The 70,281-nt window shown below is 39.9% G+C and overlaps 8 protein-coding genes and 1 long non-coding RNA gene across 9 annotated transcripts; 4 read left to right on the top strand and 5 right to left on the bottom strand.

Annotated features, from left to right (window-relative positions):
* Positions 1-12,464: 12,464 nt before the first annotated feature.
* Positions 12,465-14,004, bottom strand: LOC144712202 (putative 6-phosphogluconolactonase 4, chloroplastic). Its single transcript, XM_078586407.1, has 3 exons — positions 13,521-14,004; positions 13,299-13,434; positions 12,465-13,027 (listed from the first exon to the last, which is right to left on the bottom strand). The coding sequence occupies exons 1-3, from the start codon at positions 13,898-13,900 to the stop codon at positions 12,563-12,565; spliced, it is 981 nt and encodes a 326-aa protein (XP_078442533.1). The 5' UTR covers positions 13,901-14,004; the 3' UTR covers positions 12,465-12,562.
* A 9,553-nt stretch (positions 14,005-23,557) lies between these two features.
* Positions 23,558-25,916, top strand: LOC144711861 (plant/protein). Its single transcript, XM_078585961.1, has 3 exons — positions 23,558-24,115; positions 24,187-24,346; positions 25,648-25,916. Exons 1-3 carry the CDS (start codon positions 23,624-23,626, stop codon positions 25,824-25,826), a joined length of 831 nt encoding a protein of 276 aa, XP_078442087.1. The 5' UTR covers positions 23,558-23,623; the 3' UTR covers positions 25,827-25,916.
* A 2,966-nt stretch (positions 25,917-28,882) lies between these two features.
* On the bottom strand, positions 28,883-37,576 carry LOC144712236 (AP-1 complex subunit sigma-1). Its single transcript, XM_078586455.1, has 7 exons — positions 37,417-37,576; positions 36,219-36,305; positions 30,040-30,131; positions 29,838-29,946; positions 29,726-29,761; positions 29,562-29,648; positions 28,883-29,156 (listed from the first exon to the last, which is right to left on the bottom strand). Exons 1-7 carry the CDS (start codon positions 37,417-37,419, stop codon positions 29,085-29,087), a joined length of 486 nt encoding a protein of 161 aa, XP_078442581.1. The 5' UTR covers positions 37,420-37,576; the 3' UTR covers positions 28,883-29,084.
* A 2,369-nt stretch (positions 37,577-39,945) lies between these two features.
* On the top strand, positions 39,946-45,669 carry LOC144711753 (SH3 domain-containing protein). The gene is made up of 10 exons (XM_078585776.1): positions 39,946-40,127; positions 41,768-41,884; positions 41,965-42,034; positions 42,114-42,265; positions 43,871-43,972; positions 44,071-44,271; positions 44,460-44,522; positions 44,582-44,749; positions 44,816-44,890; positions 45,363-45,669. The coding sequence occupies exons 1-10, from the start codon at positions 40,068-40,070 to the stop codon at positions 45,477-45,479; spliced, it is 1,125 nt and encodes a 374-aa protein (XP_078441902.1). The 5' UTR covers positions 39,946-40,067; the 3' UTR covers positions 45,480-45,669.
* LOC144711757 (uncharacterized) lies at positions 44,009-44,619 on the bottom strand. Its single transcript, XR_013583651.1, has 2 exons — positions 44,481-44,619; positions 44,009-44,335 (listed from the first exon to the last, which is right to left on the bottom strand). It is a non-coding gene; the product is annotated as an uncharacterized LOC144711757 (long non-coding RNA).
* Positions 45,670-46,442: 773 nt separating the features above from the next.
* On the top strand, positions 46,443-47,507 carry LOC144711755 (mitochondrial uncoupling protein 5-like). The gene has a single exon (XM_078585778.1). It carries the CDS (start codon positions 46,512-46,514, stop codon positions 47,403-47,405), a length of 894 nt encoding a protein of 297 aa, XP_078441904.1. The 5' UTR covers positions 46,443-46,511; the 3' UTR covers positions 47,406-47,507.
* A 104-nt stretch (positions 47,508-47,611) lies between these two features.
* Positions 47,612-49,172, top strand: LOC144711751 (Pentatricopeptide repeat (PPR) superfamily protein). The gene has a single exon (XM_078585774.1). The coding sequence runs from the start codon at positions 47,612-47,614 to the stop codon at positions 49,055-49,057; it is 1,446 nt and encodes a 481-aa protein (XP_078441900.1). The 3' UTR covers positions 49,058-49,172.
* LOC144711756 (uncharacterized) lies at positions 49,041-51,141 on the bottom strand. The gene is made up of 6 exons (XM_078585779.1): positions 50,833-51,141; positions 50,613-50,744; positions 49,910-49,986; positions 49,590-49,646; positions 49,403-49,469; positions 49,041-49,281 (listed from the first exon to the last, which is right to left on the bottom strand). The coding sequence occupies exons 1-6, from the start codon at positions 51,070-51,072 to the stop codon at positions 49,162-49,164; spliced, it is 693 nt and encodes a 230-aa protein (XP_078441905.1). The 5' UTR covers positions 51,073-51,141; the 3' UTR covers positions 49,041-49,161.
* A 1,569-nt stretch (positions 51,142-52,710) lies between these two features.
* On the bottom strand, positions 52,711-56,765 carry LOC144711752 (fructose-bisphosphate aldolase 1, chloroplastic). The gene is made up of 5 exons (XM_078585775.1): positions 56,526-56,765; positions 56,177-56,446; positions 55,975-56,084; positions 54,409-54,769; positions 52,711-53,221 (listed from the first exon to the last, which is right to left on the bottom strand). The coding sequence occupies exons 1-5, from the start codon at positions 56,688-56,690 to the stop codon at positions 52,943-52,945; spliced, it is 1,185 nt and encodes a 394-aa protein (XP_078441901.1). The 5' UTR covers positions 56,691-56,765; the 3' UTR covers positions 52,711-52,942.
* Between the last annotated feature and the right edge of the window lie 13,516 nt (positions 56,766-70,281).

Genomic DNA, 70,281 nt, shown 5'->3' with positions numbered 1-70,281 from the left:
TATTTGATTGTAGGCAAATTAAAATTACAACGACCATTAAAATTAACACCCTAATTTTCCTCCATCATAATTCAACTTCTTAATTCATTCTGACTTATGCAGTCTTGGCTGCCCATTCCGCAGGAACCGCCGGGTCTTGGTCACACTCTTCACCTAGCTAAGTGGCCTTGGCTCCCCATTCTTATGGCCTCTTTACGGACTGAATTTTTTTTGTAATAAGGTATGTGCATTCTTCTTCTCTTTCTTTGATGGGTTTTTTGTTCTGTGGTAGTTTCTATGGTGGTTCTACGCTTTCTGCAAGTTTTCTATGGTGGTTTGTATCTTTATTTCATATCTTCCATGCTTGGCGCATATCGATCAAAGAGGCTTTCTGGTCTTGACTATTTATGCCTCTCTGGTCTTGACAAAGTTCGTACTTTTTTTCATTATAGAGTTACTTTCAATTAATTGCAGGATAAAACTAGGTATATTGATAATCGTACTTTCAATTAACTTTGTATATTAATTATCAATATCGTACTTTCAATTAATTGTAGGATATTAATAATTAAGGCTCACTTGGATCACTCTATTTACTTTCAGGAAGTGGCCAATGTATTTTTTCAGATTTTTGATGTACTTTATTATATTCGAATCTTCTTTCTGGGTACTTAATTGGGCCTAAGTACCCAGATTATGTTTGATTTTTTCAGTTACTTTTAAATTAGGGTGAGCTGGTTCATTTATATCTTTTTAGGAATAAGGCTGAGCTGGTACTTAGGCCCAGTATGCAAATTAAATCTTTTAAATCTTTTTAGGAGCTGGTTCGTTTAAATCTTTTCAAATGATAATATGAATTTAATTTATTCCTATTTTTAATATGCAATATATAATTAAATTTCTGGTTAATTTTTCAGTAATGGGTGGCGGAGGCGGCTACGGTGCTTACCGGCCTCCCGGTTCATCCTCTTTTGAGTAACGGGTTTTTCCTGATTTTTTCGTTTATTTTTGCCCTCTGAAGACAATTAATATTTGCTTCCTCAGCAGGATTTTCTGTTCCCTTCTCTGTTGTATTATTCTTTTGATTTCCTTGAACTGAAAATACTTGTTTCACATGGTGTTAAGTGTCTTTTGTTAGTCTTGTCATTTCGTGGAAGAAGTTTCTTACTCTTCTTAAATATCATTCGAAATCATATACTCATAATCTCGGTGATTCTAGGTGATTCTAACATTGCAGTATTTACAGGGACTGGATGAACATTTAAGTTTAATGGCTAGAAATTAATTTAATTTGAAAAATGAAAAGTATGACATTTTAAGATTTTTTAAATATCACATTTTAAGATTATATACCTACTTTTTGTTGAGTCAACTTTACTACTTATCAATCAACAATCATTTGAATTGTAGTTACATAAGGTGTGAGAATTAAAACAATATCTAACACCGAGTTTTAATCTCATAAAGGTACTTCTCTAAAAAATCTGCGGCTTAGAAACCTAATTGGATGGAGCAAAGTAACAAACTCTATATTTTGTAAAAAGCTGTACTTGAATATTTATATTTTGTATAACTCTATATTTTGTTAATACGTGATGATTGTAAAGGAATTTCTGCATATCTATAATTAATATCGATTAATTAAATTCCGCAATTAAACTCAATTAATTAAATAGCAAAGGGACTCAACTATAATAAAAAAATACTTACACTGCAGCGGGAGGTAAGGACATTTTCCATTTTGCTGTTATTTTTTTGCATTATTTCAGAATATAATCCAAATAAAGATGCCATTCAGAAAATTTTAATTTACCCTAATTAGACGTTAAACTTTTATTTTAACCCAATGAACTTAAAATATAGACATAATTTAATAGGATGAGAATGGAATGAATAGAAATTGATTATAAGCTTTACTAAGTAGGGATTAAATATGGCCCTTTCAAACTTTTACTTTCAATCCACATAATCTGCATATTTATTTCAATGATTTAAGATCAAATTAGCATGTATTAATATTTCTTATTTTATTTATTAATTAGGGATTTAATAATGACTTTTACATATTTTATTGAAAATCCATACATTTTTTTGGGAATTTAATACAATAATGACTTTCACCAAAAAAATTTCGTCCCACATTCGTCCGTCCACCGTCCATGACTTTCGGACAGACGAATTTTTCATCCGACAGGATGAAAACCGTCTTGTCCCATCATCCAGTAGATGAATTTTTGTCTGAAAATTTGTCCACATGCTCTGTACGGGACAAATGTTTCATCCTCGAATGAAATAACCGTCCCGTCCACGTCCACGCTCAGCCATCCTCTTCGTCCTCCTTCACATCTGATTCACTATCATACATATCGGCAGTCATGTCGATATCACTCTCCTCCTCGACTATGGATGCCATAGTGGGTATAGAAAAGCTATGCATTTTTAACAACAATTTTTACTATGTCTGTGATGCATGGAACGTGTCGCTTGGCACTAAACCCTATGCTCCTACCACGCAGTCGTCTTCCTAATATGGCCATTATTTCTTTGTTTCTTGATGCATTATTAGTGGTAATGGCACATAACTGCAATGGAAAGTGCATTAAACATTATAGCATACATTCAGAAGTCCAAAATACAACAGTCTCAAAATTACTCACCTTTGGGTCGAGTCCATACTCTTCAAAAACCTCAACAAGAACTTCCGCCATAGACTCCCGGTCGTGTTTCCCACCGAGCTCGCGAATGGCAGGGATAAGTTCACGATACGTTCAATGAGTGTCTATCCAATGAACTGTTATGCTCAAAAGTCTACATCCATTTTCTGTCGTCCAACTATAAGCTGTCACTACCACACGATCGGCATCTGCTAATGTGCACATAATCTCCACCTTCACCCTCTTAAACAACTTCATCGTCCATGCCTTGATGACTTGGGCACTCTGCGAGGGTACCTCACTCTATGTCATAAATATCCATGTTTCCTTTGAGGCATCTGTATCAACCCAACATCACAATAAGTCTGTGTAACAAACTAGCCGACTGATGACGTCCTTGGTCTGTTTTGGTGTTCGACCCCTCAGTGGTTGCCTTCCAACGAAGGGACCTGATGTCCCATCATATGCTAAGTCATCTATACATAGTTGTGTACTAGTGCTGCCCTTCAACCCATCATGTTCTTTCAGATGAACAAATTTGAAATGGCACCAAAAGACACTTGTACTACCGTCTATTGGGCGCTTCAAACGGACCACCTTTGTCGTATTCTTCATGCGACAAATTTCACACTCATATGTCGAATCCCCGACAACTATAAAGTATTTTAGTATGGGTGATCTTGTTGTTTGTCCATGGGGCTCCAACGCATCAACATTATTCTCTTCTGGTAATTCCTCATACGTCAACTCCTCATCTAGTTGGGGTAAAGCGCTCTTCGCCATTGACATGGAAATTGCTTGCTGAAGTTTAAGGTGTACATGTAATGTACTCATATTAAAAAAGGGACCCTAAATAATATTTGAAAAATAAAATATTACCATAAAGAATATTACAAAAAAATAACATAGACGGTCTACTAATTCCAATGAGAACTTGATGAATGTTTTAGATATGACTTGGAAATTAGAATTTGATGATAGAGCAGTCGTACCAAAAACTAGATGATGCATCACTTTTCATAAACATGCGTGATCTGTGTAGAAACATGCGTCAATTGATGGAAAAATAGAAGGTACAGTGTATAGGTACGCAGGGAAGAGGAAGAGAGTGAATAGAGGATAGAGCGAGAAGCAATGAGAGAGAACGAGAAGGAGAGAGGGGAAAAGTGCGGAGGAATGGGAGAGTGAAAGATAGAATGGGTATGTGAGAGATTGAGAGAGTGAGAAGGTTATAAGGTTAAAAGCTTAAAATGTTAAAAGGTATAAACACCTTGTTATGACGAGTCAGTGCTAAAAGTGTTTGCTAAACCATATTGTTCAATAGATATAATGTGCTTGATGCATATAACCTTAACAGTTCATTAAATAAACAAGTTAAATAGTTTTTGGTGATGCACGATAAATCACATGCTCAGCATATAAAACACACCAAGAGTATGAGAGCTTAAGATCGAAAGATCGCAAGAGTCTTTACCAGCTGATGTGGAAGCATGCAATGCTGGATTATGAATAATGAAAAAGATATGTAAATAAATACAGATCGATGCATGCTGAACCTTTGGGGAGTGGAAAACATACCCCAAACGAAGGAGAATCCTACTCGTGGTATGGGTCGACTCCGGGGTCTTTGAACAACTTCAATAGTTGTCTTCAACAAGAGAGCTTCAGCAGCAACTCTTCGAGCCACAAATCGCAGCCCTAAATCACAGCTCCTCCAGCCCAAAATCGAATCCCTAAATTGCAGCATGCAATGCAGGATAATGAATAATAAAAAAGAGATGTAAACTAGAGATTGATGCATGATGAACCCTTGGCGAGTGGAGAACATACCTGAAACAAAGGAGAAACCAACTTTTGGTATGGCGCCCTAAATCGCAGAGCCTCCAGCCCCAAATTGCAGCCTTTAATCACAGCTCCTCCAACCCCAAATTGGTGCCCTAAATCGCTGCTCTTCCAGCCCCAAATTGCAGCCTGAATCGCAGCTCCTCTAGCCCCAAATCGCAGCCCTAAATCACAGATAGTATAGGTTCTAGCTCCAGCTCATCCACCTTCAAGGCTTAGGCACACGTATTGGACCAACAAAACATAAACATATTGTTGGCCCATAAAGACTATTTTACCATTGTCCGATATTTGTACACAATATCGGATAACAAAACTTTGAAATCTAATTTTCTGCTGAACAGAGACGGATACTAACACTGTAACCGATAAAGTCCAGAATTTTTACCATAATCTGACATTGATATCTGATAACAGATATCGGATATCGATTATGATACTGCGGATAACGAACAACCGTTGAACGAAACAAGTAGCGTATTCGGATACCAGTGCCTAGTTTTGTATCCGTTATCTGAACGGTCGCACCCTACTCCTATCTAACTATATGTAAAGAGATGTATGGCTGAAAAGAATGGACCAAGAGAATCTAAACTATTAAGGATGGGATTATAATATTCAGATAGCTTCATCCCATCATAGATGGAAAAAAGTACAAGACACCATAATGGTATGAAAATTTTGTGAAGATGAAAATCTATATTTCAAAGAAGTGGTATAAAATAGCCCAAGAATTGATGATTAATAGATTGATCAAAAAGTGGTCAAGATCAAAAAGTGTTCACGAGCCATGTTATCCCTCTATCGTTCTCATTACGTAATTTTAATTACATCAAGAGTGGAAAGGAGCCAAGGGGAGAAGGGAGAAGAAAGGTGGGGCACCCGATAAATTGTGGTAGGGGTGAATTTGTTCAGGACCTTCCCATATTTATACTTGATGTGACAGTCTATAAAACCCCTAAGTTCTAAATTTATTTTCTTACGTCCAAAATATAATTTCCATGTGACTATCTAGGTTTAATAGCTTTTATTGACCTTTTTCAATTAATTATGTATATTATTATTTAGATTAATTAATTATTGATTGATTAAACACAATAAACAGGTTGAGTTTCTAGCCTGTCAAGTGCCAAGCTATACACGTGCTATAGAAGATACAAATGAGTCTATTAACTCACTCATGGAACCTTCCTATCTTCAGTTACCAAATACATAGATAATCCCATCGGCTTGATACTCCTAGAAGAACTTGGGCATGGTCAAGTGTCAAACCTTAATCAGTTACCTAACTTAGTACTTATGAATTAAAAAAACATATGAGAAATCTTCTGTGACATTTGGTTGCCTTGGGCAGCTTCATTATATTATCTGTCTTGAGATGTCTCATCTTATCTTAAGAGAGGATGACCCCATAATCATGACTCAATTATCTTCATAAACTTCTTGTTGTACCCAAGCTAAGATGGTTTTGTATGATGTGAGTAGGTGGTCATAGTCAAATCATAACTACCCATTCAGAAGACATCATTGGTGTATCAGATTTATGGACCACTTACACAACCATAACATGATTCAACTTGATTCAAAGTTTGGTATGATACCATGAAATATTTCTACTAAATAGCACCTACTCTCTATTTTTAGTGCCTCCACACCAAGGGCTACGAGCTCAGTCATACTCCTCATATACGTGAGACATGATAGTGGTGGAGATTCCACCACTGAATTGACGACATCGCAGCCACGACCGCAGAACGCTTCCCCCACTAGCGGTGCCCACGATGACTAACGATTGACTCTTACGTAACTGCCATGCGGCACATGTCCCACACTCATATACATGTGGGGACAACGTTGGAGATGCAACCACTGCCACCATCTTTTTCCCCCTCTCTGCCCATCTTCTTCCTCTCTATGAATTTAGAATATCCCAGACTTGAGCTTTTTTTAAGTGGTGACATTTGTTTAGAAAAAGAAGTTGCTTTTTTCAATTATTTTACCACCCAATCTCTGAGCTGTCGCCGCGTCGTGACGCTACCAATAAGGTATACCACCCATATTGCTGCCAAAGCTTATTTCCCTTTGTCAATCATCTTCTCCACCTTGCCTTTCCTCCCATTTCTTTATTCTTTCTCTTCCCCCCCCCCCTTTTTCAACATATATCCCCTCCTATCTCATTCTATTGATTCTCATCTTTCTCCCTCTTTCTCTCTCTTTCTCTCTCCCTCTCAACCCCATTCTATTCTCTCTCTCCACCATCACCACTCATCTCTTCACATTGGACAATCTGTGAGAACTTGGTCAGCAGTCTCACAGTCTTCAATAATCAACATGGTCAACACATTGAACATAGTCAATAGTCAACACGAACAACATAGTCAACATAATCAATATATTGATTACAGTCAATGGTCAACAGAATCAACACATTTAATGGTCAACACTATCAACAAGGTCAACATATACAACACTAATACTGGTCAACAGTCAACCTATTGATGGTACATAGATGACGATTAATCCAACTTGGTCACTAGAAAACTCGGATCAGTCAATAGTCAATGACAAAATGGACTCTGATCAACATACCACTCAACCTGATCAACTGTCACCTCGACTTGGTCAACGGCAATAGAGATTGAATCAGGCTAGTCAACGAGAAGGAGGAGATCTGACGTGTCGAGGACTGCAAGGATACGTCTAGAGGCTTCACACTTGAGCAGCCCGATTCGTCTCGCTCTTGGATCCAAGAAATCACGGATGTGATCCGTGCAAAAGGTACTTCGTTTCAATGATTTTATAGATGTCATTTGATTCTGTTCAAGTCTTCCGCTGTAGAATGTTTTTATTTGTTCATTGGTAATCTTAATTTTAGGGTTTTAATTCCTCGTTGGTGATTGAGATTATACAATAACAATTTTATTTAACCATACGTAAGAATACTTAGTTAGTGACGAGTATGGATCATCTCCAAAGGTAACGATGATTAAGGAATTCATTTCATATGCTAGTGATGATCAACAAGAGGATAGAAGAAGACAAGATTCAAAGATATGAGCTAGTGATGTTGATTAAAAATACGTAAGTTATGTGTTAATTTAACTTTAAGGAAAGAGTAAGTGAATGTGACGAACATGATGATGGACGATGGTCTGAACAAGGATGGAGAATGGATGTGGAGTGGTACGATGGAGAGGATAAAGAGACAAGATAAGAGTAAAATGAGAGTGAAGATACGATGATAAACCCTAATTACGTTAACTATGGTGTCGGGAAAGAGACAACGTAAGGGGAAGATACTTACCTTAGATCCTTACGTTCCACTAGGATCACAACAATTTACGAATGCCGGTAAGCTTCCCCTCTTCTCCATTGCTTATCCCCACACACCTAGGACACCAAGAACACACTTGATGGATCTCAAAACTCACTATCTTTCAATCAACCTACACAAGTAGGAAAAAAGTTCAAGATGAATTTCACAATGATCCAGGCATCTATTTATGGATGGAGGGTAAGGATGAAAAGAGGAGGGGACAAAGAAGCAGTGCTGAAAATTTCAGCTTAATCGGAGTTGTAGATCAAAAGTTTTGGCCATTTCAAATTGAAGAAATCCTAGCCCTTGAAATTTTCTCTCTCCTCATCATCATCATCGTTTTCCATGCCCGTTGAGAAGTCAAAGCACTCCACGCTCTGCGCTTTTCGTACTCCGCACCACATGCACCTAGGGAGGAAAAAAAGATAAAAGAGAAAAAAAGAAAAAAATAAGATTCGCGGTTGACAGGGTGGCACGTCAGCGTTCCCCATGTCAGTGCGGTATATTTTTTTTCTAAAAAATGGATGGATGCGTGCTCGCCACATCACCTCCGTCAGAATCGAAAGAGAGAGAGAGAGATAGAGAGAGAGAGAGGGAGAGAGAGAGAGAGAGAGAGATGTCATTTTTTGTCTTTTGCGCCTCGGTCTTTGTCACATTTATTACAAAAAGTACCTTCTTTTTTTCATACATCCACGTGGCCCCCCTGCATCAGAAATTAAAAATTTTCATTCAATAGCTATAATTGCAATCATCGCTTCGCAAATCAGAAAGCAATGATTGTGTGATGAAATGATTGGCTGACCCCAATCATTATAATCATTTCTAATTTGTTATCGTTTGACTAATCGAATGGCGACACGTGGCGACGCAAAATAAAAGGGCTTAAAAATATTTAAAAAATCCATATTAATTAAAATAAAACCCCTAAAATACATATATATATTGACTTAGAAAAATCACTTCTTTCCAAATTTATAGTCAAAAAATTCTAGAAAAATCATATTCTGTCTCAAAAAATTATATTCTTTTAGAATCTATTCTTGGAAAAATCCCAAAAAATGCAGAAAATTCAGAAATGCATTCTAAAAATAGATTCAATCATGTTTAATCTTGATGACATGCAAATATGAGTAATTTAATGCAGATAAACATGTAAATATGATCATATAAGGCACTAAAAATGCATGTTAACATTCAGCTATATCAAGGCCTCTAGAAGCCAACAATTGACAATCAGGTTGATTCACGTCACGCTTGTGTATGTAGTCCTTCGACTTGAGACACCAAAGACGTCTTGTGGACAGAGAGTTGTACTTTTATTTTGACCTACGAGTCTCTAATCATGGGATTCTAAATGGTATTAGCTGTGAAGCATCTAGAAGTTCACGAAGATAATTAAATAGTCAAGATGGGATCGTCCACCCTCGATATAAGAGGTGACATCTTTAGGAAGATGATGCAATGAAGTCCATGGCCAAGGTAGTGAAATTTTGGCGAATAGTTCTCCGATGATTTTCAAACGCATCAGTACTAACTCAGATAACCGATTAGGGTTTATCAAATAACCAAACCCTAAATCATCCTAGGAGATAAATTGGGAGGGTGCCTTGTTTTAGATGCCCACGCCACCTAGAGCAGGGATCCCCCTTTTTTCCTTCACATTTCTCCCATCAACAAAGAAGAGTATCTTCATCGTGAAAAGGCCTTGAAGAAGAGCTTGAGAAGAAGAAGAGATCAAGGACCAACTTGACCTTATGGATATTTTGAGAGGTCAGGCACGTGCATGGCTTGAGAACACCCTCCAAGAGAGAAAGTCAAAGGTGCAACAAGTTCCCCTCAAGTTACCAAATTTAATTTTGATATCATCATCAATCTTGTATTCTGGTGCCATGAAAAAGTGTTTTTCAAGGTACTGATACGTGGCACAATAACCCAATCGATGCATAAATTTTATTGTTAATAAATATGATTCAAAGTATGAATATAAATATTTATAATATATTTCATTTGTAATAAATTCACCAGATGATATGCAGGGATTATAATCAGCATAAATGTAACTCAAAGTCCAAAAACATGTGTATAAGTGACATATTCGTGTTCACTTAAATAAAATTCATTTTAAGGTATATGACGATCTAGAGGGATTATAAGGCGTAAATTTTGGGACCAACTTTGTATTTACTATCTTCTCCTTATCCATACCTATAAATCGATGTTAGATAAATGTTAATCAGCTCAGAAATTAGCCTCTAATGGTAGCAAGATTTCTTGGTTAAAATCTCTGACTGAAGTAAGAATGTGAAATAGAAGTGGAATATAAGTATTCTGCCAGATAAGGATATACTTATGTAGTCATCTGCTTCTTAAATCTTGTTCATCCATATCTATATCCATAAATATTCATCCACATCTAATGAAACAATAATTGATATATTAATATCATGAATTTTACATGCTTATTTGCCGCCAATCATTGATAACATAATGGGATCACAAACGGTGATGCAATAGCAGCAAATTATTTCTATCAGCTTCCTCTTTTATTTGCGCAAGCATCATGGATTAATAGAATAAAATAAGAGATGAAAATTATGATGACTGTGATTTCAATGATTAAGATGCAGAACATGTGCCTGTGTTATAAAGTATGTCAATTTTTGCAATAAATGTTAAATAATTCAAAAAAATACACTGATATGTGGCATTATTGAATTGGCCAAAAGCAAATATGCATTGACATGGCATTTGCCGACAAACTCGCCAAGTCACACAATGAACTCAAATCATTATGATATTTTCCTTTTTTAGGAAAGATGCATACATGTGGCACTTAATCACTTAGGGAGAAGGCATATTACAGACCACAATGCAACTTTTTTTAAAAATTACAACAGTGCATTTTTTGAATGATGGACAAATGTCAGTCAGTGAATAAAAATGAGACTTAGACATGAAATATTAGAAATTTTGAAGACTATGCCCACGCTGGTGATCCAACGCGTAGGGGAGAGAAATTCCCATTATTAAAAATGATTCAATTTCAAATCTTGATATTTGACGATCTAGGAGTCTTTTGCTGAAATTTTGAAGCCGCATTTGTCTCTCTCTCCTATATACATCCATACCTTACGATCTATAAATAGACCCTTGTATCAATGTAAAAAATTATGCTAGGATTTCTCCTACTTTAGTAGGCCAATTGAAAGAAAGTGATTTCAAGATCCATCAAGTTTTTTTTTGGTGTCCAATATTGATCAAAGTCGAAGAGTTAAAGAGAAGTCGTTGCAAATTACCTTTATCCCAGCAGAATAGAAGGATCTATGGTGAGTCTTCTTGCATTTATTTTGTGGTGTTGATCTGGACATCATACACCTTTTGACATCCACCCTTTCAGGTCTATCCCACCACATCCCTCTCATCCATCACATCCATGTATGTCCTGCATCTCTAGTTTACTCATCATCATCATTCACCACACCCCCTCATTACTTTCATGTATTATTAATTACATATAATCTATATCTACATAAAATCCTCTACATCACATCCTAATCTTAATTGATGAGTATCTCCTATCATCCCCTAATCACTCAATTAATAGGCATTTGGACCCTTATATAGTTTCCCATTGTCACAACCCTTCCCCATCACTAACTAGTCAAATTATTTTATGATTCATGGTTTATAAATTAATTTACTCCTAAATTTTATTTCATTAATCGGTTCTGTTGCGGAGGTACAGTTGACATTATGTATTTTTTATCTCTTTATTTGGGAACTTTCTTATAATAACCTCTTCTAAGAGTCAAATTAGTCAGGAAAATACTAGGAAATCCACTAAAAAAGGTTTAACTTTTTTTAAATCACTCATGGATGTCTTTGTATATTTTAATTTTTACAAAAAGTGAATTCACATTTTTCGAAAAGAAAATTGTGTATTTTATGATTTCTTATATGATAAGAGCATCTATCCTGGTAATGCATTTTATGATTCATTTGATCCTTGTCATTATAATATTCAATCGATTTAAAGAATTATATAGAATTATCAAATCTTTCTTCTTAAAATGAAGAAATTTACTAGGGACACCATATTTTTTATCAATATTCTCCAAGTCTTAATTTCAAGTATTTATTTCTTGAAATACATGAGTCTGAAAGACGAATATATAGTTATGCATATATTCAAATATTATTGCTTGGCTCCCTTATCTATGTATAATCCATATTGGAATTGCTCCAGTAGGAAAAACAAAGAAGTGATTTTATGATCCATAATAGTCATTGTGTTTTCAGCGTTGATTGAAATTTGAAGATAAAACAGAAGTATACCAGCTCCCTTGAAATCGAGAATTTCTTTGATCATCCAAAACATTGCACATACAATGCCTTCTTCTTCTCAAACCCCATAATTTAGATCAATTAAATTTCATTCATTCAAATTCCTTTCGAATTCATTGGTGCAATTAGGCCATCAATAATGCAGCCTCTTCGCTGGACAAAGTCTAAGTTGGCCCACTACTGGGCCCACAATTTGTATCAGAGTGGCTCCCATATTGTATGACCCCTGAGAAAATCCCATGCAGGGAAGGGGCTCCAGCCTTCCCATGTTCCCCATTTTGCTCTGAAACACTTCATGCCAACTTATGTCATGAAAGGAGTTGTAAAAATTGTAAAACAAAAGAAAATATTGGAATATAATGAAAATAAGTAAAATATTAACATGACAGATTCAGTAAAAGTAAATTTGACCAAGTCATGGGCTGATCTATAACATTGATGCAGCAGCCTTGTCGGCAAACCAAGCCAACTTTCCATCAACAGGTGAAATCATCTGAATAGGCAGCCTATCAGTGGTGGATCCAGCCCCAAAGGCTCCTCCCACTGGACCAGCTTTGCCGGCTCCCGTGGCGACAAGGGCAATGTTTGAAGATGAATTGATCACAGGAAATGTGAAAGTTATTCTCTCCGGCGGCGGTTTCGGCGATTCCTTGATGAAGGCAACCCACCTGGAGTTTTCTTCAACAAGAGGATGACCAGGAAAAAGGGATGCCACGTGGCCATCAGGTCCCATTCCTAGAAGCATGAGGTCAAATTTCGGGAAACCTGTGGATCCCATTACTAAGATGTCCCTCTGGACCAACTGTTTTAAGCGTGCCTCGTAATCATCAGCAGCACCTTCAGCGGAAAGGGTGTCATTGATTGCATAAATCTGTCCAGGAGGTATAGGCACCTACCAATTAAGAAAAAAAAACTCTATTAAATGACTGCAAGAATTTGAAAGATGATGGATGCAATAAAAATAAAATGTTTTATTTCAGGAAACTTATAAATCCATATGATTAAGGAACTACACAGAGTTTACGAAAATGTTCATGTTTATTTTGTGGAAAGTAAGGCCATTTCCATCGTGGGTGGGTCATTCGTTTCAATGAAACTGGGTCAAATGCGAAAATCAAACTATAATTTCTGGGTAAAGAGGAAGTTGTATATGAATCCTCCACCTTAGAAAGGAATTGATCATTTGCAAGTTTATAATTGCTGTCTGAGTGATCCTTGGGCACAACACGTTCGTCGACCCAGAAGACATGCCACTTACTCCAGTCGATGGATTCTACATATGAAGATGCAGCGAGCTTCCTATCAGCCACAGCAAACATCAAAGTAAGCAGACAGCCATATGATAAACAGTAAGATAAACAACGGCAAGGACCCAGAAGAAATACCTCAGAGACTTTATCAAAGACCCGCCGGACACGACGACGGAGAAGGCCCCTCTCTCCCGAGCGAACTTCTTCGAGAGCTCCGCCGCGTATTCGGCCAAGGAGTCGGATAACTCTTCCTCGGTCTCAAAGATCAGCAATTCTGGCTTCCCTTCCGCAGAAACAGCGGCCTGGCCGGAGGCAGCCGTTATTAAGCCCAACATCCTCCGAGATTGAACTCTACCCAAATCGGGTCGCGCCTTGTTCTTGACGAATTGGGTAGCAAATGAGCGTTCTTTTGTACCTACAGGCAATCTGACGAACACGGAGGTGTAATTTCCGCGAGAAGAAGCTGGGAAATGGAAATTGGCTGGGCGGCAGATCGACGACGAGGACGACGACATGGTTTTAACCCGCCAGAGACGATTCCCCGATGTCGCAATCGATCCGGTTTCTTCCCACCTTCTTCAGTGACCGTCGTCAGTGATGGGCTGGGCAGCCGATTTCATCTGGGCCTGACTAAAGAAAACTGTACCTGTACTATTAAAGTCAGTCTACCCCCCCCCCCCCAAGTTCAGACATGAAAGTCTTACCAGTTAGAATTTATTATCTTCATGATCGGTAAGAATGTCATTTAAATAAAATTGATTCAAATTAAATATAAGAAATTTCATACTGTTTATTCAAATATCAGGTTAATGCTATTTTGCATAAGTTAATATCTATAGTATGAATTATTTAAATACTTTATAGACCATAATTAGGAGGATTTTTTTTAATAGGATTAAATGAAACTATATTTTGACGTGGTAGTTCATTTAGAATTTAATGGGTATAGAACATTAGGAATTTTATGGTTTACGTACCTAACTTTCATTGTTTTGTAGAGTCATTTTTTATCTTACCTTCAAAAATATAAAAGGGTCATGATGATATCAGAAATTGTTAGTATTTCATTAATGCGTAACAAAATAAAGATAGCTATTTGGAAACATATTTTCATTTATGCAGGAAAATGGTCATTTCACATTTAATGACAATAAAATATGGTTCACTAATCTGACAACCGGGATATAAATAGAAATCAAATCAAGTGCCCTATGGTCATCAACCATTTCCAGTTGGAAAAGCAGCACAGAATGATTGGAGGATAGGATAAAAATACAATGAAAACAGCATTTTTCCATATAGATGACAATATATATTCAGTGGCAGTGTGATCGCATTTGTAATCATTTTTATAGATGACATTATGTTCATTGAGAATGATGTAGAGATCTTATCCTTGTTAATGGCATGACTGTAAAATAACTTAACAATGAAGGGTTAGGAATATGGATCAACGAGGTTGCTAGGATTGTCTCAATCTATGCACATAAACACAATCGTCAAAAGGTTTGGCATGGAGAAATTTGTGAGAGTTATCTTACCAATGATACATCGAGTTCAGATATCTTAGGAGAATTCAATTAAAAATTATTTGAAGATGGATATATCGTCATCCCTTGACAATATCCATTGACTGTGAAGATGGATAAAATCTCATATCCGTTGAAAATTTATTTCATCATGTATATGATACTATTATGTTCAGGTCATTATGTAACATGTGCCCTTAGAATTACAAGAAGATTTCAAGCACATCATGCAGATTCCATTGAAAGTTGTGAATATGTATTTTTGGTACTTTAGAAGGACCAAGAATATATACATAATTTATGGAGGTGAAGATTTGGATATTTTGGGTTACATAAACTTCCCCTTTAAATAGGATCTAAATGTTTGCAAGTCAGCATTTGGTTTTCTATTCACACAAAATTAATGTTACCTCTTTGAAGATTCTAAGTAGACCTTCACCCAAAAAATCAACAATGGAAGTTGTGCACATTGTCGCAATGTTCCTTCTATTTTTGTGGCAAAAAATAGCTTACTATTGATGTGGCAAAAATGGTGCCATCGCTCAAGTAAAGAGCTGCATTTATCAAAAGTCAAAGCACACTTTGAGGTGCTTTCAATTACTTTTGGATATTAGTAAAAGAGGATAAATGATAATTAAAAGGGTTCCATCAATCAACAATGTGTAATATCTAATAATGAAGACATTAGCTCAGTATATCATGAGAGTCATTATCCAATAAGTAACTTTACTCCAAGTACGACATTTAGCAAATTATATGGCTTTAAAGCTAACCACACATCCACATATTATTTAAATTCATTAATATGAATCATATCCATTATTATTCATGTTTTATATTTGTAACAAAGTCAATAGACGTGTGAAATGACCAGTGAATTATGGTGGTATTATTATGTAATAATGTCAAAGAGATAGTGATAATTACATATGATTACGCATTCTCTAATTATTTGTTTTTATTTCTTCATATATTATGAATTATTTATGATTAAAATAAAAAAAATAAAAAATACCTTTTGATCCCTTATTTATTTAATTCCTTTTTTTAGACAAATTCCACTTGATTCCCTTGAATCAAGTGGATTGTTCTTACTCTTTTCTTGGAGTTTTATTAAAGTACATGGTTTTTATACATAAAATATCAAATTATAGGTAAAAATGTGAGATAAATAGAAGCCTAAGCCATGATTTGAATCAAAATAAGAGGCCCAATATTCAAGGAACTCGAGAAAGGCCCGACTTAACTATCTTTAGAGACCTTGACAAAGGGAGGCATGATGTGAGGAAATTACTCCATAAATTGGAATTTGAAAGCTCAGCTTTATTCAAGGATAAAAACAAACATTGATAAATTCAGGATTTCAAGTTATAAACACCTCCTGAATTCCTGGAATTAGATCCAAGGGCTGAGGACATTTGGCCTCCTTTATTTTAACTTTCCTTTTCCCATTCTTTGCATCCTATCTCTGAATTTTGTCCCAACACATTATGGGTAACTGTAGTGCATCATATTTTTTGGCTCCACTCTTTCTTTAAGGGTGTCGGGTTAAGATATCTGTGATTCAAATATTTTGATTTTGAGAAGAAGAAAAGATAGCAACATATTAGGCCCAAACCATCATGGAAAAATGTTTTTGTTATCCTTCTTCACCTTTTTCTCTTACCTTTATTCTTAAGTTATCATCCAATCAGATAGTGTAGATCCATAGATTTCCAAATCATCAAACTACTCAAAAAATTTCCTCTTGAAGCAAAAGTTACAGTATTTTTTTACAACCCTAACCAAAGGCTAATTCTGATACTCACCAAGCACTACATGCCACTACACCATCAGCCGATCGCTTTGTGCGCAGTCATCCACAACTGCCACACATGACGCCTGTTCTTATGTTAAGAATTCTCGAAGGTTCCTAAATATCTGATAAATCTCATAGAATTTTTTTAAAATAAGATAGGCACTTATCTATTTCTTAAAAGTATTTTAAATAATTTTCTTTTGTTTTGGTTGAAATTATTTCATAAAAATCATGCAATGTAAATATATATAATATAAAAAATATTTGTAACTGAAAATTCACTTTTTTTGTCACATGCTCCCCATGGAATCGATCCTTACTCACCCTTTACTTGGCAAGAAAATTATTGTTGAATAACTCAGAGCCTTAAAAGGAAATTTTAATCCTGATTTAGTGTTTATCACAGTAATACATTATCTTTAACTTTGTATATGTAGTGTACATGAGAAAAGGAAAAGATCTGATGTGCGATGGACCATGTGGATACTTCGCTAGACTATACATCTAGAGGGTTAAAGATGACTCAAATAACAGTGGATTCATTCGGGGGAAAGGTGATCTGATCATCAAAAAAATTGTTTTGTTTAAAATGTTTATTTTGGTTGCTGATAATCTCATATTGAGGGGTTAAATTTCTCTATTGGTAATTGAGATTATTCAATAGAAAATGTATATAACCGTACTTAAAAATACTTGGTTAGTGATGAATACAGATCGTCTTCACAGGGAACGATGATTAAGGAATTAATTTCTTATGCTAGCGATAATCAACGAGAGGATAGAAGAGGACAAGATTCGAAGACATGAGCTAGTGATGTCGATTAAAAATATGTAAGCTATGTGTTAATTTAACTTAAAGAAGAGAGTAAGTAAATGTGACGGGCATGGTGATGAACGATGATATGAACGAGAATAGTGGTAGGATGTGGAGTGTTACAATGGAGAGGATAGAGAGACGAGATAAGAGAGTACAATGTAAGTGAAGATACGATGATAAACCCTTATTATGCCAACTATGGTGTCGGGAAAGAGAACGTAAGACGAAGACACTTACCTTGGATCCTTACGTTCTGCCAGGATCACGGTGATTTACGAGTGCCGGTAAGCTCCCCCTCTTCTCCAATGCTTCTCCCCAAACACCCAAGACACTCAGAACACTCTTGATGGATTTCAAAACTCACTATCTTTCAATCAGTCTGCACAAGTAGGAAACAAGTTCAAAATGAATTTCACAATGACCCAAGCCTCTATTCATAAATCAGAGGGTATGGATAGAAAGAGGAGGGAAAGATGATGCAACTCTGAAAATTTCAACTCAATCAGAGTTGTAGATCAAAAGTTATGTCCGTCTGAAGTTGAAGAAATCCTGGCCCTTGACATTTTCTCTCTCCTCATCATCGTCATCTTTTTTCGTTTCAGTTAAATAGTCCAACTGCTTGAGATTCTGTGTCATTTTGTCTTTCGCGTGCGCTCGTCGTATTTTGCGCCACGTGCACCTAGGAGAAAGAAAATACAAATGAGAGAAAAGACAAAAAAAACAAATAAATAAAAATAAAAGAGAAGATTCACGGCTGATGTGACGGCGCATCAGTGCGCACCACGTCAGCGCAAAATGATTTTTTTCTAAAAATTTGGTGGACGCGCACGCGCCACGTTGCCGCTGTCAGAATCACAAGAGAAAGAGCCAAAAGTGAATTTTTGTCCTTTATACCTCAGTCTTTGTAGCATTTATTACAAAAAAAATCCCATCTTTTTTCTCATTTGTCCACATCGCTTCATGCTACAGAATTTCAAAAATTGATTCGTTAGCATTAACTGCAATCATCGCTTTGCAAATCGCTAAGCGATTATTGCGTGATGAAATTATTGACTGACGCCAATCATTAACTCCGTTAATGATTGATTGATGCCGATCATTAGATCGATTCTAATTCGTCGTTGTTCGACGAATCGAATGGCGACACGTGGCGGCAAAAAAAAAAGGTTTAAAAATATTTAAAAATTCATATTAATTCAAAGAAAAGGCCAAAAAATACATATAAATATATTTTTTGACTTAGAGAAATCGTATCTTTCCGAATTTAATGTTGAGAAAGTCTAGAAAAATCATATTCTGTCTCAAAAATTATATATTTATTTTAGAATATATGGTTAGGAAAATCCCAAAAAATGCAGAAAATTCAGAAATTCATTCTAAAAAATAGAATTAATTCATTCTAAAAAATAGATTTAATTGTTTTAAGCTTGATAACATGAAAATATGAGTAATTTAATGCAGATAAACATGTAAATATGATCATATAAGGTACTAAAAATGCATGTTATCAGTTGCATTTTCAATATTTCTATACATAGTCTATTCCAGCCTTAACACTCCACGCACCACCAGCACCCACGCTGACATCATTGTGCGCGGTTGACATTGGCGGCACTGTGCTCAGTGCCCCAAGCCTTGGTGTCGCGAGCCGTAACATTACCCTCAATGGGTGCCACATGCCACACAGCTATCTCGGCGCTCTCTGTGCACCAATGACTTAGTCTCCTAGTGATATGTCTCCCCCCCCATAGACATGCGCCAAACCGTGCGAGCGGATCGCGCTCGTGCAGTTGGGCGCATGTGTGAAGCGTTTGTGCGAAAGATCGCGCACAAATTTCGCACACCGCACCGCCCATCACACAGGGGTCGGTGCGGTGCAAAATTTTTTCATTGTGCGAAAATTTTTGAAGCCCACCCACCTCCCGGCTCCCGCCCCCTCTCCGCTGCGATCCGCCCCCTCCACCTCCCGGCTCCCCCCTCCTCGCCGCCGTCCCTTGCACCTGTTGAGTCTGCGGTCGCTCTCCGCCCCCCTGGCCCCTGCTGAGTCGTCTGCCCATCGCTGCCCAGGTCAGCCGCTCCGCTGAGTCCTCTCCTCTGAATATCATGTTCTTGTTCTTGTCGTTTTATCATCTTGTTCTTGTTCTTGTTCTTTATCATCTTGTTCTTGTTGTTTTTCTCTCGTTATGTTCATGTTAATTTTATTATGTTCATGTTAGTCTTCATCTTCATCTTCTTCTCTTCGTCATGTTCTTCATCTCCTTCGTATTCTTCTTCTTCTTCTCTTCTTCTCCTCTTCTTCTTCTTCGTTTCTCTTCTTCATTTCTTCTTCCTTTTCTCTTCATTGCCTCTTCTTCTTATTCTTCTTCGTCTTCTCTTCTTTTTCTCTTCTCCTTCTTCGTTTTCTCTTCTTCTTCTTCTCTTCTTCTTCCTTTTTCTCTTCTTCTCTTCTTCTTCTGTTCTTCTATTCTACTTCTTTTTTTCTTCTACTTCTCTTATTCTTCTTCTCCGCTTCTGCTTCTTCATTTTCTTAATTTTCTTCTCCTCTCTTCGATTCCTCTTCTTCTTTTCTTTTTCTTCTCCTTGTTCTTCTTCTCCTCCTTCTTCCTTTTCTCTTCATCTCCTTCTTCTTCTTCTCTTCTTCTTCTTCTTCTACTTCTTCTTTTTCTTCTCTTCTTCTTCTTCTACTTCTTCTTTTTCTTCTCTTCTTCTTCTCTTCTTCTTCTTCGTTTTCTCTTCTCTTCCTCTTTATTTCTTCTTCCTCTTCCTTTTCTCTTCATCCCCTTCTTATTCTTCTTCTTTTTCTCTTCTTTTTCTCTTCTGATTCTCTTCTTTTTCTCTTCTTCTTCTTATTCTTTTTCTATTCTTCGTATTCATCTTCTTCTCTTCTTCTTCCTTTTCCTCTTCTTCTCTTCTTCTTCTCTTCTCTTCTTCTATTCTACTTATTTTTTTCTCATACTTCTCTTATTCTTCTTCTCTGCTTCTGCTTCTCCATTTTCTTCTCTTTCTTCTCCTCTCTTATCTTCTTCGTCTTCTATTCTTCTTCTTCTCCTTATTCTCCTTCTCCTTCTTCTTCCTTTTCTCTTCATAATGTTTACCACATATATTATGAATCAAATATTAAATAATGTTTAATATTTAAAACAAATATAGAATTAAGGATTTAATAATGTTCAATATGAATTAAATATTTTAAAATTTAATACTATGATTTAATAATGCTTAATAAAATTGCTTAAAAACAGCAAATTAAATATGATTCAATTATGTTTATTTTAGAATTAAATATTTAATAATTTTTACCACAAATATTATGAATTAACTATTAAATAATGTTTACAATTTAAAAAATATAGAATTAAATATTTAATAAATTTTAATATGAATTAAATATTTTAAACTTTAACACTATGATTTAATAATGTTTACTTAAATTGCTGAAAAAGTAGCCACTTAAATATGATTTAATAATTTTTAATTTACAATTAAATATTTTAGTCATGTTTAATAAGAATTAAATATTTTAAAATGTAATACTATGATTTAAAAATGCTTACTAAAATTGCTTAAAAAACATCAAATAAATATGATTTAATAATGTTTAATTTATAGTTAACTATTTAATCATGTTTATTTCATATATTATGAATCAAATATTAAATAATGTTTAATATTTAAAACAAATATAGAATTAAGGATTTAATAATGTTCAATATGAATTAAATATTTTAAAATTTAATACTATGATTTAATAATGCTTAATAAAATTGCTTAAAAACAGCAAATTAAATATGATTCAATTATGTTTATTTTAGAATTAAATATTTAATAATTTTTACCACAAATATTATGAATTAACTATTAAATAATGTTTACAATTTAAAAAATATAGAATTAAATATTTAATAAATTTTAATATGAATTAAATATTTTAAACTTTAACACTATGATTTAATAATGTTTAATTTAGAATTAAATATTTTGTAATGTTTAACACATATCTTGTGAATTATATATTAAATAATGTTGAATAACATCACTTTAAAAAATTTGAAAATGTGCAAATTTGGTGCGGTGTGCGGTGCGTTTATGCGCACATAACCGCACCACCCACCGCCCATGGCCATTTGTGCGTGCGGAAATTCGCACACCCGGTGCGAATTTCCGCACCGCACCGCACGCGCATGTCTACCCCCCCATGCCCTACACAACTAGCGCGCGCCTGCATGCATAGCCCCTATGGTGAGCGCAGACTCCACTCAACGCATGTGTCGCACGTCCAATCAAATCTTGCGCACAGGGGCTGTGCCTCTGCCTGTTCCACGTGCACTCGCAACACTGCATCCCACACACACACGCCTTTGGCACGTACGCAGGCAATGTGTTCGCGGCCTGCCTTGATCCACTGTACTTGTGGCCCGATGAGGATGAGCACCTAATAGGCATTAGCTTAAAATATCAGGGTCGGGAGTCACCATGCATGATGCCTGCGGTGTTCGTGCTTAAAGACTCAATCCCCTATTATGAATCCAAGTACATGGCCATGTCTTCATAGTTAGCACGTAGGCCTCTTTGCAGGAATGCCGCCTACCTTTGGGCCTCACAATCAGCCATAGGAAGAAATATATTTGAATTGAGAAAATAAATTAATAAAAAAATAAGTGTAATAAATTTAATACCTTCTTCTATGCGACTATCTCAATCTTCACAATCATTTTGGGGCAGATCATTATCATACCTCTACTTGAAACAAACAGTTTAAACAAAATTTTAATATGACTATGAAAAGTTCCTTATTTATTTTACATTTTTCACATCCATGTAAGGTGTTAGTCTTTGTTCCTCAATGTTAGACAATGCGTTTAATGGCTAGTAGATTATCTCAAAATATTTCAGTCTAATTCTAGTCCAAAGTTAAGCCTAGTGAGTCATCTTCCTCATACATGTTGCACCCAAAAATATACCAGGACCAAGTGGATTTGATTGAGCACAAGCATGATCACGTTAAATGTATGTAGAATAAACTCTTTTGTTGACACATATCAGTGGCAAAAAATAAATTTTTAAGTGGTAATCATCTAATTATGTGACATAAACCATTGCATTCATGAAACACAGAATCTTTCTTGAGGTTTTTACGCTATATGACCAAGACGATGAAATAAATATAATCTCATTGCACTGACCATAGTAAACTCGTCATATTGAAATGGAGGTCTGGTTAGAACGACCAGTTACAACATCACATTTGGCACGTGAGGAAGATACATCCCAACAATGAAGTACATTTGCAGGTCCTAAAATCATAAGTAGAAGAGTTTTGGCTGGTACAACAACTCTATTGTCCACTTCTAATAAACATGATTGACCCACTTTTGGCTCATTTTCTGGAATCATAGAACTTTCAAAAGTGAGCGACTGTCCATTGGAACTGTTATAGTCTAAATACTCATAAGATTGAGTCGACACCCACCTCCCCCAAACTTGACTTGCACGTTTCCCCCCAAAAAGGCTATGTGTTGAATACATTTATTAGTAAACATAAAATGCACGAGAAAATATGCATTCTATATTTTCACTTTGTTTTTCATGAATTAATTGAGCAGCATTGCACACAACACTTGTTCAATTATCTGTGGTCACCCAATCAAATCTTCACATCATTACAACCGAAGGAGACACAGAGGTGGGTAAAAATCACAAACCTCTATCAAGCAAATGGAATTTTCCTTTTTAAAACTGTAAGAAAGGTCAACATCATCTTCTTTGGCATAATATAATCCCATAACAATCCTTCCTAATTGATTGAAAAAAATCTATATTCCCCAATCAGAGCTTCTGAACTGTGCATAAACCCAAAAGAGAGAGGAAAAAAAAAAAAAAAAATCTCTCTTAACCTGTTCTCAAGTCATTTCTCCAAAGCCTGAAAATTCAGCTTCCACTGCAGCACCAAGGCTGTCATGCCGCCACGCGGCAGACTAACAACGGAGCTTGTGTAATCCACGAGGGGAACCCCATCCCACTACCACTACCTTATCCCTCCCTACCCTCTTCCTTGCTCCCCTCCTGGAAGCTGCCAAGGGCAAGAGAGATAGCCATGGCCGCCGCCGCTGCCATCGGTCTAAGTCCCTACCCCAAAAACCTCATCTTTCGAGCCAAACCCATCACCCGAGCTTCGACCAGAGTCACATTCATGGCGAAAGAGGACGACCCATCACCCCCATCAAGACCCATCTTAGATATTGTTGCAAAGGGGTCGCCTTTGCTCGCTGCCGCAGCGATAACCTTGCCTTCTTTCATCTCCCCCGACGACGCTCTCGCCGTCGGCGGCGAGCTCGGGATTCTCGAAGGCCGGACTCTCGCTCTCGTCCACCCTGTTGTCATGGGGGGGCTCTTCGTCTACACTCTCTGGTCCGGCTACCTCGGCTGGCAATGGCGACGCGTGAGGACTATCCAAGACGAGATCAACGAGCTCAAGAAACAGGTCAAGCCGGCGCCCACCGCCGTGCTCTCCTCCGGCGCCACGGCTTCTTCTTCTCCTCCTCCACCGCCGTCCCCAATTGAAGAAAAGATCCAACAGCTCACCGAGGTGAAGATGATCAGATTAATTGTATGGCTGATTTTGATAATTTGTTGCCTAATTGGTTGAATTTGAAGCAGGAGAGGAAGAATTTGTTGAAGGGTTCGTTCAGGGACCGGCACTTCAATGCTGGGTCGATACTGCTTGGGTTCGGCGTGCTCGAGTCCGTCGGCGGCTGCCTCAACACCTGGTTCCGCACCGGGAAACTCTTCCCTGGCCCTCACCTCTTCGCCGGAGCCGGTAAGAGCTTTGTTGTTGCAATTCAAGTGCCTACAACTGTGTTAAAAGCTAAAGCTGATAGCAAGGGTGCTACTTCTCTTATTAACTTAAGGGTCCGGGCGAGTCAAAAGCTATTGCTGATAGCAAGGGTGCTACTTCTCTTATTAACTTAAGGGTTCGGGCGAGTCAAAAGCTATAGCTGATAGCAAGGGTGCAACTTCACTTATTAACTAAAGTGCGGGGATGAGGATGGGATGGTAGATTTATCCCATCCCGGCTCCGGATGATAGAGGGGACAAGAGGCCTTTATGGGCAACTTTTACCCGAATTACATGCAAATTCAGCAGTTTCTCCTCTATATACCATTGGAGAGAAGAGTTTTGAATCGTGATTTTGTGAACTAAAAAGTATGTTAAAGTCTGTCCAGGACAATGTAGAGACAGTTACGGTTAGGGACAATGCACTTGTTAATCCTCTTGGTTGATCACACACGTTTTCTCAATTTAGGCACTATGTTGACATAGACAATCCCGCACTACACTTGTTGTTCATTAGGATGTGTTTTTCCTGAGGTTGTAACCCTCAACCTTGGCTTTGAAACCATGTTAATATTCAAGTGCCATTAACAGTGCTACTTCATTAATTAACTTAAGCAGGATTTTGAGTTCAAAACTCCCCCACCACACCCGTCGCCCATAACTGTGTGCTGTTTCTAGGATTTGAACCCTCAACAATTGCTCTGAACCCATTGTAAGATTCAAGCACCTACCACTGTGCTAAAAGCTGTAACTTATAGCAAGGGTGGTAGTTAGCTTATTAACTTAGGCTGGATGTGTTACGATTCTGGTTCAAGATTTGAGTTTCACGATAAATCAAAAAACATCTCCACCAAGAATATTCCAAAATATCATTATCTTCAACGTCAAAGTTACAGATACAGATACAGTAGATGATAGGAAGGGAGATCAAGTAGGATGCACTCTCTGTTTCTGTAACCAGAAGATATTGAGTCGGATTGACTCTCCTTCATTACCAGAACTGGGAGGATCTTTGGGCAATCTTGAAGAATGCCCAGCTGGCCTTCTCGGTCTTCCAGGCTCATTTTTATAGATCGTCTCACGTCAATCTTCATTTTAATGGCTCACATGCCACTTAGACTGCATGTGTGTGGTGATGTCTCCTTTTCTTGGCTTCATGATAAGTCCTTAGAGGGACCTTACCAGGATATTGACTTCAAAACTTCCAACTTCTCATCTTCCACTTGCTTGAGGAAGAGGAAGGAAGTCGGCCTCTCTGAAATGTCATTTGTTTGGTGTGTGCAGCGATTACTGTGCTTTGGGCATTGGCGGCGGCGCTCGTACCGGCAATGCAGAAGGGAAACGAGACCGCAAGGAACCTGCACATTGCGCTGAATGCGCTCAATGTTTTGCTCTTTGCATGGCAGATCCCCACTGGTATCGAAATTGTCCTCAAAGTCTTTGAGTTCACCAAATGGCCCTGATTCTTCCTCTCTCTTGGTCTCTCTGGAACACTGTAATGTCTTGTAAAGATGAATACTTTCGTCAAATAAAAGCAATATGGTCTTGGATTCTGTCAATACTTCAAACAGAACGAAATGTTGCTTGTCAGCTCATTCTAGAGTATTTTTCCGGTCATGATTTGGTTTTATTGAGGTGATTCTCTCCATAATTTAGAAAGTGAGCGCCTGAGGTTTTACTAAGAAAAAGAACTCTCAATCTTTCTTTCATAGCATCAATATCAGCAAGTTGTCAACTGGCCGCAGGGTAAAACATCTCGAGTTTGAACCTTCTGCATCTTCTTCAATGGTTATGAATTTAGGATAAACTTCATAAGAGATATATCTCGTTTTCTCCATACCTTAGTTTTTCCTCTGAATCGAACAAAACATTTTCTCAGAATTAGAGTCAGTAGGAGGAGAAAAGTGCACACAAATTGAGACAGGTGTTTAAATAGAATTGAAAATATCTTGGAAAGGAAAAGGAAAAACTCTGGTTTTGTCCCTCAACATGCTTATTCTGCTCACGATTCAAACTTCAATGAAGTGACCTATACTAACTATAATAAATATTAATTTTTTATTAACTGGTGATAATTTGTTTTGAAATTATTAATTGGTAATCAATGGCGGAACACAGCGAAATTTACAGGATTTGTACGCAATGGTGGGCGTGTCCACTCCTTTTTGCACTTTCTATTTCATTTATTTGCTTTATCATCTCTTATGAGCTTAAAAAAATCGGAACTTCATTCACTTATTTCCTGACCTTCCCCATTTTTCTTCTTCATATCTCCCAATATTTATGCCGACATAAATATTAACTATGCTGATGACATAAAGAGGTAATTATCACGGATTTGTAACCATCCTTAAGATATATGCTAAAAAAATTTAATTCTTTTTTTATAAATCTAGATTTAAAGTGTTTTAATGATGTTGATCTAATGGAGCAAATCCAAGGACTAAGGAATCAGATATTTTTTAAAAAAATTCCTCTTTTGTGTTTAAAAATGATTGATTTTAATAAAGTTTTTGGATATTCTATGCCAAAAAGTGAAGACTAGAAAAAATGTGACAGTTTTCTAGATCTTATGATTTTTTTTTTGAAATATTTTCTAGATCCTAAGATATTTTGTTATTCCTGACATTTACACTTCAACCTAGAATCAGGCATATTTCCATTTACTGAGACTTTTCATATAAATGTTTCTACCATGTATAATTTGGGATGCAAAAACTAACTGACATACTATGTTCATCATAAAACTCCATAACCTAAGTATGTGAGATATCCTTACACTTAACATTCCAATCAACCCATAAATCAATTCTAGGTCCGTGAGATATCCTTACACTTAACATTCCAATCAACCCATAAATCAATTCTAGGTCCCAATCTTTCTATATTGTAATCTTCCAATTCTTGTCTTTTATTCATGGTCCATAAGATTTATCATCTTTCTAGTTTTCGTTGTACATGGGCTGTAGAAAAATAGATGTCTTCATAATCTCCTACATTGATACATTATATCCAGTTCAATTTTTAATGAATCTGCCTTCCACTATTTTGTTTACTTGTTATTATTAGGTATGGCCATTATTGGTAGCCACACACCATGTGCTTAAGAAAGATAGATGGGATCACACAAAATCAGTGTGCCTAACGAAGCAGCATGCCATTTTATAACGAAAGACGGGGGGTCACACAAAATCAGTGAGCCTAATGAAGCAGCACGCCATTTTTGTAAGGAAAGACAGGGGATCACTCAAAATCAGTAATCCTAACAAAGCAGCATGCCATTTCTATGACGAAAGACAGGGGATCACACAAAATCGGCGACCCTCCTGAAACCACATGGCATTCGAAGCCAATATAGCCGTTAAGGCTTTGTAGTTCCTGAACGCATATATTTGTTACAAGATGAGTAATTCATGGAAGCCTTAACAGCTATATTGACCTAGAACAGCATGCAGTGGCCTATAACAACTATAACTATAGTTCCGGATTGTCCGGAACATGGATGAAGGACAGGATGGGACGAATTTCGTCCCGTCCTATGTCCGATGTTAGCTAAGGGACAAAGGACAGGACGGTTTTTAGTCCCATCCAGTCCTCCCCGAACGAATTTTTGTCCCGAAATTCATCCCGGACGAAAAAACACATTTTCTATTTTTAATATATTATAATATATTATAAATTGTCCTTGCGAGGCCACATGGCAACATCTCAACCTTCGGATGTGAATCCAGCAGTTTTCCGTCCAGATTCGTCCGTCCATTGTCCGGAGACCTCCGGGCGGATGATTTTTTCGTCCCACAGGGACGAAAACTGTCCCGTCCGGTCCCCGGGACAAATTTTTGTCCCGAAATTCGTCCATATCCTCGGACAGGGGACGAAAAAATCGTCCTGTCCGCGTCCCTGATCTATAACTATAACTCATAATACGTTTAAAATGTTCTTCAACAATCTCATTCGTTTAACATGTTTTGACTGGAGAGTAGAGCATTTTTTAGGCTTTATAAATCTTGATAGGATCAGATATTAATGAACCTTTACTTCACAAACGTCCAGACCTGAGCTAAAGATGCGTCCAATCTGAATTTTTCAAGATCAAGTCTGCTCCATTGGACCAATGCTATGCAGAAAGTTTTAAAGATCTAAAATTTCTAAAAAATTTCAAGTTCTGATGTCTTCTCAGTGAGTAATTTCAGGAGATAGTGGAGGTCAGCACAAATGACATCAAGTGTCAGAAAGATGATACAATAAATGGAACGAAAATGTATATCCTAAAAGGTAACCTTATTTTTAGACATCAGGATGAATAAATGTGCACTAATGTAAACACATCAATAAACCTAATTAAAGGTGTTCAACCAGACAAAATAAACTTCTCGAAACTAGAGCAAGGGTTATCCTCAGATAGGAGCCCTTCAGAAAATGTCGTGAGAAGGGAATGTAGGAACTTATGATATCAATGCATATTCATATGGATTTTAGTGATAATTCTTATTGAGAGCTAAATAAATGACATTAATCATAGCTATTGACTTAAGCCAAATCAATAAACCAATATGAAGATCACGGTAATTCTCAAATGTATCAAATAACAACTTGGATTCTCACCTTTCTGAACAACATGACAATCCATGATTTCTCTCTCTCTCTCTCTCTCTCTCTCTCTCTCTCTCTCTCTCTCTCTCTCTCTCTCTCTCTCTCTCTCTCTTCATGGACGAGCCTTTCTATTTGGCTGCCTGCGCAATTATATGGCTAATGGAACTGGATTCCTCCTTCACAGTCTCCACCAGTGAATCCTGCAGCAAGAAAAAGAAGGTTCTCAACAGAGGCAGACAATCTACAGAGAGATATAGTAATGGATAGAACTAGAGATTGGCATTGAGAAAAAGATTTTGAAAGCGGAAACCTAAGGTTATAGATAAACATCAGAAATTGAAGAAGAGACAGAGATAGAGATAGAGACAGAGATAGAGATAGAGATAGAGATAGAGATAGAGATAGAGATAGAGATAGAGATAGAGATAGAGATAGAGATAGAGATAGAGATGGAGATAGAGATAGAGATGGAGATGGAGATGGAGAGAAACAGGCCACGAAAAGACAGAAATTAGAGATGGACAGACAAGATAGAGGAAGAGGTAAATAAATGGCATATAGATAGAAACAGATATGAGGATGACAGCTATAAGGTTTAAAATTACCTGGGCTGCTATTAGCCGGGCCACAGTTTTCTTGCTCGATTCCTGAAGCTCTCCAGCAATCAGCAGCTCATCAAGTATATAGTAAGCCTAACAACAAACACACATTTACAATAACATAACGTGAGCCTAGATCAACCGCTTTCAAGTCCGAGAAATAAACCCACCTTATGGAAATTAAAAATCAAGTCCAGCTCACAGACCTACAAAAAACGAGGAAAGAAACAATTTTAACGTAAAACGAGAAGTCAAGGGTGAAAGTCAACGATGATGCCTCACACTTCCAAAGTAGCGGTCCAAAATCTCAACAAAGTGATGAATAATCTCAAGGCACTCTAGTTCATTGTCCTCGTCGTTCACGCACATGCAGAAGTAGAGGCTGGCATATCTGCAGCTCGAATTTGAAGTATCATAATTAAAAAAAATGTTAACTCTTTAATTTCATTGGCGTAGACTAATTTCAAGAGAGAAATTAAGATACCGCTTGTAGACTACTTTCAAGCCTCTCCACTCAACGAAGTTACAAAGCTTTGGCCCACGCGTCAGAATTACTCCACCAAGCTCTCGAATAACCTGCCAAGTGATAAAAGCTAAAGAATATTGCGAGAGTGATAAAAAATTGCAATATTTAGCTATCTTTGGACGGAAGAACAAAAAAACAGGAAATGATAATTCTGGAATATTTCATCAATTTGGGGAAAAATTGCGTTTATAATGCAATACTGTTAGACAGTGAGGCCCACTTAGGGCCCATTAAGCCCAGTCAAGATTGCATTGCTTCATGTTGTAAGGGTTGGGCCCATGTGTTATAAATGGGCCCAACCCACTTTCCTTATTTCTCAGTCTATGCCCTAATATGACCGTTGAATCCAACGGTCATATTCTCTTCCTCCGAGCCCTATAAACCCAGAACTGTACATGCTTTTTTTTTGGATTTTGATTTTTCTTTGAGTAAAAAGGGATACTTTTGTTCTCATCTTTCTCCACAATAGTCATTCGATCTATCATGGTATCAGAGCGCGATTGAAGGGTCCGTTCTTTTTTTCCCGTTCGAAGTTGAAGATTTCCGGAATCCTTTCCGGAAGGGCAGTTCGCCGATCGACGGCAGTGCAGTTCGTTTTTGTTTCCGTTCGAAGTTGAAGATCTCCGGAATCCGTTCCGGAAGTGCAGTTTGTCGATCGCCGGAAGTGTCGTTCGTTTTTTTTTCGATTCGACGTCGAAGGTCTCCGGAATCATTTCCGGAAGTACAGTTTGCCGTCGATCATCTCCGAGAAGTTCGCCGGAAATCTTACCGGAAACCGGCAAGTTCCTCTCCGGTCTCCGGAATCTGGTTCTGTGGAAGATTGGGTGTCACTTTCTTCTTCGCGGGGCATCCTTCAAGATTGACTTCAGTTCGATTCTGCTGTCGACGGGGCTGATCGAAGACCTGTTCGGCGGTTGAGTCTCAAGCACTTCAGAAGGTATTGACTCGCTCAAGGAGTCCCAAGTACTTCAGAAGTACACCGGGTCACTCGTGCCCTCACTTTACGCATCTACATAGATTGTTTTTTGTTGTGGCTTTTGAGGTGTTGAGTCCACATGGGGGGCAAATCTTGATCCAAACAGGTGGAACAGGATCTAAAAAAAGAAGCTGAGCTATCATCCATACTTCAACCCATTGATACTTCGCTCCAAATCAGGCCAGTTTTACCTGATTTGGATATGAAGTACAACGGGATTAACGGACAGAAGTGGATAACTGTGGCTCAGCGAACACTTGTAGCACGATTGGGCAGACATCTGACAGATGATCCTCCCCATGAGGATGAGTTTAAAATGTCTCTATGGATCCCTGAAGAAGCACTAATCGTAAATTGGATGATTAAGAATATGGAAGAAGAGCAGAGAGATGATTACATTCTCATAAGTTGCGTTCGAGATCTATGGGAAGAGATACAGAAGTCATGTGCCGAAACCCATAGTGATTATCGAGTGATGGATTTGCGCGACCAGGAGCGCACACTGAAGCAGGGCAGTTTAACAATTTCGTCATTTGCAGCTAAGCTCAAGGCCATTTGGCGAGAGCTTGACCTCCTTTGGCCGACAGGAGACAAGACGTCTCCCTCGTACCTACGGGAAGTAAAATTTCGTACTCTGACCTTCTTGATTGGTGTGAATCCTGAATATGAAGGCCTGCGAAGCCAATTGGTACATCGGGAACGATTCCCGACTCTCTCCGAAGCAATTTCAGAACTACAAGGTGCAGAACGTCGGAGGAAGCTGAATGCAAAAGGAGAAGAGCCCACTGCCCCAGTCACAGTCGCACATTTGGTGAAGAAAGGAGAACCTCGGAGCACCCAGAGCCCGGCTGTCACCGCTTCATCACAAAACACCAAGTCTTCCACGGTTCCCAAGGAAGGTAACCCCTCAGAGCCTATGATTTGTGGGTACTGCAGGAAGGAAGGACATATCAAAAGGGATTGTAGAAAGTTAGCCTGGAAGGAGGAGCAAATTCGGAAGGGAACCTGGAATCCGGGGCAGCAGAAGAAAGCCTACATGACTACCGAAGGAGGAGAAGCCACTCCTGCCCCGAAGGAGAATGAGGGCAGTGAACTTCAAAAGTTGATTCACATGCAGTCCGAAATGAACAAACTGATCCAGAAATTCAGCTCTACGGCCCTGGCCCAATCAGGTGAACACTATGCTTTCACAACTTTCTCTAATAATACCACAATATCAGATCCATGGATCCTAGACTCTGGGGCGACAGACCATATGTCTCCCAAGAGAACCATTTTTAAAACTTATGAATCAAATCTGTACAATCACAAAGTCTTCACTGCTAATGGAGGGATCCTAAAAGTAGCAGGGAAGGGATCAATCCAAGTAAAAGGTCAAATTCTAGAAAATGTATTGCATGTCCCTGATCTGAAAGCCAATCTGTTATCTTTGACAAAGCTAGTTAATGATACAGGTTGGCGCTTTATTCTTGACACAGATCTATGTTTTTGTGTGAAAAGGACACCGGGAGGAGGATTTTATCTGTTAGAAGGGAAGGAGGACTTCTTCTACTAGGCAGAAGTGGAGGAAGGGGCCCAGATCAGCACTTTCCACACACAGAGTGCAGACAGGGCTGTACTCCTCCACCGAAGACTAGGACATCCATCCTTTCCTCTCTTGAAACAAACTCACCCTACGTTGTTTAAGGGGATTAATGTTGAAACTTTGATTTGTGAATCATGCCAATTTGCTAAGCATAAGCGAACTACCTACGCTAGAAATGACCATAGGACTTCCGCTATGCTCGATTGCATACACAGTGATGTATGGGGCCATGCTCTACCATGGGACTCCAACATCATAAGTGGTTCATCATCTTTATTGATGATTTCACTAGATATACTTGGGTGTATCTATTGAAGTCTAAATCTGAAGTACCGTCAGTAATTTTAGCCTTTGTAAATGATTCAGAATCAGTTCAGTAAAGGGATTAAGATTTTAAGGACAGACAATGCAAAAGAATATTTCAGGGGAGAAGTAAATAATTTTCTAGAAAGAAAGGGAATTATACATCAATCCTCATGTGTACACACCCCTCAGCAAAATGGTCTTGCTGAGAGGAAACTCGGACATATTATGGCTGCTGCCCGAGCTCTGTTATTTCAAGGGAATTGTCCCAAGTTTTATTGGAGTGAAGCAGTAACTACTGCTACACATCTGATAAATCGTACAGCATCTAGGACTCTGAATTATAGTGCACCTATAGATCTCTTGTCTAGGGAATTTCCTAATATCAACTTGAAAACTAACCTGACAGCCAAGGTCTTTGGCTGCCTAGTATATGTTCATGTTTTTAATGCAGGAAAAGTGGAGCCTCGAGCCATCAAATGCATCTTTATTGGGTATTCCTCTACACAGAAGGGGTACCGCTGCTACCATCCCAGCTCAAGGTGTTCGTCACCGCCGACACAGTCTTTGATGAAACCAAGACCTTTTACGGTGAAGCCGACAGAATTGAAGGGAATCTGGAAACCATAGCGGAAGCAGGCCAGTTCAGCCAGGAGCCAGGAAGCGTCCACAATGGACCCGACCTTCAAGAAGATGAAGATCCGTTGGCAACTGCTGAAGAGGAAGACCAACCAAATAGTACAAGTCCTCAGGAAGAAGAAGATGTTTCGGGAACAGCACAGCCTGTGGATAATGATCCACAGAATGCCGTAGCACCAACCAACAATGGTTGGTCCATTGCAGTCAGCAAAGGAACGAGAGAATGCACCAGCAAGAAGCGATATCCAGTAAGCCATTACGTCTCCTATTCTCGGCTCTCCGTCGAATACAGTAAGATTATCTCTGCCTTAATGGCAGTCACTACTCCGAAGAATGTCAAGGAAGCATTGGCATCCCCAGACTGGAAGACAGCCATGGATGAGGAAATGCAGGCCTTAAAAAGAAATAATACCTGGGAAATGGTACATCTACCACCAGGGAAGAAGTTAGTAGGCAGCAGATGGGTTTTCACACCAAAGTACCATTCCGATGGTACGATTGCCAGGCTGAAGGCCAGATTGGTGGCACGAGGGTACACTCAATCCTACGGGATTGACTACACCGAAACATTTGCCCCAGTTGCAAAGTTAAACACCATCAGAGTCTTGATTGCCCTAGCAGCAATACTCGATTGGAAGCTCTACCAGTATGACGTGAAGAATGCTTTTCTACACGGAGAACTGGAGGAGGAAGTCTACATGGCGCCGCCCCCTGGATACTTGGATGACAAGGATGTTAGTCGGGTTTGTCGTCTGAGAAAGTCGATATATGGACTCAAGCAGTCCCCTCGAGCTTGGTTCAGTAAGTTTTCTAACACTATGACTGCAGTAGGGTATAGTCAGAGTGAGGGGGATCATACATTGTTCATTAAGCACAACCCGGATGGAAAAGTCAGCATTCTTCTCGTCTATGTCGATGATATTATCATCACTGGAAATGACACCATGGAAATTCAGAAACTTGAAGTCTATCTGGCCAAGTCCTTTGACATCAAAGCACTCGGACCCCTCACTTATTTCTTGGGCATTGAAGTGGCCTACTCAAAGTCAGGTATAATACTGTCTCAACACAAATACATCCTTGATTTGCTAAGGGACACCGGAAAATCAGATTGTCGTCCAGTTGCCACTCCCGTTGACGTGAATATAAAGCTTCGAGCAGAACAACATGCGCAGGACGCACCCGTGGACAAGCACTCATTTCAACGTCTCATAGGGAGACTTCTCTACTTGAATCATACTCGTCCCGACATTGCCTTTGCAGTCAATTCCTTAAGTCAGTTCATGACTGACCCTCGGGAATCTCATCAGAGGGCAGCTGATCGCGTGTTAGCATATCTTAAGGGTTCTATTGGTCAAGGTCTACTCTTCAAGAAAGGAGGCACTCCCACCGTTGTACTGTATACCGATTCAGACTATGCAGGTTCATTTGAGGACAGTCGGTCAACCTCCGGATATTGCAGTTTTCTTGGGGGAAACCTTGTAACATGGCGCAGTAAGAAGCAAAAGGAAGTCTCGCTATCAAGTGCAGAAGCCGAACTTCGGGCACTAAAAAAGGGCGTGTGTGAAGGTATGTGGCTTAAGGGCATTCTCCAAGACTTGCATTTGTTCCCTGGAGAGGGGATGATCTTATACTCAGATAGTAAATCGGCCATTGCGATGGCTAAAAATCCGGTCCAACATGAGCATTACTAAGCATGCTCGGGTAGCCAGACACTATATCAAACAAAGCATCGATGAGGGGTACATTGTTCCCCACTATCTTCCGACAACAGAGCAGGTTGCCGATCTCTTCACCAAAGGCATTTCAGGACCACAGTTTCAAGCACTTGTGTCCAAGTTGGGAATGTTTAACATCTACTCCCAACTTGCGGGGGGGTGTTAGACAGTGAGGCCCACTTAGGGCCCATTAAGCCCAGTCAAGATTGCATTGCTTCATGTTGTAAGGGTTGGGCCCATGTGTTATAAATGGGCCCAACCCACTTTCCTTATTTCTCAGTCTATGCCCTAATATGACCGTTGAATCCAACGGTCATATTCTCTTCCTCCGAGCCCTATAAACCCAGAACTGTACATGCTGTTTTTTTGGATTTTGATTTTTCTTTGAGTAAAAAGGGATACTTTTGTTCTCATCTTTCTCCACAATAGTCATTCGATCTATCAAATACAAAGCAATTTTTTGACGCATTGGTAGACATTTTGAAGAAATAAACAGTAGAAAATATTGGGCACCTTTTGCGGGAAAAAGAAAGGAGAGACCTATGACTTTACTAAACTTATACAGTTCAATGCATAAGACACTTCGGATGATTCTGATTTCTTTTCTAGTTTAGTCAATATTAATTTTAGTGAAAAATCATAATGAACGAAAAGTTATTCATATTAGTTTTGGTCCAGCCAATCCTTGAGAGTCTAATAGTTGATTTTCTATGCCCGCGAAAATACTGAATAGAGGTCTCATGTCATAGAAAAACTTTAGTGATACTCTTTTACAAATGGATATACAGGGACAAATATTTCTTTATAATATTTCACACTTTTCCTTATATCAGTTGGCACTTAACAAAGGAGAAATTAAGAGAAGATGAACACTATCAGTCGATAGAAAGAAACAATGTTCCAAATCACAGAATACCTTAGATCTTTCCTTCTGTGAATATGGAGAGTACCATTTGGTCAGCCTCACTTTGCCTTGGCGGCTGATTAGAAGAACAAAGTGAATCTGAAAACCCAGAATTATAATAAATGGTTATCACGGAGACAAGGTCTCTTGCTGTCTGATATATATAAACTTTAATGAATCCTAGAATGAATTCCTGGCACAGATAAACAGCGAAACATCCAAAACATAATCAAATGAAAACTTTAACAAATCCACGTTAAATCAAATCGTCCGATCAGAAAGAATGTGAGAAATGACACAAAGTCTTATAAGACGAAGAATTAAGAATCCTTAACACAGATTTTCAGGATACGATTGATGGAAATAGTTAAAAGTTTAAAGAATAAAATTACGTAAAATGCGTAAAATAAACAAGACTAAAGTTTAAAAAATTGCAGCCTGAATACACTATGTTGACATAAAATAATATTAAAGTTTTCGAATCACAGCCCAAGACTTTTGCTTCCACTTTCAGGAGATGGCTTCGGCTAAGAAGAAAATATGGAAATAGTTTTGGTGGCCTAACGTGCATTTTTTTGTGACGAAACTCAATAACCATATCAATAGAACGAAGAAAATGTTTTTGGGAAAGAAATGTTGTGGGCTAAAAGACCGCAGATTAAGGATTTAGAGTTGTTTCATTTAATATTTCAATCCTCATTTTGACTTCTTTTCTTTGTCCCTTCCCAGATCTAATTTGTCGAACTTCTGGAATAAAGCTCATCCCCAAAAAATGTAGAAAAATTAAAATTCTTGCTTACCGGACTCGATTTACTCTTAGCAACAAGAATCATGAACAATCATCATCTCAAATCACTGCAGTGGGTTAACCAATAATTAACCATTTAGTTAAGACAAATATCACCCCAAAAGAGGACAGCGGACTAGGTCAACAAATTCATCGACACATTGAATAATTTGGGGATTCCTAAGCAGAGATCTGCGACTTTCATGCATCACACTTCAACAATTGGTTTTTCTTTTACCTCTTTTCTCTAGTATTCCCCAGGTCGCCGTAAAGAAAAAACTCCCAAATTACAAAGTAAGAACAGCATAGTTATCGGATCCAGCAGACTCTCCGCAACCAGAATCAGGACTAGATCACCGCAGAAAATATAGACCTTATGAGGAAAATTAAGGCGAGCAAATGCAATGATGCAGAAGAACGTACCATTATCGAAATTACCGAGATCGATGGAGTCAATTATCAGATCGGCGACAAAGAACGACGAGCAGCGGGAAGGAAAGCGACCTCGGTATCAACTGCGAGAAGAGAAAGCAAGCGTCGAATACTTTCTAATTAATACGAAATGGCCTTTTAGATCCGGAAAAATAATTAAAGATTATAAAGATCTAGTAATTTTTTTTGTAGCCGAGATAAACCAATGAATAACACATGAACTATGAGTTTAGTCATGAGATGGACATTTACAGCCAAATTTTGTTGTGTCCGATGTAGAAATCGAATTTTCAGCCAAATTTTGTTGTTTTTTAAACGAGTTTTTTAGATGTGCAGGTGCTCAGATGAGCTAAGGGACTGAATTGACAGATCAATAAATTTTAATCCCCACAAGCTCAAGGCATAATGATAAAAATGATGAAACATGCCTCTCGGTTCATAGTTCATAGTTTTCTTGTTTGGTAGATTCATGGTTCTTAAAATAGCTCACGAACGATAATTAACATATATCTTTCACATTTTAAACTTTTTTTCCATGTAACCTGGTTGTCTGAAAATTCTGATAAAATTATTCAAATCTAATAATAATCATGGCCTCGGGAAAAATCCAGAATAATACTTAAAATTGTTTCTTACATATTTTGCTTGTTTGTCCCTCGTAGAATAACATAAAACATGAACGGTACACGTGCGTGATGGATAAATGTGAATGAAAGAGATGATAGCATGCAACATTATTGTTAAATCATGCATAATTAATGATACTTATAGTGATAATACATGATAATTATGCAATTTACCTATACAGAAATGCATTTCTCAATGTGTTTTTATTGATGACAAATGCATGTAGTGTGGCATATACAACTTCTAGAGGGAGACAACAAGCGGAATTTTGCGCAAAAAATTGAGGAACATATGCTTTTTTTATCAGTACCAAACTGTCAGTAAAGATATAGTAAACATTATTTTGGCTAAAAATTAAGACATTAATATGTTGACAGATATAACAGTTTATCTCACGACTCATTACATCTAATTTGTTGTCTGGAGACTACACTGGTTATTATGATACATATTATTAGAATAAATCTTATGGTTGCAAACTTGAATCGTTCCACGTTAATTGCTTCCGTCAAATTTAGATTGGGAGTCATATTAGCAATACATCATCACTGTATCTATAATCAAATTTATTTATATTACGACATTTTGAGGGGGGTAGCTGTAAACGTCAAATTCCCAAGTTGGTTAATATATTATTTTATAAACCATTCAAATCGATAACATTTTTTTGTTTTTCATTTTAGTTTTGTCTACAATGTATATTTAATAAAGACTCTTCGACATTTAGAGGGGTAGCTGTAAACATCATATTCCTAAGTTGGTTAATGTATCCATCGATAAACCACTTAATTTGATATCCTTTTGTTTTGTTTTTCCTGTTAGTTTTATCTCAGTTATATCAATTAATAATGATTCTATGGCATTTAGAAAGGTAGGATAAACATCATATTCCTAAGTTGGTAAATGTATCCATTCCTAAGTTAGTTTTATCGTAGTTTGATAATATTTTTTCCTTTTTAGTTTGATATCAATCATGTCATTTAATTATGATTCTACGGCATTTAGAAGGGTTGTGGGAAACATAAATAATTACCAGGCTGGTAGTATATTATTTATAAACCACTTAATTTGTAACAATATTATATTATTTAATAATGATGCTATGGCATTTAGAAGGGTAGCTGTAAACATAAAGAACCCTAATTTGGTCAATATATTAATTTACAAATCACTTGCTTTAATTACCTTTTGTTTTGTTTTTTCCTTTTAGTTGGAACTCTTTCAAATCATTTAATAACGATTCTATGACATTTAGGAGGGTAGCCGTAAACGTCAAATTCATAAGTTGGTCAAAATATCCATTTATAAACCACTTATTTTAACATTTTTGTTCGTTTTTAGTTATATCAATATTATATCATTTAATAATGATGCTATGGCATTTAGAGGGGTAGCGGGAAACATAAAAAATTACCAAGCTAGTAGTATATTATGATATAAACCACTTCGATAACAGTTTTTTTCCTTTTTAGTTTTATCTCTGCAATATACTTTAATAACGATTCAATGACATTTAGAAGGGTAGCCATAAACATCAAGTTATCAACCTGGTTTACTTAGTATTATATAAACCACTTAATTTGAAAGCAATTTTTTTTGTTTCCCTTTTAGTTTTAGCTCTATTATATCATTCAATAAAGATTCTATGATACTGAGCAGCAATGCGTACTCATCAAAGTCAGAAAAAATTATAATGATTTAATTCTCGATTCTTTGTTAGACAATATCTTAAAATAAATAAGTTTCGCTTCATACTTAATGCAAGAATCAATATAACTTTTTCTTTAAATTCAAACAATAGGATGACGGATAACGGGACGATAACACAATCGTCATCGGCGATGGCGAACACTATTAATTAACTGCTCGAATTTCTGTCGCATATTTCAACAGGTTTTCGCGGATCGCCTCTCTCGATCCCTCCTCGTCTCAAGCCGGGGCGAATCCAGTCTTCAAGCGCCGTTCATCGTCGGGATCTGCCTTTTTCTTGATCTTCTCCGTTCAATTTCGCGTGAATGGAAGCCATTTGGAAGCAGGCTTCTAGGCTTAGAGAGCAGGTCGCGAAGCAGCAGCAGGTATCAGTTTTCCACTCACCAGATAATGGAAAAGTATGGATTTGAATATCGGCTGTGATCCTCGTACAAATTTGCGATAACCTGTGTGGAATGCGTCTCCCAGTCATTGTTTTTAGGCATCTCGCCGTGAAAAAGATTGGTGTTTTTGAAAATTTTATTGCTTCGTTACCGGATAACAGCCTTTCCGCTGGCATCCGCAAAACAGGGATTTCTTTATTCTATCAGATAGTATTTTAAGATGGTATTCGGGTTTATTAGAGTTTAAGATGGGTGTATCGTCATTTAGGTGACAAATTTTAAACCAAGAAGAGCATGATACCTACTAGATTAGATTAAGAATTATCTCATCAAACAGTTTATTTGTACTCAAAAAATATAACCGTCCTTCTCTACCTGATTTTGTAGGGATGAGACCATTCTAAAGTTTTAAGTATATTTTTATGTACTTTCCATTTCAAATGAATCACAATAGTCTGTCGACGGATAAATATATCTTGTTGCTTCAGGAATCTATATGCCTCACCACCCAAAATGATGCTATCTGTGTTAGAACTAGGTGCATTGTTGTAACTTATCTTTCTCGAGGTTCCTATCCCTATGTAATTGCTGACAGAAACCTGCTAGCTTGTATCGTGATGATGACGATGACCGACGAGGAAGGAGTGTGGTTGCTGGAACTTTGCCCATGGGTTAACCGAAGGGGGATGATGAACGACTACTCTTACATACTCTAAACATACGTCAGATTTCACTTCTGTGCTAGTCTCCAAAAGGGAGGGCTGTTCTTTTTTTAAGGGAAAACACTCTAGTTGTGAAATGACCTCACTGGACTTACAGGGCCAATCGCAGTATAGGTTGGTAACAGGAACCTTCTAGTTTATTGGAGTTCTGTTTATCTCTCTTCACTGGGGTTCCTCTTGCGGCATTGCTCTCATCTGCTCTCGTACCCGGGTTTCATTGTCCTGAGAGAGGTGGAAGCAGACCAATTAGGGGGAGGAGGCGACGGAGACTGGAGCTGACTTGTCCATCTGTCATCACCATCGTCATCAGCCTCTGATGCTGAGATGATAATTATGATTTTCATCGTCATCCTAGTGGAGAGATCACCAGGACAATGATGTCTCTTCTAAATCAATGCGGACAGAAAAAAATTACTTCAAGTTGCAGAATGGAAAGGCTTCAATTATTTTGTTAAAATTGGGATCAATTAAGTTGTCATTTTTGGACGCAATGATTCTATAATGAAGGATTAAGGATGAATCTAGGGTGGATGTAAGAGCAAAAACAGATTGTTGAACTCCATTGGTTGACGCAGGTAGATTTGGGACGTTTGACAAGAGAGGAAAAGATGACATAATCGTCATCGTCACACGTGCTTGTGATGATGACAAGAATGACATTTTTTGGATGACTATGTCGAGTTCTGACATTTTTTGGATGACGATGACGATAGCAGACTACAACTTTAAGGACTTTAGCCATTCTTCATATTCTGTGACATATACTCAATATTCATTGCATCTCTTGACATTTTCTGTTTCTGATATACACTGTGTCTAGCCTGGTCATTTCCTATAAACGCAGATATTTATGAGATGTTGATAATATCTCTAAAATTTTCTGTGAAACTTTGAATTCAGGCTGTCCTCAAGCAGTTCGGAGGAGGATATGGTGGTGCGGAGAACATAACAGATGAGGCTGAATTCACTCATTATCAGAAGCTCGAAAAGCTTTACATTTCTACTCGTGCCGCCAAGGTATGTTTTGAGCCTGTTCACGAGAATCGTCCTTCTGTTTCCTTTTTCTTTCATAATTGTAATTTAAATCTTCTACTCAGCATTTTCAACGGGACATTGTTCGTGGAGTTGAGGGCTACATTGTCTCTGGTTCCAAGCAAGCTGAGATAGGCAAGACTGTGGAATTATAATTTTCAAAAATAAACTTTTCTGGGTAATTTATTTTAAAATTTTGGAAGTTTTATTTCAGGTAATAAGCTGGCTGAAGACAGTAGAAAATATGGTGTTGATAACACGTGTACCAGTGGGAACACCCTGTCAAAGGCAGCCTTAAAGTTTGGAGCTGCTCGCTCGCAAATTGAAAAGGAACACTCAAATTTACTTAAAGCTTTGGGCACTCAGGTAGCATTAAATTATTACATTTTAGTCCTTTTCCATGTTAGATTTAATGTTTATTGTGACTGATGACGATGAGGAGAGGACAGTATTGGGTCATCATCATCCCATCATTTGTCCTCACCTTTGATTACGAGATTGTTGTCATCTAATATTGTCCACAAGTATGATCACGATTTTGTCTTGTTATTGGCTCTTGTCACTCTCCCTCTGTCAACCTCACTCAGATTATGAGAGATTATGACAGAATCGTCTTCCTCATTTGTCTAAGGCCAGGAAGGTGATTTCGGTAACAAAATTGTCATTGTCACACAAGGGGGGGCGATGATGGGAGATGGTGACAAACATAACTTACCCTCTAATATGTTCCGCATATCTTTTGTTTGTGACTGTGATTTATTAAATATGGACAGTCCTCTAATAGGCGGATATGGATCGTTTAGTTTCTTGTGTCATTGTTTTGAGTGGCAGTGTATACATGCATCATGTTCAGAACTTTCACTATTACATAACATTGGTGTCGTGGTGGACTTAAACGTTTAGAACTATTGGACTCCGTAGAGGAGAAGATAGGATCTGGAAACTAGAGAGTCCCGAAACTCCTTTTTAAGAGCTTTCATTATTGCATAAAATATGTGTTGTGGTTGGAATAAAACGTTTAGAAATCCATAGTAAAGATTATGGACGCTGGAAACTTAAGAGAGAAGGAGATGATGTGAACCTTTTCTTAAAAAAAGACAGGAATCGTTAGATTCGGAATTTATAATATCCCTACTGACATTAACCATAGTTATTGGCGTGACTGAATATTCTTATTGCGATTTAAAATTTGGTTTCAACGACTTTTCTGTCTATACGGTGTGGAAGTCGGTTTAATTTTCCTCCTTCAGAATGATCAGTGATAAAAGAGTTCAAAATCATGGAATAATAACTGAAATGGAAACTTTTATACGGCGACTCCTAATCTTATACAGTTGCCCTGCTCAAATGCTCCCTTTTTTTTTTTTGAATTTGGTCATTTTGTTCATATAATCAAAGGTCATTGGTACACATAAATAACATTAACCTTTGTTTGCCACTGCTAAGTTGCGTCAACTAGGGTAGGCGTACGATGATGAATTTATCATCCTCATCCCTACATCTAGTTATTGTCATCAGCATCTATGGATGACTAATGGACGATGAAAAATTTGTGATCAATAGTTGGATGACATGTTCATCATTGTCGCTGTCCACTCATCATCGTCATTTTCATTGATTCACGAGCCCTACTCTGAGAAATCTCCCTTCTTCCATGGATAGATGAAAAATTCCTCATCACAGCCATCCGTATTCACGAGTTCGCTGGGGACAGATAATTGATGTTGACGAATTTGTCACCATCATCATTTTCTGTCTACAGAAACGTGCAAAGCCTGCAATGAGAAATCTCTCCTTTTCTGCGGGATTTATGACAAATTTTCCGTTGTGATCTGCAAACTTCTTCGTCATCGAGTCTGTCTTTAATGAAAGAGGACGATGAAGATTTGTCAGTGTCATCGTGCCCTCGTCATTTTAATAGTTTGTGTGGAACCCAAGCGTTGGTGAGAATTTTTTGTGCAAATATTTCAGGTGGCAGAGCCGTTAAGGGCTATGGTAATGGGCGCGCCATTGGAGGACGCCCGCCATTTGGCACAGAGATACGACAGAATGCGGCAAGAAGCTGAGGCCCAGGTTTCTTTACTTCACCATTCACTTCTTTCAAAAGACTTTTTAAAATGTCAATCTTAGCATAGATTTAATCTATTTGCAAAACTTAAAATCTTTTTCAGTCTGTTGAGGTGTTCAAAAGGCAGATGAAAGTGAGAGAATCCCCAGGAAGCCTTGACCTTGTCTCCAGGCTGGAGGCTTCAGAAGCCAAGCTGCAAGAACTCAAGTCGAGCATGGCCATCTTGGGTAAAGAAGCCATGGCCGCGATGGCCGCCGTCGAAGCTCAGCAGCAGCGGCTGACCCTGCAGCGCCTCATCGCGATGGTCATCTCCTTTCCTCCTCTCCAGCTTCAAAATTTCAAAAAACCAGCTCCACACCTAAAACAACCTGCGGAACACTAATCGCACTTATAAATTGAATAACCCCTTCAATTTTGTGATTATGTCGACTAGAAAGATAATTCGAGAAACCCCTCTATAACATTTTTATTCACTGTTCTTGTTGGATGAAGGTGGAGTCAGAACGGGCCTACCACCACAGGGCTCTTCAGATTCTTGACCAGCTTGAGGGGGAGGTGAACTCTTAGCCTGTTGATTTATTGTTACTTGGCGGCCGTTGACTTTCTCGTCTCAGATGGTGTCAGAGCGCCAGCGGATAGAAGCCACGCCGAGCCCGGTGGGTGTCGATGGTGACGCGCCGCCACCGCCACCGCATCCTCCGGGGCCCTACGAAGAGAATGGGGGATTTTCTTCTTCAGCTTTTGAAGGCTCTATGAACTCTGCAGGCTACTTCCTTGGGGAGGTATCTTCCTTCTTCCTTCCTCTCCTTTGTTGACCGAGTCAGCGTTGACCGTTTTGTTGACCACAGGTCATGCAGTCGTATCGCGCTGAATCTGACGTGGAGCTCAGTCTCTCTGTGGGTGATTTCGTTGTCGTCAGGAAGGTAATCCTCCCATCAGCACTGCAATCATCATCCGTCATACTTAGGATCAACATCATCATTTAATTCAAAAAAAAAATGATGATGATGATCATCAGTCTCACAACCCATCATCCTTACGACCATCACCACCGGCATCATCATCATCACCAGCCTTATGAGTCCTCATCCTTACGACCATCGCCACCACCACCACCATCACCAGCCACACGAGTCCTCATCCTTACGAACATCGCCACCATCATCATCATCATCCACAGCCTCATGAGTTCTCATTCTTACAAGAATCATCATCATTGGCCTCATGAGCCCTCATTCTTACTAGCATCATCAGCAGCAGCATCGCGACACATCATCATTTTTATGATGATCATCATCGGCTACACGAGAGCCCATCATTGGCAACACACCATCATCATAATCACCACCACTACCACCACCATCGTCCTCATATCTTCATGTATCTCTCCTGCAGGTGGCAAACAATGGATGGGCGGAAGGCGAGTCCAAAGGCAAGGCGGGATGGTTCCCCGCCGCGTTCATAGAGAAGCGCGAACGGGTCCTCGCCAGCAAGATCGCCGAGGTTTTCTAGAGAGAGACGGAGAGAGAGAGATACAAAAATTCCTATCTTAGCCATTGATTTGTTGTCTCCCATTCCTCGCCAGCTAGAGAGAAAAAGAGAGGAAAAAGAGAGAGAGATGCATACATTTATGATATCCATACTCTTTTGCGCATGATTGTGTAGAAAGATTTCCATCTTAGCCCTTGATTTGTTGTCTGTCTCCCTTTCCTCGCCAGCTAGAGAGAGAAAGAGAGGGAAAAAGAGAGAGAGATGCATATATTTCTATATCCATACTCTTTTGCGCATGATTGAGTAGAAAGATTTCCATCCCGGCCATTGATTTGTTGTCTGTCTCCCTTTCCTCGCCAGCTAGAGAGAGAAAGAGAGGGAAAAAGAGAGACATATACATAGATTTATAATATCCATACTCTTTAGTGCACGATTGTGTACAAAGATTTCCATCCCGGCCATTGATTTGTTGCCCCCCATTCCTCGCCAGCTAGATCGCAAAGGTTTTCTAGAGAGAGAAACAGAGAGACACCAAAATTAATAATATCCATACTCTTTCGCGAAAGACTATGCAGAAATATTTCCATCTCAGCCATTGACTCGGCCACCCATTCCCCCCCAGCAAGAGAGAGAAAGAGCCAGAGAGAGAGATATATACACATTTATTTACGATATCCGTACTCTTTAATGAACGAAGCTACGCAGAAAGATTTCCATCCCAGCCACCGATTCGTCGCCTCCCGCTCCTGCCCTTTTTCCGAGCAATGAACTCTCGACGCGTGTCCGAATCAAGCGTTGACCCAACCCAACAGTCGTCTTTAAGAGGGTGGGCCCCGCTCTCCGAGCCTAGTGGTCACTACTGAGTCCGGTCGTCGGCGGCGGCGACGAAACGCGGGGGAGAAAAGAGTCAAAAAATCAACTCTCCTTCCGCGTCCCCTCCTTCCACCCACCCCAACCCCTTCTATATAACGCTCCATCCCCTTCCCCTCTCCCCCCCATCCTTCATCTCTCTCTCCAAAACAACATCAAAGAAGGAAGGGAGAAGAGAGAGAGATGGGAGTGAAGGGGTTCGTAGAGGGAGGGATAGCGTCGATGGTGGCGGGCTGCTCGACCCACCCACTGGACCTGATCAAGGTGAGGATGCAGCTACAGGGCGAGGCAGCGGCGGCGGCGGCGGCGCTGCCGGCGGCGCGGGTAGGCCCGATGGGCGTGGGGCTGCAGATACTGCGCGCGGAGGGCGCCGGCGGGCTCTTCGCCGGCGTGTCGGCGACGATGCTACGGCAAACTCTCTACTCCACCACGCGCATGGGCCTCTACGATATGCTCAAGACCAGGTGGAGTTCCGAAGGAAACGGGCTGCCGCTTCACAAGAAGATCACCGCCGGCCTGGTGGCGGGGGGGATCGGCGCGGCGGTCGGGAACCCGGCGGACGTGGCCATGGTGCGCATGCAGGCCGACGGGAGGCTGCCGGCGGCGGAGCGGCGGAACTACGCCGGCGTGGGCGACGCGATCGCGCGCATGGCCCGCGCGGAGGGCGTGGGCAGCCTGTGGCGCGGGTCGTCCCTCACCATCAACCGAGCCATGATCGTGACGGCGGCGCAGCTGGCCACGTACGACCAGGCCAAGGAGGCCATCCTCGCGAGCCGCGCCATGGCCGACGGCATGGCCACCCACGTCGCCGCCAGCTTCGCCGCCGGCCTCGTCGCCGCCCTCGCGTCGAACCCGGTGGACGTGATCAAGACCCGCGTCATGAACATGAAGGTCGAGCCCGGGGCCGCGCCGCCCTACGCCGGCGCCCTCGACTGCGCGCTCAAGACGGTCCGCGCCGAGGGCCCCATGGCTCTCTACAAGGGCTTCGTCCCCACCGTCTCCCGCCAGGGCCCCTTCACCGTCGTCCTCTTCGTCACCCTCGAGCAGGTCCGCAAGATCCTCCCCCCCGACTTCTAAAAAAAAATATTCCCCCGCATAATTCCAAAACCCTCATCCCCACCCCCCTCTCTTCTTGTATACCAAGATCCACACATACATTGCAATTCTTTTTTTTCTTTTTTTTTGGATTTATCTTCCGAGAAGTCTGCTAGAGAGAGAAAGAGTTGTTCCGAGAGAGAGAGAGAGAGAGAGAGAGAGAGAGAGAGAGAGAGAGAGAGGCAGTCATGGCGGGGGCGGTAGTCCGCCGGCTGTTGTCTCCGCGGCTATCTCTTTATTACTCTTCGAGAGGCTGCCGCGCTTGCTCGGGGGGGGAGTTGAGCGTACTGAAGGCGGTGGTATTGGACGGGGTGGGCGGGCTGGACGAGATGGAGGCGGCGCTGGACAAGCTACGAGTCCACGTGTCGCCTGCTCGCGCGGCGGAGCTCTTCGACGCCGCCGGAGACGGCGGAGACACGCGGCGGCTCCTCCGGTTCCTGGCCTGGTCCCGGCGGCGGAGCGGCGGCGGCGCCGCCGAGGAAGACCTCTGGTGGGAGGAGCCCCTCCGGCGAGCCGTCCGCTGCTTCGTCGGGAAAGGCGACGCCGTCGCCATGGGAATTATGATCTCTGATTTCCACCGGCGGAGCCGCCCCCTGCCGCCCGACGTCTTCGCCACCGCCGCTGAGGGCCTCGTCAAGCTCGGCCGGCCGGACGAGGCGGTCCGGCTCCTCGGCCTGGAGCCGGCGGCAGGCAGAGCGCCGGCTGTCCTTGCCACGGTCCACGCGCTCTGCGGCGGCGGGCAGGCGAAGACGGCGGCGTGGGTGGTGGCGCGCTGCCGCCGGGAATTGGCCCCTGAGGAGGCGGCAGCGGCTCGGCGGAGCCTCCTCCATGGCTGGTGCCGCGGCCGCAACGCCAGAGAGGCCCGCAAGGTGCTCGAGGAAATGAAGGCCGCTGGCGAGCGGCCCGGCGGCGCCGCCTACCAGGCCCTGCTGAGCTGCCTCTGCGAGAGGAACCTCAAATTCAACACATCGGCGCTCGTGCCGGAGGCCCTGAGCGTGGCGGCGGAGATGCGCGCCGCTGGGGAGGTGCCCACGGCGGCGAACCTCAACCTCCTGCTCGGCTGCCTGGCCCGTGCCAGACGGGTGAAGGAGGCCTGGCGCGTGCTGCAGTCCATGCGCCGAGGCGAGGCGGGGCGGCCGCCGCCGGACTGGGTCAGCTACTACCTCGTCTCCCGGGTGATGTTCCTCACCGGCCGGCACGTCAGGGGGATGCGTGTCGTCCGGCAGATGCTGGAGGAGGATGGGGTGGCGCCGCCACCGGGCTTCTTCCGCCGCCTCGTGGGCCTGCTCTGCGGCTTGGACAAGGCTGAATTGGCGCTGGACGTGCTCGCCGAGATGCGCCGCTGGCAATTGGCGGCGGCGGAGGCTGGCCCGGCTTATGATCTGCTGATTGGGAAGCTCTGCCGGACAGGGCGGTTCGAAGACGGGCGGCGGCTGTGGGAGGAGGCCGCTGCCGCCGGCGCCACCCTCAGCTGCTCGCCCGATCTTCTGGATCCCACCAAGACCGAGGTCTTCGTGCCGGCAGCTCCGGCGGTGGCGGCCGGGAAGAGCATCATGGCTGGCACTGTCAGTTCTAAGAAGATGATGAAGATTAAGAAGATTAAGAAGATTAAGAAGATGACCAAAAAGAAATGACAATCTGTTACTTATATGAATGAAACCCAGACCTTTCTGAGATCTCCAATTGTATGAAAAATGGATGAAAATTGGAGAATTTTTTTCTCCTTTTTTTTTTGTTTTTACAGCAAAATGCGGATCACAGCAAGCCCGGCGGCGGTTATGGAGACAAGGGTTCCAATGCAGTACTTGATAACCTCATATTTGGCCGCCTCCAGTTGGGCTCTCAGAGCATGAATTTCCTGCCCAAGGATGAATTTTAATTTTCTTTAGAAACATCTTTTTCATGATTTTTAATTTCAGCGAGGATCAGCTACCCACATATTTTAATTACTCCTCAAAAAATATAAAATTGGGTCTCACCCGGTCGAGCTTATTGGTGAGTTCGCTTGTCTCGGAGTTCTGATTTGCCAACTCGTCGCGTATGCGCCTAACATTAAATTAGTTCAACTACTTTTTTATTTATAAAGATAGAATAATGTATTATGCATGTCAGGATAAGATGTTTACTATAATAAAAAAATAACAGTGATCGGTCGGGCCAACGTACCCTCTTTCAAGGTTCAAATCCAAGCGCAGCCCGGCGGTAACCTTACCAAGCTCGTACCTGAGGATTGAAATTCATAGGTTTTTTCCTTTCATTACACAGAATAAAAATATTACACTATATGGCGATTTTTTTTCCTTCTTTCATCAGTTTAAGAACTATACATGAAATAAAGCAACCAATCATATCCTTTGGCAGTTCACATGAAACCTTTCATTTTACAAGATTTGTACATGCTTTAATGAAAGAGGAAAAAAAACTTGAATGATGGCATGCCGTACGGATAAAAGATATTTGTTTGCAATCACTGATAAACTGGGTACCTCAGCTCGGTTTGCATCTTTTCGATGTCGTTCTTGAGCTTCACGGTCTCTCTCTGCAGCGTTGAGAAATGATGTTCCTGCGGACAATTTTACGCCGTTTCCAGTCAAATCAAGGGGAGAAAAACGGGGAAGTGGTATGTGAAGTTTTATCTTAAGATTTTGAAGGAAATTAATTCATGAAGACAAGCGTCAAGACGTTCATACTAATGAACCAGAAATTTTGTTTCAGAAAAATAGAGGTGCAATGAACATTCTATCCATCAATAATATCTCTCCGACAATCTCTGAGATCCAATTACGATAGAAAAACCTATCTGAGATGTAAGTGTAGAATTTCGATTCAGAGATTGCTGCACGGACGATTTTATCAGAAGAAAAATAAGAACATAAGCCATCTTTCCATCAAACGCCAAATACTACTACAGGCTGATTCAGCGTGAGATGATGCAGGCTGATTTTATCAGAAGAAAGCGTTCGACTTCATGAGATGATGCAGAAGTTTTTTTTTTTAAATGATGCAGAAATTTCAGACCAAGCCACACTAAAACAAGCGTGTTCATAACATGCCCCATCCCCAGTTGCAGAAGGATTCCAGTGGGGCGATTGCTGTACATTTAGATCGAATCAAATCGCAAAAAAATCAACCTAATAGTATTTTCCAAAATCACGAAATAGGCACAATAATACGAATTCTTCATCAAACCTTCTGTATCTCTCCCTGAGAGACAAACGACTGAGTCACATTCTCCAAACTGTCATTCAAAACCTCGGTGATCGCCGAGGTGATGGCCTCCGCTTGTCTGGACGGAATCCCCTGCGCCTCCAACTTCCTAACCTGCCTTTTCCCCAACAATAACAATCTCAAGAACAAGAAAACAATAATTCGACAAAAAAATCCGCCCCAAACGAAGAGGAAAACTCACCAAAGCCAGAGTATCCACCAGGAAAGCTCGTTTCGCGCTTGATTTTGAAAGGATCTGAGAAACGCCGCGAGATTGACTGCTCCGACCTGGATAGCAGCCCGTTGCGCTCAAGGAAGAGGTCGCCGCCGAGCAAAGCGCCGCCTCGAGCTCTGATGCTCGTCCTGCCATTGCTCGGCAAGCGTGTCCGGCAAGCAACAGACCTCTTCTTCTCGTCGCCGCCGTCGCCGCCGTCGCCGCCATGGCTACAACCGGAGGAGCAACGGAGAGATTCTTCCAAGCTGTCTTTCCCGCTGTTAGAATTAGAGGGTGAGACTCGAACGGTATTTATAGGGTTCTTGTCTGGGCCAATGGGAGATTGCCATCTGTCAGAAGTTGCCGTGTCAGCACCGCTCTCTTCTTGGCTTTACGAGTTAATCGAATCAAGAAGTCTTCTTTTTAGCTTGGTGTGGCGCGATCTGGACCGTCAAAGTCCGATGGAATAGTCGTAGATCTGGACCGGAAAGTCGAATTGGGTTGTCACTATCGCCATCTTCTTCTTCTTCTTGATCATTGTCTTCTTCTTCTTCATCATCATATTTTTCTTCTGTCTTCTTATTTCTTCTTCTTCTTCATCATCTTTTTCTTCTTTCTTCTTATTTCTTCTTCTTTCTTCTTCTTCTTCTTCTTCTTCTTCTTCTTCTTCTTCTTCGTCTTCTTCATCATCATCTTATTCTTCTTATTTCTTCTTCTTCTTCTTCATCATCATCTTATTCTTCTTATTTCTTCGTCTTTCTTCTTCTTCTTCTTCTTCTTCTTCGTCATCTTTTTCTTCTTTCTTCTTATTTCTTCTTCTTTCTTCTTCTTCATCATCGTCTTTTTCTTCTTTCTTCTCATTTCTTCTTATTTCTTCTTCTTCTTCTTCATCATCGTCTTTTTCTTCTTTCTTCTCATTTCTTCTTATTCCTTCTTATTTCTTCTTCTTTCTTCTTCTTCTTCTTCATGATCGTCTTTTTCTTCTTTCTTCTGATTTCTTATTATTTCTTCTTCTTTCTTCTTCTTCTTCTTCTTCTTCTTCTTCTTCTTCTTCTTCTTCTTCGCCTTTTTTTTCTTTCTTCCCATTTCTTCTTATTTCTTCTTCTTCTTCTTCTTCTTCTTCATCGTCTTTTTCTTCTTTCTTCTCATTTCTTCTTATTTCTTCTTCTTTCTTCTTCTTCTTCTCCTTCATCATCATCATCATCATCATCTTCTTCTTCTTTTTCTTCTGCTCCTTCATCATCATCATCATTTTCTTCTTCTCATTCATCATCATCATTTTCTTCTTCTCATTCGTCATCATCATTTTCTTCTTATTCTCATTCATCATCATCATCATCTTCTTCTTCTTCTTTTTCTTCTGCTCCTTCATCATCATCATCATTTTCTTCTTCTCATTCATCATCATCATTTTCTTCTTCTCATTCGTCATCATCATTTTCTTCTTATTCTCATTCATCATCATCATTTACTTATTCTCATTCGTCATCATCATTTTCTTCTTCTCATTCATCATCATCATTTTCTTCTTCTCATTCATCGTCATCATTTTCTTCTTCGTCTCATTCATCATCATCATTTTCTTCTTCTTCTCATTCATCATCATCATTTTCTTCTTCTCATTCATCATCATCATTTTCTTCTCCTTCATCATCATCATCATCATCATCATCATTTTCTTCTTCTTCATATCCTTCATCATCATCATCATCTTCTTCTTCATCACTATCCTCTTCACCATCATCGCCATCTTATTCGTCATCATCAACACCGTCATCGTCTTCTCCACAATAAACAAACTTTCGCCATCAGCGCGGCGCAATTCAGACAGTCAAAACCGGATCGAAAAGGCGGAGGAGAACCGGATTATAAACAAGATAACTTGATAGATTTTCAAGTAAAGAGAAAATAGAATCCACCGACAAAAAGAGCCTTAGATTCCGAGGAGGACAGCGGCGGGGGGCACCAGCCGCCGCCGCCGCCGGGACACACAGAGCAGACTACAAAGATCTTCATCTTCTTCTTGTTGTTCTTCTTCTTCTTCATGTTCTTCTTCTTCTTCTTCTTCAGCGCCGTTATCGCCACGGAGTGGGGCGTTCTAGTAGCTGTAGTTCTTGACGAACATGCCTTCCTTGGCCTCGTCGGACTCACCCTCGCCGGTGTACTTGCCGAGCTGCGCGAGGGAGTTGGCGCGGGCGCGGATCAGCAGCGCGTTCTGCGCGGCTTCGACATTCTCGGGCAGGCCTCCCCAGGTCTTCAGGCAGGTGTTCTGCAGCGCCCTCGCGTAGGAGAAGGATACGTGCCACGGGTTCGCCGACTGGTTCATCGCGTTCAGGTTCAGCGTCGCCTCCACCTCCGACTGTCCTCCCGACAGGAACTGCAACGACGACGATTCATCCAAGTCAGCGGCTTTCTAATGCATAGATTGTTAGATAGAGAGATAGATAAACTTATAGATAGATAATAGATAGATGGGTAGATAGATGGGGAGATGGATAATAGACAGACTGATTGATACATAGATAGGTAGATAGACAGAGAGAGAAGGCAGAGAAATAGATGGGAGATGAGTAGAAGATGGGGAAGAGAGAGGCGAAAGATTAAGGTAGAGAGATGGATAGATAGATAGCAGAGAGAGAAGGTAGAGAAATAGATGGGAGATGAGTAGAAGATGGGGAAGAGAGAGGCGAAAGATTAAGGTAGAGAGATGGATAGATAGATAGCAGAGAGAGAAGGTAGAGAAATAGATGGGAGATGAGTAGAAGATGGGGAAGAGAGAGGCGAAAGATTAAGGTAGAGAGATGGATAGATAGATAGCAGAGAGAGAAGGTAGAGAAATAGATGGGAGATGATGGAAGATGGGGACGAGAGAGGTGAATGATTAAGGTAGAGAGATGGATAGATAGATAGGCAGAGAGAGAAGGTCGAGAGATAGATGGGAGATGATGGAAGATGGGGACGAGAGAGGTGAAAGAGGAAGGTAGAGAGATGGACAGATAGATAGGCAGAGAGAGAAGGTAGAGAGAATGATAGGAGATGAGTAGAAGATGAGGAAGAGAGGTGAAAGATGAAGGTAGAGAGGTAGATAGATAGGCAGAGAGAGAAGGTAGAGAGAATGATAGGAGATGAGTAGAAGATGAGGAAGAGAGGTGAAAGATGAAGGTAGAGAGGTAGATAGATAGGCAGAGAGAGAAGGTTGAGAAAATGATGGGAGATGAGTAGAAGATGGGGAAGAGAGGTAGATGGGAGATGAGTAGAAGACGGGGAAGGGAGAGTGAAAGATGAAGGAAGAGAGATAGATAGGCAGAGACAAATGGAGAGATGGAGGTATAGAGAGATGTAGATTTATAGAAAAAGAAAGATAGGGGGAGAGAGATGGAGAGAGAGTAGAGAGGTGAGAGATGGAGATAAAGAGAGAAAGAGATTGAGTTATATGGGGAGAGATGATTGTCATGATAGACAGAGAGACAGGGGTGTTTGCCATGATAGAGAGAGATCTTAGCCATGATAGATAGACAGATAGATAGATAGATATAGAGTTAGAGAGAGATAGAGGGAACTTGCCATGATTCCGGGGACGGCAGGGGGGATACGGGTGCGGAGGAGGCGGAGGGTGTAGTCGGCGACTTGCTCCGGGGTGGCGCGGACCTTGCACTCGGCACCGGGGGTGACCATGCTGGGCTTGAGGAGGATGCCCTCGAAGAGGACGTTGTTCTGGGCGAGGTAGAAGAAGACCTCTGCCCAAACCTGCTGGGCCACCTCGAAGGTGCGGTCAATGCCGTGCTCACCGTCCAGCAAGATCTCTGGCTCAACAATTGGCACCAGCCCGTTCTCCTGCGAGATCGCGGCGTACCGCGCCAGCCCCCACGCAGCCTCCTTCACAGCCAGCGCTGACGGCCCGTTCGGGATGCTCACCACCGTGCGCCTGCAACATCATCATGAATGCCATTTCCATGATGATCATGCTGATAACTGATGTTCATGAAAGATGATGAATGATGATGGTGGAGGTAGTGATTCATGATTCATGATTCATGATGATAATGATGAATGATTATGGTGGTAGTGCTGGTGTTGGTGGTAGATATTGATGATGAATGATAATGGTGGTAATGGTGATGATGGCATTCCATGATGATCATGATGATGACTGATGTTCATGAAAGATGATGAATGATGATGGAGGAAGTAGTGATTCATGATGAATGATTATGGTGGTAGAGATTGATGATGAATGATAATGGTGGTAGTGGTGATGATGCTGAATGATGATGGTGGTGGTAGCGGCAGTGCTTGACGGTGAGTGATGGTGGTGGTAGTGATTGATGATGAATGACAGTGGTGGTGGTAGTGATTGATGATGAATGATAATGGTGGAGATGGTAGTGATTGAGGATGAATAACGATGGTGGTGGTTCTCGTGATTGATGACGAATGATGGTGGTGATGGTGGTAGTGATTGGTGATGAATGGTGATGGTAGCGTTGGTAGTGATGGCGGTGATGGTAGTGATTGATGATGAATGGTGATGGTAGAGGTGGAAGTGATTGATGATGAATGGTAATGGTAGTGGTAGCAGTCATCACCATCCTCCTCATCAGGATGGTGGTGAGGGGGGACGAAGAAGGGGTAGCTCAGCATGATGTTGCGACCTTGTGTGAGATTAGCCAGCCATTGATACAGAAAAGGAGAGGATGGTGGTCTTGATCATGCAGATGATGATGATGCGGATGCCTATGATGAAAAAGGGGAAGAGCGGCGGGATGTTTCAAGCACAGGTATGATTAACCGGCTATTGATACTTAAAGGAAGAGGATGATGATCAATTGATCACGACCATCCTGATGATGATAATAAAATTGATAATGCAGCCGACGATCACCAAGAAGGGAAAGATCAGCCTGATCTTTCGATCCTGGGTCTGGTCATCCAGCTGTTGTTACAGCAAAAGAGAAGATGTTGTTCGCGATCATGCTTATTATGACGAGGGTAATTACGATGATGAGCATGCTTCTTCGACCATGGGTGTAATTAGCCGGCTATCGATGCAAGAAAGAAGAGGATGGGGATGATCATCTAGCCATGGAAACACAAAAAAAGAAGCAGATGAAGAAGAGAAAGAAGGCTCACCATTTGGCGAAGCGAGCGCCCTGCTGGTAGTAAGCAGCGGAGCGGGAGGCGAGGCCGTCCAAACCCTGGCACCAGGACTCATCGTTGGACCCAGCAAGGGGAACCAGACCCTGCCCACCAAAACCCACATCAATTACTCACCGCCCATCGATCAAAGATTCAATCTTTCCCATCTATCTTTCCTTGTGCTCGTCTTCCTCACCTTGTCAACCTTGATACCGGGAACGATGTTCTGCTTGGCGAGGACATCGACTATCTTCTCCCCAGCGACGGTGCTCTGGTAGAGCGTCTCCTCAAAGAGAATAGCCCCGGAGATGTAGTTCCCAAGGCCGGGGGCAGAGACGAGCAGGGTGCGGTAAGCCTGCCTGTTCGCCTCCGTGTTCTCCAGCCCGATCGACGCCAGCCGCTTCCCGCAGGTCGCGTTGGACTCGTCCATTGCGAGGATTCCCCTCCCGGGAGACGCCACAGTTTTCTGAAACACCCACGAAATCAAAATCGGAGAAAAACCCATGTCGCGGAAGAAGAAAATATCAACTGGGTCGGCGGCAAACCGCGGTCTTGACGAGCTCATCGGCGTAGGAGGCGCGGACGGAGAGGGAAGCGGCGGGGTGGTGGCGCACGGCGGCGACGGCGGAGGGGTAGCGGAGGGACTGGCCCTTCACCCAGTCGGACTTGTCCAAGATGGGGGAGGACTTGAGGAGGGAGGCCGACGCCATTAGCCCTGGACTTTGGAAGCTCGGAAGAGGTGGGAAGACCAGTGGCTTGATGGCGCGGTACTCGCTCTCTCTCTTCGGAGGTGGGATTTATAAGGCCTTATCGCAGGAGAGGATATGACTCTTGAGGCTGGGAGGAGTTAGCCAATGGGAGGGCTCCACGGGGAAGATAATCGGGGACGTGGCGGGGGCACGGACGGTGGACGTTCGTCTCGAGGGGTGGTGGAGGGGGGGGAGGGAGCGAGAGGCTCTGGTTTGGTTTTCCAGGGGGGGGAGTTGTGGGTAGAGGACAGAGGGGGAGGGGGGGGTTTGTTTATGGGACGGCGAGGAAGGGATAATACTAGCGGCTGTGCTGGGCTCGCAGTGGGAGAGGGATGGCTGGGGCCTTGCCCACCGCAGAAAAAACAATCCGAAAAAGCGTACCTGTTTTGCTCACCTCTCTCTCTCTCTCTCTCTCTCTCTCTCTCTCTCTCTCTCTCTCTCTCTCTCTCTCTCTCTCTCTCTCTCTCTCTCTCTCTCTCTCTCTCTCTCTCTCTCTCTCTCTCTCTCTTATCGCTCTCTTTCCTCTCTTTCCCCTCTCTCTCTCTCAGTCTCTCTGTCCTCCTCTCTCACTCTCTCTCTCTCTCTCTCTCTCTCTCTCTCTCTCACTTTCCCCTCTCTCTCTGTCTCTCTCTCTGTCCCTCTCTCTCATTCTCTCTCTCTCCCCCCCCCCCTCTCTCTTTCTCTCTTTCTCGCTCTACCCTCTCTCTCTTTCCCCTCTCTCTCTCTCTGTCCCTCTCTCTCATTCTCTCTCTGCCCCTCTCTCTCATTCTCTCTTTCTCTGTCCCTCTCTCTCATTCTCTCTCTCTCTCTCCCCGCTCTCTCTTTTCCCTCCCTCTCTCTGTCCTCTCTCTCATTCTCTCTCTCTCTCTCTCTCTCTCTCTCTCTCCCCGCTCTCTCTTTCCCCTCTCTCTCTCTGTCCCTCTCTCTCACACACTCTCTCTCTCCCTCTCTCCCTCTCTCTCTCTCTCTCTCTCTCTCTCTCTCTCTCTCTCTCTCTTTCCCCCCTCTATCTGTATCCCTCTCTCTCTCTCTCACTCTCCCTGTCCCTCTCTCTCTCTCTCTCTCTCTTTTCCCTCCCTCTCTCTCTTTCCTCTCTCTCACTCTCTTTCACTCTCTTTCTCTCTTTCCTCTCTCTCTCTCTCACTCTTTCTCTCTCTCTCTCTTTCCTCTTTCTCTCCCTCTTACCTCTCTGTCCCTCTCTTTTTTCACTCTCTCTTACCTCTCTGTCCCTCTCTCTTTCCACTCTCTCTTACCTCTCTGTCCCTCTCTCTCCCTATCTCTTTCCTATCTCTCTCTCTCTCTCTTTCCTATCTTTCTCTCTCTCTCTCCTTCCTCTCTCTCTCTCTTACCTTTCTGTCCCTCTCTATCTTTGTTTCTATGTCTCCCTCTCTTACCTCCTGTCCCTCTCTCTCTCTTACCTTTCTGTCCCTCTCTATCTTTGTCTCTATTTCTCCCTCTCCTACGTCTTTGTCCCTCTCTCTATCTTTGTCTGTCTCTCTCTCTTACCTCTCTGTCCCTCTGTCTCTTTATCTTTGTCTCTCTCGCTCTCTCTCTCTCTCTCTCTTTCAGTCTTACCTTTCTCAAATCTCTCTCTTTCTCTCTTACCTCTCTCTATCCTTCCCATACCTCTCTCTCTGTCTCTCACTTAACTCTCTCTCTCTCCCTCTCTTTCTCTCTTACCTCTCTGAGGTCTCTTACCCATTTCTCTCTTTCCTCTCTCTCTACCTCTCTCTCTGTCTCTTTTGCCTCTCTCTCTCTCTCTCTCTCTCTTAGCTCTCTCTTTCTCTCTTACCTCTGTGAGATCTCTCTCTTACCCATCTCTCTTTTTCCTCTCTCTCTCTACCTCTCTCTCTGTCTCTCTTGCCTCTCTCTCTCTTAGCTCTCTCTCACTCTCTTAGCTCTTTCTCTCTCTCACTTCTCTCTCTCTCCCTCTCTTTCTCTCTTACCTCTGTGAGGTCTCTCTCTCTGTCTCTCTCATACCCATTTCTCTCTTTCCTCTCTCTACCTCTCTCTTTCTGTCTCTCTCTTACCCATCTCTATTTTTCCTCTCTCTCTCTACCTCTCTTTCTGTCTCTCTCTCTTACCCATCTCTCTTTTTACTCTCTCTCTCTACCTCTCTCTCTGTTTCTCTCTTACCCATCTCTCTTTTTACTCACTCTCTACCTCTCTCTCTGTCTCTCTCTTACCCATCTGTTACCTCTCTCTGTGTCACTCACTAACCCGTCTCTCTGTCTCTCTCTTCTATTTCTATCTCTCTCTCTCTCTCCCTCTCTCTCTCTTACCTTTCTCAGTTCTCTCTCTCACCCATCTCTCTCTACCTCTTTCTCTCTCTGACCTCCCTCTCTCTCTCTGCCACAGACTCGGACATCTGGCGGATGATGATCCAAACCACAAATTGGAAAAGGAGCGCATCAACAGGAAAAAAATATTCTGAGGCCACGCGTGGATACCCATTCCCCCCCTCCTCTCTCCCTTTTTCTCTATCTCCGCTCTGTCAACGGTGGACATTCGCCATCATCAGATGATGCATCATCAAGAAAAAAAAAAATTCAGAGGTCATGCTCGAGCGCTCCCTCTCTCTCTCTCTCTCTCTCTCTCTCTCTCTCTCTCTCTCTCTCTCTCTCTCTCTCTCTCTCTCTCTCTCTCTCTCTCTCTCTCTCTCTCTCTCTCTCTCGCTCTCTCTCGCTCTCTCTCGCTCTCTCTCTCTCTCTCTCTCTCTCTCTCTCTCTCTCTCTCTCTCTCTCTCTCTCTCTCTCTCTCTCTCTCTCTCTCTCTCTCTCTCTCTCTCTCTCTCTCTCTCTCTATAAGACCGCAGGCTATATCGGCGTCTGATGGTGATCCAAGACGCGACCTGGATAAGGAGTGCAGTGAAGGGGAAAAAAAGAATCTGAGGTCACGCGAGGTTGCTCTTATCTTCCTCTAATTCTCGATCTCCCTCTCCATCTCTATCTCAATCTCTCTCCCTCCATCTCTCTCAGGCGCAAACATTCTTCGTCATCTGACGGAGATCCGTATCGCTGGTTGGACAACCGAGTGTATTAGCAGAGAATAAAAGTTGCGCGAAAATGATATTAACCGAGTATATATATATATATATATATCAAATTATCTCTATGTATCCATCTACACATCTATCTCTCTCTCTATTTTATCTATCTCCCTCTCTATTTTATGTATCTATCTCTCTCTATTTTATCTATCTATGTCTCTCTATTTTATCTATCTCTCTCTCTATTTTATCCATCTCTCTCTATTTTATCTCTCTCTCTCTCGGGAACTATGTGGCAAGGGGACATCCTACCTGGGCTAATAAAATTATTAACAATAATATGTCTCAAACTGATAGTGCAGCAGAAGAGTAACACCTGAAGAAAAAAAACTAAAGGATATTATGTGGTCGTTTAGCCGATTACACTTCCATTATATGTTTAAGTTTGTTGAAATAAATGTTCATTCATTCTACTATCGTATAATGTTTATAATAAAATCATTGAATGCATGTAATGACTTTGAGCTATGATGGTATGATAAAACATTGCTTAGTAATATTTAAACATGTATTTCAATTATTTCTATTTATAGGATACTTGAGATGGACATCAAACTATCAAAAAAGATTATCACTATCTGATCCTACTTGAATGATAAATGTGTCTTATCATTCAGCCATCAGTGTAGAGATACTAAAGACAAATGGTAAGTGATCTTACGCAAAAATTTCACTAAATTAGTTCAGCTGAATTCTTAATAGCATTATTGAAAATTCCCAATCAAGCTGATTAATGTCACAATCGTGAAAGTGGTCCTTAGATTTGAGACACTAAAGACATCTTCTATATGGATGGATATGTTTTTAGCTCTAATTGTGGAATTCAAATATTTTTTAGCTCCGTAATAGCAAGAAGAACACAAAGTTGATTGAGTGGTCAAGATAAGATCATCCCCCTTGTCTTATGAGGAGATTAACTCAAAGACGAAGATGTATTAAATACTTTGGGGGGTTAGTAAAGATTTTGAAGATATGGATAGCGCGTCCTGATACCGGTATCGGATTACGATATCGGAACGGATGCCGTATTGGATAATGGAAATCAAATTTCCAGTATCCATTTTTTCTAATATCTGATATCGGTTGCTACAGTACCGAATCCGATATCGAGATCTGTTTTGATGTCGTCATCCACCTCCGTCTCTCAGGAAGTATGACAATATTGGATGTCGGAGTTGGTATCGGATTTCGATATCCAACATAGAAAGGTTGTAAAAATAAATATAATTTTTCGTAGCTGTCATCGTGGCATAGTTTGGAGAGGAAATCTGTGGGCTAGCAGGTAGGGGAGAGCTTTCTGAATAATTTAGTTGCTCATTTAATATAGACTGCTCAAAATTCTTATTTTCTTATATATGGGATAATAGGATTCATAGTTTAACATTAAACTCTTAATCCTATTATCCCATATGGAAGAAAATTCTGAGGTGTATTTATTATACGAGCCATTAATATAGTAAATATATGTATTAAATATAACTTAAATACATTATTGATTCGTTAAATATATATCCTAACTCGTTTAATATATACACCTCAAAATTCTTATTTTCTTCCATATGGGATAATAGGATTAGGAGTTTAATAATGAACTCCGAATCCTATTATCCCATATGGAAGAAAACAAAAATTTAGAGGTGTATATATTAAACGAGATAAGAATATAGTAAAAACATTTGTCGATGGTAAATAAATTGTCTAAAATCATGATAATAAATGACTTCTCCTCTTGATACCGGATATCGATATCCGTATACCGGTTCTGATGTCTCAACATCAATAACTGATATCCCTTATCCGATATTCGTCTCGTCCTTACCCATTCGATATCCGTCCCCGGTGTCTATTTTCATTTGCCAGATGAAATCCGTCCGATATCCGATATTAGACACCGTCCCAATTTTTTCAGGATATCGGATATCGAATGTCCGATACCAGATATCCGACGGACATTCCCTAATTGAAGAAGACATTTCCAAATGATCCCTGTTACGTCTCAGTACAAATTAGAATGACATATTAGGGTTTGATAATTAGCTATACCCAAAGTTATATGGAAGTCTCGCTAAGACAGATGATTATACATATATGGTAATCGATGACAGTAAAGATTCCATGAGAGAGTTCAATTACTACTTTGTATCTTCTAGAGCACAATGTGTAGCTTTTTCAATTGGAAGAAACTCATTTAGAAAAAATGCTTCATGGATCTTAAACTCTAATGTTATCTCGAAAACATGTCTCATGATTAGTATGTCAATGTGGTAATGTCATGTGGGATTGGTTGCCTACTCTGTCCTACCGCATGGGCTGGGCCACCTACGTGGCCCAACATTGTAGGCCCAGTTTAAACGTGGGTGGGCCTGCCTAAATCAGATTAAGTCCAACCTGGCCTAAGTCAAGTGGTGCCTGCCCAGCCACACATGGGCCTTACCATTAATGGATCAGTTCAAACTGAATATGTTTTTGGCAGGCCTACTTGCATGTGGCCGGGTCACGATTGGGTGGTACTAAGCTGGCTCTAGCCACCATAGCCTGCAGTACAGAATGCTACCGAATGACACACATTCAGCTTGTGAGAGATGACCCCATTTTGGGAAATCCTTTTCAAAACTATTCATGATTGAGATGAAATACTAACAACTTTCATGTCAGATGTAAAATAAAATTATAACGGATCTTCAACACCCCATGATTGAACGCCTTGTGTGTGGATCCAATTCATAATTTCTTAGTTTCTTAAGTGAGACTTATTGAGTTATTCATCTATCTAACCTCTATACATATCCATGTGATGATCATTGGCATGTCGAATATCCTCCATCTTGATGAGACATGTTAATGCTCCATTATCATCATGACATGGTTTGAATATGGTCAATATTAGAGGGGAACCAAGGGTAGAAGGGAGATGAAAGAGAGATACCTGAACAATTCTGGTGTGAGTGAATTATTTTTCTAAAAATGCCTAGACATTTAGTATATCATTTGTTGTTTAAAAGACCATTTGCATATGACCCGTTATGCCCAAGTATTAGTCTTGTTAATAACTCCAACAACACTAAAGGTACAGCATTGGCTAACTTAGTTAATGATATATATTATCATATATTAATTAATTATGGATTATTTAAATCTCATGCCCTAAAAGATAAAAAGGAGTATACACCTCATACCCTAGAAGATACAAAGGAGTATAATGATTTTCTCATGGAACCTTAATGTCATCTATTACTATGTATGTATAGTCCTTCATCTACTTAACACTTTTAGGATAACTTAGGGTATGGCCAACTATCAACCATAATTTTTCAATAGAGTTAGAACTTATGAGTTAAAAAATCATGGAAAAACTCTTCTTTGATATTCCATTGCCTTGGCCAGGGACTACATCACATCATCTTCCTAGAGCTTTTTTATCTTATTTTGTGGGTGAACAATAGTGTATTGAACAGTCTATCATCTTCATAAACTATTGATGCACCCAAATAGGAACTCCATCCAAAATATAACATAATTCCATGAATAGGAACTGGTATTTCATTATCAAAGTACAGTTGTCCATCCACACAATGCCTTCGGTATCTCAAGTATAAGGACAAATTATACAATAGTCACATGAATCACAATACTAGATAATATGGTATAATACCATTCATGCACTAAAGAGCACCCATTATCTATCCTTAGTGACTTCACATTGATAACTACCATATTCACCATACTTGTCATATCAATGGGACTAAATAATACCTTTCTAGCATGATATTTTAACATCCTTCTTGAGTATCCTTTTAATAGTTATATTTCTAAAAAAATTACTCAGAATATTATGATACCATCAGAATTCAGAAGTTAGATAATGTATTCATGGATTTCTCCATAAGCATCACATGGGGATTATAATGAATATATCATCTTAATGATAACTAAACAAGGTATGGAGCGTGTGATTGGCGTAATGGCGGCATATATATCTATCATTAACATGCACTAGTAATTAAACTTTAACTACTGAGGCTCCTTACACATGTGTAACATGTTTGACATATATGTGTTTGCCTGATCTGCATTAAATGACTAGCTAAATCTACATCTACAAGCTCATTTTTATGGGCTGAATGGCTTTTTCTGTGACAAGGTTGCAGGGCTAAAATCATGGGAAAACTAAGTTGAAAATTTTCTAGTACTACATGATACTATCTAAATATGGTTAGAAAGATAGGTGACTTTCAAGTCAATTTCACATTCTACAAGTCATTCCATATTCATCTATATAATATATACTCATTACCATGCATGTGTGATGCTTCAATTGAACTCCATGGATACATGTAATGAGTTAGTGAATTATGATGGGATCATAATATAGTAATAATTATTATTTAAATGTGTGTTCTAAATATTATTTTTTATACGAAGCTCGAGAAGGATATCAAAATATCTGACATCTTTAATCATCTTCTCACTTCATCCTCTCTTCTTCACATCTTAATCACTAATGTTTCCCCATTTTTACCCTCTTTGTTCACTTTCTATTATCTTATACTCATACCAATATTCATATTGGTCTTCTTAACTCTGGATTATCATCTCCTCGCCTCGCCGTCGCCATCATCTCATTATCTGCTATTTTATACACATCTCATCCAGTCTCTCATTGATTTCCATTTAAAATAATACTCCCAAACATTGTTCCCTGTGGATATAACCCTTAATGATCACTTGCAATATTTATTTACCTGAGTATTTAACTTCAACTTTCTTGAAGGCATTAACAGATCTCTGAAGATCATTCATATCAAATCTTCATCTCAGACTCAACTAGATAAGTACCCAATCTTGGCGCTTCAACCTGAAATGTTAATACAATATTCCTTTTTTAGGTCTATCATATTCTTTCCACAATGTTTCAAATAACTCTTCAAAAAATTTTTGCTTTTATTACAGAAAAGTCCTAAAATATTTGAAAAATATTATCAGGTTGAAAAATATTTAACTAAATTTCAAAAAATAGTTACAAATATTCTCAGTGTAGATAGTTCATTTTCAATAAGACTGTAAATACTGTAGGAAATTCTAGTTTTAGAACTGATATTCACTACTGAGAAAAGTTGCATAAAAATATTGTGATTTCAATGTTTTAGAAAATTGCAGAAAGAGAACTGATATTTTATGATTTGTAAAGATTCATAAAATATCTATAGTTCACCACTGAAGGAAATTTATGAAAGAGAACTAATATTCACTATTTTATAAAGGTTAAAAATATTATCCAATGTAATTCACTATTTGCACTTTATGAAGTTGCAGAAAATATCTAAGCTTTACATATGTAAGAAATTATAAAAATAGAATTGATATTCAATGATACATAATGTCCCTGAAAAGTACTCAAAGTTCACTAATAAATAATCTGTAAAGCAAAAAAATTCAAATTCAATACATTTTAACGTTGCAGAAAAATTCAAGTTCTTTGATGTTTTAAGTTTCACAAAAGTATTCAAATTTCATTGCTGAATAAAGTTTCAGGAAAACATTTAAGGTTCACTGAAGTCCACAGTTGTAGAAAATGTTTAAGTCAAGTGATATTTGAAGTTTCAGAAAATAAATTTGAATTTTAATGCTGTAGAAATTAGCAGGAAAGAGTTGACATTTACTATGCTACTGGAAATTTCAGATAAAACTCTCAGCTTATACAAGATTTTTAAAAATGTTAAATCTTCAAGGGAATCTAACGTTGTAGAGGGAACAATACTACTGTTTTAATAAAAACAATTCAAGTTCAAAGTTGTTGGATCTTCAAAATTTGAATGATGACATTATGACAAATCAAGAATCATAGTGTACATGCTTAAGCATAATATCTGAACTATGATCCTACAATTTTCAGGGACAACTAATTCTGATTATCATATATAACAAAAGTAAGTGTCACACTAATAATAATTTCTGAGAAAGCTAAATTGTCAAGAATGTATGAATTTCAATATAATAATGGAAAAATATTTTGAACAAATTTGATCTTTTTTAGTCTTTAACACTTGTATGCAATGATGTTGAAAAGGGTTCAGAGAAACAACCTATGCTCACCAGAAATGCAAGAAATCATGAGAGAGAGAGAGAGAAAGAGAGAGAGGTAGGCAGGCAGAAAAATAATAAGAAATCACAAGAGAGACAACAAGACTTCGGGAGAGAATGGAATAGTCAGAACATGGATTCCAGAATGGGGAATAATCTGATCTTGAAAGCCAGAAGGTGGAAGAATCTGAATATGGAGACCAGAACATGGAAAAGCTTGAGTGTAGAGGCCATGAAGTGGAAGAGTCTGGGTGTGGAGAGATAGAGCTTAAAATAGTATTGGTAAAGAGAGCTGGAGCTTGGAAAGGTAGCACTTGACGAGAAAGAATGTGGGAACTTTACTTTTATGCAGTTTTTTTCACGTCTCTTTCCCAATCAAACAAAACAAAACCGGCAGCTCAACCTCTTTATCTCACATTTATTCACAACAAAATATCATGTGTAACCTATCCCCTCGAATGTCTTTGTAGACCTTATCACCTATTGGGCTGTTCAGCCAAAAATAAAAATAAACAAAGAACTTTATCATTTTGTAAATGAAAATATGAATTATAAGTCCAAATGGTTTATTAACCCTAAAAACACTTTTAATTACCATATTCAAAATGTGTAATATTTCTCCACGCTGTATTCTAGATTTTTTCTCAGAAAACTAACTCGTAACCTTCACCAAATAACACAATAATTCTTGCAGTAAAAATATGCAAAATTAATCAATACTTTTCTCAACAACTTGTCAGAACAGAATTCTATATATAATCTTCTTGATGACACTTTTTATTTGTAGTGCCAACCCATATCAACACAAAAGGAACTAAGTCTAAAACTTAAATGAGATCTTATAGAACCAAACACCGATCCACTGATTTATCAGTGCCTTATTGGTCACTTTATCTATCCGGCTCATACCCACCCAAAAATCTCCTAATCTGTTAATGTCATTCATCAATTATGAATAATCCTAAAGTCAGTTACCTTTATGCTGCATTACATATTATTCATTACTTGAAGGGGATGATTGATCTTTGGCTCACGTTCTCTTGAGTTACATCCTTGCATCTTGAAATTTATACTGATTCTAATTATGATGGCTCACAGGTTGATCGCAAGTCTATGATAGTGTACTACTCCCTTTTCATGACAACTCGCATGCATAACAAGAAGTTGTCAGCCATATCCTTATCTAGTACTTAAAAGTTTCACACTATTAGTTACCATATCTGTGAAGCCCTATGGGTCCATCAAATTCTCTGTGAACTGGCTTTTTCTCTAAAACAACCTACACTCTCTTATATGAAAACAAATTTGGGATCATCCTGGTTCATAACCCTATATAGCATGAGGGTACCAAACACGTGGAGTCAATCACCATTTTATCAAGGTCAAGCTGGACTTCAAGCTTATTGACATTGTCTACATCCCCACCATGCACCAGCTGACAAATCTCCTAATTAGCTACATAATGCTCTATTTTCCAAGATAGGAATGAATGACATCTATTCCTCTGCTTGACTTGGGTGTTATAACAGTAAAAGGTAGCACGAATATCTCACATACTACACATAATTTGAGGTGCATTGCAGAGAATGTCATAGTGGATCATTCATACCCAGGCTAAGATGCATGCGTATATACTTCTCTTGCCTTAATAGTTGAGATACCAAACTTGATGCATGCAATCTTATGAAAAAGGTTATACCATGTCTAAAGGAATGAATTATGATCCATGTCTTGGGGTTTAATTAATCACTTTTATCTGAATTTTTCTATTTCCAATGATATATACATGAAAGAAATAGTTCATGCAAACTCAGTATTTTAATTGGATTTATAAATCTTGTTTAAAGAAACATGGATTCGATTAGTTGGAACTATTTTATTTTTTAGGTATTAACAGTTATATTTTTGTACTAGTTTTAATGGTTCATCCATATTTTTTTTGTAGCAGTCACTGGAGTAGCCACATCTATATGAATAGCAGTTGCAGCTGCAGCCAAATGCAACAGGTCATAGCCATTAGGGTAAAGGCACAGCCCCATGCAACATTGCCAGTGCCCAAGGACTACTAGACCATGCGCTACAACTGAGAGACGTAAACACAATGCCAATGGTTCCACGTACAATTATGAGAAATTTTTTCAATTCAAGGTCACTTTGATATGGGATTTTAATAGAAGTTCATTTTTGTCATCTCCCACAGTGGGATTTCTCCTTTTTTAATTTCCCTTTGAAGTGTAGTATGGGCTGAAGTCCAATAAGGGATAAGCTAACCAGAGCCTGGGGGTGAGGTTTGAATGAAGAAGAAAGAAGCTTTGAGCTAACCCAGCTTGAGCCCATACCACACAGGCGTTTTAATAAAATACATCAAATCTTAACTGTGTAATCTTTTTGAAATTTTTGGACAGCCAATCTAGTGTACTTCTCTTTCATGCTGACATGGATGACTCATAAGACGACATGGACAAACCAATATATAAGCAGAAAATTAGCGACTGCCATGGATGAACCAAAAGATGACTTCTTGCAATGACAGCTCACAGGGTGGTGTTGACATGGATTGAGGACCTCAATTATTTAATAGGGTCCACAACTGAAATTTAAATAGCAACCATTGAACCCTCTATAAAGAAAACTGTGCAGCTAAGAGCAAAGCCATCAATTTCTTCCAATGGCTGTTGCTTGTATCGCTGGTGAGCCATTTCTGACAACAAAAAGACACAACTCCGCCTTGTAGACTCCAGAAAAGGCCCGGGAGTGATCCAACATTGACTGATGGCAATATTAGGCCATTCCCATCCTATAAAACCCAAATTTGATCATTCCTTAAAGGATCTTGCTTCCTGCAAACTAAAAGCTTTCTTGAATCATAAAAGTAGGAAGACCATCGTTTTATTTCAAGGGAGAGACAGAACTTTGCATCGGAGGAAATGAAATTAGTGAGAGAGAGAGAGGAGACTTGTAGAAAAACCTAGAGGACTCCATAGGAGGAGGGAGGTTCAAAGCCCACAATGACTCCGATATGGCAGAAAAATCTTGTAACCTCATCACATCACATTCATCTAAGTGAGACTTATGTGAATATAAAATAATAAAATCTAAGAAAATTCCAAAAATCATTTAAATAATATTATTTATACTTTTAGCATTTCATCATACAATTTGTTGACTATTTCATTTTTTATTATTTGCTTATTTTATCTTTAATTTTATTAGAATAAAAATCATAAAAATTAGTTTTAGTCTCAGAAAACATTTCCATATCATTATGCCATTTCTCAGCTTTTAATTAAACAAAAACTCAAATTCCAGCTCAATGGCATAAATTAATCCCTCGTCTCTTATTGCAACATTTCTGCTAACAGGTAGTGTGAGTTCTTTTATGTTCTTTAGTTTGGATCTCTTGCTCTCTATTGATGAGTAAAATACAGGTAACCTGCCTGTATTTTACTCATCAATCTAAACATATTTACTAATATTTTTCTGCCAATATCTACCTGTAGTCAGAATAACAATAATAATAATATCTTTTTACCAGTATTATTATCTTAATAACTCTTCTCCTTTTCTTCTCAATCTTTGATTAATTCTAACGCCAATCCTGTGGACACATCCTTGCTCTGTAATTCATATCCCTTAGTAAAATCATTATTTTATAAATATTATTTGATCGGGGGTGAAATTAATTACAATGATGACTAAATACACTTAATACTGCTCTATGAATATTACGTTTGAGCTAACTTATGACTATCTTCTCTCAATGATACTCCTCCTTCTCGTTGCCATGTCTGTTTTTCCATCTATCTATCAATATGTATGCCTATTTATTTATCTGTCTTTCTATCGGTTTGCTTGTTTATGTGGCTTTTCATTAATCCATGTATACACATATACATCTATCCATATCTCTATAATTCTACATAAAATTTGAATTATTATTTATCCTTACCTCTATGTATATATATTTTGCTCTCTCAGTGGCTTCTGATTCCATTTATGGTTCTACCTAGACATCATATCTCAGCAACTAGTGACAGAATCGTCGGAGCTTGATATGACTTATAAATGGAATGAGAAGATTCCTAAAGTTGGATGCCATGTCATGTCATGCAAAAAAAAACCATAGCTCTGATGCCATGTCAACTTAGAAACTTGGATTGCTGTGAGAGAGAGAGATAGAGAGAGAGAGAGAGAGAGAGAGAGAGAGAGAGAGAGAGAGAGAGAGAGGGAGGGACAGAGAGAGAGAGAGAGAGAGAGAGAGAAAGAGGACAGAATACATCGTTGAGAGAAGATAGTCATAAAAAACTGAAATTCATTATTAGGTAATAACATTTCTATACAAGAGCCTCTCGGGCTGGGTTAGGCATGGCCCACTATGAAATATAACAGCAAGTGTAATGGTCCAATGAACCTCAAATTATG

The sequence above is a fragment of the Wolffia australiana genome, chromosome 14 (genome assembly GCF_029677425.1).
Source record: "Wolffia australiana isolate 7733 chromosome 14, ASM2967742v1".
Taxonomy (NCBI): Eukaryota; Viridiplantae; Streptophyta; class Magnoliopsida; order Alismatales; family Araceae; genus Wolffia; species Wolffia australiana.
This window is presented reverse-complemented; position numbering and strand designations above follow the sequence as displayed.

Coding starts and splice junctions, on each gene's coding strand:
- LOC144712202 (XM_078586407.1), bottom strand. CDS start 13,900: ATGTCGTCGTCCTCGTCGTCGATCTGCCGCCCAGCCAATTTCCATTTC. Junction 13,435..13,520: donor TCTTTGATAAAGTCTCTGAG/GTATTTCTTCTG, acceptor TGTGGCTGATAG/GAAGCTCGCTGCATCTTCAT. Junction 13,028..13,298: donor ATGATCAATTCCTTTCTAAG/GTGGAGGATTCA, acceptor CTTAATTGGTAG/GTGCCTATACCTCCTGGACA.
- LOC144711861 (XM_078585961.1), top strand. CDS start 23,624: ATGGCCGCCGCCGCTGCCATCGGTCTAAGTCCCTACCCCAAAAACCTC. Junction 24,116..24,186: donor AGATCCAACAGCTCACCGAG/GTGAAGATGATC, acceptor AATTTGAAGCAG/GAGAGGAAGAATTTGTTGAA. Junction 24,347..25,647: donor TCACCTCTTCGCCGGAGCCG/GTAAGAGCTTTG, acceptor TGGTGTGTGCAG/CGATTACTGTGCTTTGGGCA.
- LOC144712236 (XM_078586455.1), bottom strand. Junction 29,947..30,039: donor TTGAAAGTAGTCTACAAGCG/GTATCTTAATTT, acceptor TTCGAGCTGCAG/ATATGCCAGCCTCTACTTCT. Junction 29,762..29,837: donor TGGACCGCTACTTTGGAAGT/GTGAGGCATCAT, acceptor CGTTTTTTGTAG/GTCTGTGAGCTGGACTTGAT.
- LOC144711753 (XM_078585776.1), top strand. CDS start 40,068: ATGGAAGCCATTTGGAAGCAGGCTTCTAGGCTTAGAGAGCAGGTCGCG. Junction 42,035..42,113: donor TTCCAAGCAAGCTGAGATAG/GCAAGACTGTGG, acceptor GTTTTATTTCAG/GTAATAAGCTGGCTGAAGAC. Junction 43,973..44,070: donor GGCAAGAAGCTGAGGCCCAG/GTTTCTTTACTT, acceptor AATCTTTTTCAG/TCTGTTGAGGTGTTCAAAAG.
- LOC144711755 (XM_078585778.1), top strand. CDS start 46,512: ATGGGAGTGAAGGGGTTCGTAGAGGGAGGGATAGCGTCGATGGTGGCG.
- LOC144711751 (XM_078585774.1), top strand. CDS start 47,612: ATGGCGGGGGCGGTAGTCCGCCGGCTGTTGTCTCCGCGGCTATCTCTT.
- LOC144711756 (XM_078585779.1), bottom strand. CDS start 51,072: ATGGCGGCGACGGCGGCGACGGCGGCGACGAGAAGAAGAGGTCTGTTG. Junction 49,470..49,589: donor GATTTGAACCTTGAAAGAGG/GTACGTTGGCCC, acceptor ATTTAATGTTAG/GCGCATACGCGACGAGTTGG. Junction 49,282..49,402: donor TCACCAATAAGCTCGACCGG/GTGAGACCCAAT, acceptor ATCCTTGGGCAG/GAAATTCATGCTCTGAGAGC.
- LOC144711752 (XM_078585775.1), bottom strand. CDS start 56,690: ATGGCGTCGGCCTCCCTCCTCAAGTCCTCCCCCATCTTGGACAAGTCC. Junction 56,447..56,525: donor ATGAGCTCGTCAAGACCGCG/GTTTGCCGCCGA, acceptor TGGGTGTTTCAG/AAAACTGTGGCGTCTCCCGG. Junction 54,770..55,974: donor GGCGCTCGCTTCGCCAAATG/GTGAGCCTTCTT, acceptor ATGATGTTGCAG/GCGCACGGTGGTGAGCATCC.